A 59,246-nucleotide genomic window follows, 5' to 3' on the forward strand; every position below is an offset into this window, starting at 1 on the left:
GAACCTTGGCCATGGTGGTTGGGATTCCAGCTGTTTCACTTGCAAAATCCCCCAAATATATGGTACATATGGCTGCTGCTAGCATCACATTAGGCATGGCCTAATGTAGTGCACATGTAACACTTAAGAGGTTGTCAGTCTCCAGCTCCCATCATCCTCGACCATTGGCCAGGCTGCCTGGGGCTGACAAGACACACAAACAACTGAAGGGCACCATATTAGCCATACCCACCTGCTGCCTTTGCTCTGTGCTGAGATGGTTCATATCTGCACTCCAGATTGCTATTACTCATGTAAAAGCTGGACCTAGTGCTTAGGACATACATGTGAGATTGCATGAATTCATCCCTGTGCTTGCCTGTGACATTAAGTGCGTGAATGCAGATAAGGAGCTCACTTTTTGTTATGTAAACAACAAGCAACCTCGGGAAAGTCTGAGCAGCCTTGAGACTATGGTTGGTGGGGATGGAGAAGGGGAAGAGTTAACTTTCTCCCTTCTACAGTTCCGACAAGAATAGCCAATCCAAAGGTACAGTTTGCGTTCCAAGGAACAGTTCCTCCTTTGAGACCAATAGGAGCTTCCCTTGATATTCAGGAAAGAGCTTCTGAAATGTTATTTTTATCAGGACCATGGCAGGGAGAGGAAAAACTAATATTCTCCTTCCCAACCCATCCCCATGGTCCCAAGGTTGTTCAGGATTGCCTCAGGAAGATGGAGAGGAAGTTGGATTAGCTCTGCTGTTGTTACACATGGAACACAAGCCATTTGAAACTGGGTCATGTTGGGGGGCTGGTTTTAAAGTAGTAGTGATTCCACTGTGCAGATGGGCTATCCGAAGAGGTGGTAACTAAAGCTACCCTAGTTGGAATGACATGATGCAATGTTGTCCACTTGCTGAGTGTACCAACTTAATATTTTACATTATGTACATGGTTGTAGGCTGTGGGATAAGTTTCAGCTATGCAGGGCTAGCCCAAAACATTTTGGCACCTAAGCCAAACCACAAAATGGCACCCTCCCTCCCCCAAAGAAGAAAGGGTAAGTGAAGATCTACAACAGGAACAAGAGGGGAATGCAGATCTACATTAGGATCTGCTGTCCCTATGGATCTGGCCACCTGAGGTGGTCACCTCTCGTTACCTCCTGGGTGTCCCTGCAGCTATGTATAGGATAGCATTTGAATGGTTGGGAAGCCTTCTTGATGACCCTATGGTTCAGAGATAAAAACACACCCTTCTCAATACCAGTGCCAAGCTGTTTCCCTCACCAGGGTGTGGTGTGGTGGATGACACAAAGAGAGGACACAGATGAGGGAGGGAACCCATTCATTGAATGAGGAGCACCACATTGGAATGGACACAGGGATGGAGAGAGTAGACCAGGGTCATCACAAGCTTGGATAATATATGCATGTGTGCATCTTGGAATTACCCAACATGATGATTGGCAGTGGACCCATAAACTAAGTCCACTAGAAAGCAATGTCATTAAGGCAGGCATAGGCAAACTCTGCCCTCCAGATGTTTTGGGACTACAACTCCCATCATCCCTGACCACTGGTCCTGTTAGCTAGGGATGATGGGAGTTGTAGTCCCAAAACACCTGGAGGGCAGAGTTTGCCTATGCCTGCATTAAGGTGATGTTTTTGCAAGTAATCATTCAATCAGATAACAGAAGTGCATATGGGAACCAGCTGCCTGTAGATTTATCAAACAGTCTTAAAACTGAAAAATGCTACCCATAATGTAGCTCAACCATAGCATTCATTCTCTGCTGCATGGTTAAAGCTAGTCAGACTGGAGTCATTGCTTAGCTGAATTGATTTATTTAAAATAGAAGTTCACATGCACACACACAAAAGCAGAGGTTCACATTTTTAAAAAGCAACCCACCAGACGGTAAAAGGCATGCCCAAACCTGAAACACTTTCTTGTTGGGCTATTCTCTGCTAGCAGTCATGCAGTGCTAAAGCTCTGTCACTGAGATATAATTTGGCAGATACACAAGCAGCTGAAAAGCAACCCGACTCCCTTCCTCATTCACCAAAGACTGGTGTATTCAGTCTCATTTAGGCTGTCTGAATACCTTCACCTCTATCATTCACAGAAAGCACTTTGTCTTCTTTTGCAAACCGGTTTTGGTTATACATTCTTGGCTTGCATGAACACACAGCTTTGTGCAAACCAGTGCCTAGATCGGGCATTTAAAAAGGGCTGGCAATGCAATTCTGTGCATGTCTACTCAGAATCAAGCCCCACTGAATTCACTGAGGCTTTCCCCCAGTCCCTGCCAAGGTAAATGTGTACGGGACTGCAGCCCAAGAGAAATTCTTAGAAGATAGATGTCTCTGGCTATTAACCATGGCATCAAACTGCAGGTGCAGTATGTATTTAACTACTGCTGGACAAGCAATAAGGAAGGGCCATAAAATGTTTTGTAGCATCAACAAGACATTGCTGGAATGAAAATATCAGTCAATATCCCCACCTCCCTTCCAGGGAAAATACAGCAAGTTTTTTTTAAAAAAATCTAACATATGACCCATTTGAGATACATATATATGATCATTTACAGTATTAAGACCCTGTCTGGAAGCACCCAAAGTTTGTATAAAGAAGCCATTTCCCAGGACAAAACAAAAGGAGAGAAGCAAGAAAGGGTGCAAAAGTCTGGGTATTTGCAGGTTAAGAAATAGACCTTTAACACAATATTTTCAGCAGGAAGGTATGTACTTATTTTTTTATCATCAGAATACACAGCATTACCAAATGAAATAACCCTTCCCTTTCACTGTAGGCGTTGGAACTTGCTTTCGTAATCAGTTACCCTGAAATGACAACATCCTCTTAAAATCAGTGTTTTGGGTGATCAAGGGGTTTAACTGGAGCTGGAGGAAAGCCCTTGGGGGCTCCTGCCTTACCTCCGTTTGATCTTAGAATAAGGGACCACAAAAATAGCAACAGTCTTTATCCTGGTTATGCAGAAGTTGGTTGATACTCAGAATTCACTGTGAATTGAAAGTGACATAAGATTAGGGAGCCAATAAAGTTGGATGGACCTGTCCCCAAAGATTGTCCTGAAAAGTACAAGAATTGCTGAGTCAAGGTACAAATGCTGAATCAACAACTTCAGGCATGCAGAAACCCAAAGTCTAGATTTAACCTCTTGATGCGCAAGGAGAAGCCGCTGCTACATGTTTAACGTTGGAGCTCTTCACACTCTGGGTGCTAAATCCTTCGGGAGGAGGGGTATGGCTGTCTCCACATGGGAGACCCGCATCTCCACAGGAACCCATGCCTCTTTTGCAACCTGCTGGGCTGCAGGGATCTCTTCCATTTGTCATAATGTGCCCACCTCTTCCGGGTCCACAGTGGTGGTCAGGATTGCACACAACGGCACCCTGGCTCCTCTGCACAGCTGTGGAGGGAAAGGGAAGGAAGGGACCGCATGATGAGATACATAGAAAGGGTCCACCCAAAACAGAAAGAAATGAATTAAATTAGCAATGGCATTTCTGGAGGCATCTCTTGGAGGTACTTACAGATGTTCACAGCACATTCTCCATCGCCCATCCTAGAAGGAATTAAATAGATTGAAATATCTCATTAGCTGAATATTAGGCCTAAATCACCAACAATTTCATAGCTAGAAATAGGTTGTGCATGTATACGTGCATATATATATATCTCTGTGTGTGTCTGTCTATCTATCCATCTGTCTGTCTGTCTGTCTGTCTGACTGACTGACTGTCTGTCTAGGTAAAGGTAAAGGTAAAGGTAAAGGTAAAGGGACCCCTGACCATTAGGTCCAGTCGTGGCCGACTCTGGGGTTGCGGCGCTCATCTCGCTTTATTGGCTGAGGGAGCCGGCGTACAGCTTCTGGGTCATGTGGCCAGCATGACTAAGCCGCTTCTGGAAAACTAGAGCAGCGCACAGAAACGCTGTTTACCTTCCCGCCGGAGCGGTACCTATTTATCTACTTGCACTTTGACGTGCTTTTGAACTGCTAGGTTGGCAGGAGCAGGGACTGAGCAACAGGAGCTCACCCTATCGCGGGGATTCGAACCGCCGACCTTCTGATCGACAAGTCCTAAGCTCTGTGGTTTAACCCACAGTGCCACCCGCATCCCGTCTGTCTAGGTATGGCCCTTTAAAGAAGCAATCCAAACTACCCAGATAGGGGAACAACATACATAAAAAATGACTCGGCAAAGGCCAGCAATAAACAGCACCCACAGCAGTAAATTATCAGTGAGAAAAGGTAAAAGGTAAAGGATCACTGGACGGTTATCTCCAGTCAAAGGTGACTAAAGTGGTACCTCTGGATGCAAACAGGATCCGTTCCGGAGCCCTGTTTGCATGCTGAGTAGAGTGTAACTCTCGACTGTGTGTCTGCGCATGTGCAGGTCACAATTCGCTGCTTTCGTGCATGCGTGTGACGTCATTTTGAGCATCTGCGCATGCGCGAGCGGCGAAACCCGGAAGTAATGTGCTCTGTTACTTCTGGGTCGCCACAGAGCGCAACCCGAAAATACTTAACCTGAAGCTACTTCAACCTGAGGTATGACTGTATGGGGTTGTGGCGCTCATCTTGCTTTCAGGCCGAGGGAGTCTGCGTTTGTCCACAGACAGCTTTCCGGGTCATGTGGCCTGCGTGACTTAACCACTTCTGGTGCAACAGAACACAGTGATGTAAACCAGAGTGTGCGGAAATGCCGTTTACCTTCCCGCCGCAGCAGTACCTATTTATCTACTTGCACTGGTGTGCTTTTGAACTGCTAGGTTGGCAGGAGCAGGGACAGAGCAATGGGAGCTCAATGAGAAAGTCACCACCCAAGTGCAGGTAGGAAAAAGCCTGGGAAAAGTCAAACTAGCAGGTCCTTCATGTTGTGAATGCTACCTGTCACCACCTGGGGGCATGTTTATCAGAAAATATTCTAGCTTGTAAAATTGGTGAGTTTAAATCCTCCTGTATTAAATTTTCTCATTGTGCTGCTTATTATTTTTTAAGCATGTAAGAAAAATAAAATGAGAACCTGGCACAAGGTCACGTTACATTCATTCTCCCCTCCTTCATTCTGATCACTTGTGCATTGGAAAAAAATGCACACAGAACATATATACTTTGTTGTGTTTGCTTCTATACTTTTTACGAAGTGCTTTGCACATGAATAAATGTCAAGGAACCTCTGCATCTATGCTATGGAACTTCTGTACATTGCAAAGGATTCTGTGGATTCTGTGGCATATTCCAGGTGTACATTCTAGGTGTTTGTGTGTGTGTTGCTACCATCTTAGATAGACTGAAAGCATAGCCTACAGAACAGGTTCTCTGTTGCGGCTGCATATGGCAAAGGAGGATAAATGATGGAGAACTAGCTGTCTTCCAGTGAATTTTGAATCATTACTGATTTGCTTGTGGACCTTTATATGTGCAGTGCATGACTAAAACTCTCATTGCCTTCTGATAGCTGCCTGCAAGAATTGAAATCTCCCTTGCCCCACAACATACCGTATTTTTCGCTCTATAGGACGCACCCCCCCCCAAAAAAAACATGAAGGGGAAATGTGTGTGTGTCCTATGGAGCGAATGCAGGCTTTTGCTGAAGCCTGGAGAGCGAGAGGGGTCGGTGCGCACCGACCCCTCTTGCTCTCCAGGCTTCAGGAAGCTATCCGCAAGCCTTTGGAGCGCGGCGGGAGTTCCCGCCGGGCTCTGAAGGCTTGCGGATAGCAGCCTGCAGCCTGAAGCCCGGGGAGCGGGCCACTGTATTCTGCTCTGGTCAGACCTCACCTGGAGTACTGTGTCCAGTTCTGGGCACCACAGTTCAAGAAGGACACTGACAAACTGGAACGTGTCCAGAGGAGGGCAACCAAAATGGTCAAAGGCCTGGAAACGATGCCTTATGAGGAACGGCTAAGGGAGCTGGGCATGTTTAGCCTGGAGAAGAGGAGGTTAAGGGGTGATATGATAGCCATGTTCAAATATATAAAAGGATGTCACATAGAGGAGGGAGAAAGGTTGTTTTCTGCTGCTCCAGAGAAGCGGACACGGAGCAATGGATCCAAACTACAAGAAAGAAGATTCCACCTAAACATTAGGAAGAACTTCCTGACAGTAAGAGCTGTTTGACAGTGGAATTTGCTGCCAAGGAGTGTGGTGGAGTCTCCTTCTTTGGAGGTCTTTAAGCAGAGGCTTGACAACCATATGTCAGGAGTGCTCTGATGGTGTTTCCTGCTTGGCAGGGGGTTGGACTCAATGGCCCTTGTGGTCTCTTCCAACTCTATGATTCTATGATTCTATGATTCTATGATTCTATGATTCTATGATTCTATGAGCGCAGTGCCAACTCCCGCTGCGCTCCCTGGGCTTCAGGCAGCTATCCGCAAACCTGGAGGGGAAATAATTTTTCCACTTTATTTCCCCCCCTAAAAACTAGGTGTGCCCTATGGTCCGGTGCGTCCTATGGAGCAAAAAATACGGTAAGTATATGGCAGGGGTGGGGAACCTGTGACTCTCCAGATGTTGCCGTGCTACAGCTCCTGGTTTTTGAGCTGAAAACTGTATCACAGAATTTGGAGAAGTGTGAGATCTGAAGACTAATTACATCTCAAGCCAAGTATTAGTCTGGGAGATGTGAATTAAGTCAGTTCACTTAAAAATGTGGACCAAACAAAAATAACCTTCATCCCTATTTGTGATACAGTTACCAGCCCCTCCAAAAAACACACACATCAAGGTGCATTTTTAAAAGCATAGTTTGAAATAAAATATATTTAGAAATCTGCATTTTGAAATAAAGTGATATAGGAATGTATGTCTGCAAAGAAAACATGTTTACAAATATGTATTCGTCTGGAGATTTCCTGTGCGGATCTTTTTTATGCAGATTAATTCAGAAACAACACAATAAGGGTATTCACGTGTTACATTCAACAACTGTACAGTTTGCATATCTGTGCATGCCATAGGTTGATTTGTATTATACAATCAACAAATGTACACACTTAATATTGCAGTGAAACTTTGACATTTGCTTTTTGGGGGGGGAGCTTTTCTAAAATAGACTTTCAAATGGGTCCAGAAGAGTCTCACCTGAACTCCTCTCCTTCCAGCAGTTTCCTGTAGGTGGCAATCTCAATATCCAGGGCCAACTTGAGGTTCATCAGGGCCTGATATTCCCGTAGCTGGCAAGCCATGTCCTGCTTGGCTTTGTGCAAGGCCTCCTCCAGACCTGCCAGTTTGCATTTGGCATCCTTCACCGCCATCTCCCCACGTTCCTCGGCTCCAGCTACCTCCTCTTCCAGTTTGCAGCGCTGTCGGCACAGAACACACAGAGGGAAGGCGAGAGACAAAGAAAAGAGCACACGACAACAAGGTTCTGTAGCATGAACAGTCTGAGATGAATCTCCATTCTCCTTTGGTTTTCACATGACTATCAGATGGGTGGTGGCATGAGAAAAGTTCTTGAACAGCTTGTGAGTGGCTGTTCCCCAGGCTTGCACAACTCTACACTCAGGTCCAGTGGCACAGATTCAGGAGGCAAAGGAGGAGGGAAGAGGGGGAAGTTCCATTGCAGAGTGGAACTCTTTGCACTTAGGGGATGTGTTAGGTACCACCCAATGGACATCAAAGGGAACAAGATAGTTCTCATCTCGATGTTTTGGAGCACACATCCAACTCACTAAGGATTGCACATAATGAAACAAACCTTATCTCTTCTTCCAACACAGGCAGAATGGGTCTTGAATAACATAACCCCTTCTCAAGATGACATTGTGATAATCAGCCACAAGAACTGTTAATATTAGCCCCATCACCATTATGGCACTCCTCAACAATAGTGGTGGTCTTGTTGCAGCCAAGCTCCACTGGTCATTCTCACCTGGGATTTGACATTTGAGATTTCAGCCTGCAGTCGGTGAACCATCCGAGTCAGCTCACCAAGTTCATCCTTGACATTGCGTAGATTGTCACAGTGTTTGGCAGCCGTTGTCCTCAGCTCCTGGTACTGCAAGGAGAAGTGATGTGGCTGAGCAAAATACCAATACATCTGAAACCCATATGGATCAGTTGAACTTGCTTGCCAAACACATACTCTCTCACTGAGCTAGCTATAGATGGTACCTATCACAGGCAAGTGTTCCTCTACACCAGCGATTCTTGACCTATGGGCCCCCAGATGTTGTTGGACTACAACTCCCATCATCCCTGAGCTCTGGCCTTGCTAGCTAGGGGTGATGGGAGTTGTAGTGCAACAACATCTGGGGACCCACAGGTTGAGAAAGGCTGCTCTACACCCAGCTTCCTCCAACCTGAGGCCCTGTAGCTGTTGTTGCGACTACAGCTCCCATCGTCCCTGACCATTGACCACATGGCTAGGGCTGAAGGGAGTCGGAGTCCAACAATATCTGGAGGGCACCAGGCTGAGGAAGGCTGGCCTGCATTATGGAACCAACGAGGAGAAGCTGGCAGAGGGGAGCTGTTTTAGGTGGTCATCCCATGGCATGCATACCAGGTGATTCCAGCCTTATTATGTGTGTCACCCAGAAAACTATTGTCGCTAGGTGACCAATACACCAATGTGGTGTAGTGGTTAAAGTGTCAGACTAGGACCTGGGTGGCCAGGGTTCAAATCTCCACTCAACTACGAAGCTCATTGGGTGACCTTGGGCCAGTCACTGACTCGCTGCCTAACCTACCTCACAGTTATTGTGGGGAAGACCTTGGAGAAAAGGGAGGGATATAAATGCAACAAACAACCAGGAGGAGGAGGAGGTGGAGGAGGAGGAGGATGAGGAGGAGCTGGCCCATCTAGTCCAGCATCCTCTTGTCATCACAAAGCCACTTCCGACATAAGGAGGAGGTGGTGTTGCGGGCTCACACCCCCAACAATCGTGAGGGGCTGGCTGCAGCCCCACGCGACCAGGGGAATCCTCGGGCTGCGTCAGCACCAGAGCCAGCCAATCAGCTGGCTCTGGGGGCGTGGCCTGGGTCATTTAAGGCTGGTGCGGCCCCGGGATCTCCCCTTTTCATCCCAGCTGCAGATTCGGTTTCCCACACCCACCCTTTAGGTTTTCCTTCTGACATTGCTATGGACTTCTGTTGGTCGCCATTAAGGGGCCTGGTAGGAATTTTTTTTCCACTTGGCAAATTGGCCATTTGGTTTTTTTCGCCTACCTCGTAGCAAATCGTCACAACATCTCTTGGTTATGGCGGCTAGGCATTGGTAGGGGTATTATTATGTAGATGTGTTGGGGGGGGGAGGAGCACCATCACCTCCCTCAAATATTTAAGGGTAATCCGGTAAAGGATTCTGGGGGACGTTGCCTCGTCCAAAACCTATGGAGGCCAGGGCCTAAAGCGCGACCCCGAGCGGTGACCCCTGGGGGAGTTCCTAGTGATGTGCATCCCAGGGCTCCCCCTGTTGGTGTTAACCCTTTCCGGTTTTCCTGCTAACAGGCTGAAGCTGGATAGTCTGATAGGACCAATGCCTACAGCCCACCATCACATCTAAGGAAGACTGTTTGAAATCGCTTCTTGTGGATGCAAATCCCCAAATTTCACGTGGGGTGGCAATCTTTATAGTGCAGGCTTTGAAACTCAGGGCTACACTGACTGGGTAGTGTGTCCCAGACCTGGACCTGTTTTAATTCTTTGTATTACCTTTTTAACCTAATGTGCCGAGCCTATTTTGGGGCCATTATATGTTTTACATTTGCATTTTAGATTCCCGGCGCTGGCAACTAAATTTTTACATTATTGTTTTAGGGTAATTTAAATGTCATAATGCCAGTAATATCGTTTGAATCTTGTTAGGTTGCTTCTCTCTAGCATTTTTTTGTCTTATCCTGCTATGGCTGTATGCTAATGCAATAAAGGTTTGATGATGATGCCTAAAGCCAATACCACTCTTACCTGTAACCAATAAAGTTGTAGCCAATTTTTGCCCATTAACCTTAATCAATGGTGTCCTGTGTCTTTATTTATTCCAATTGGGGGGAGGCGGGAATCGCCACACAATGGCCAACCAGAAACCTTTGGGAAACCTACAAGCAGGATTCGACCACAAGAGTACTCTCCCTCTCCTGTGTGTTCCAGCAACTGGTATTAAGAAGCATTGCTGTCTCCAGCTATTTAGGTGGAACATAATCGTAATGGCTAGTTTGGGGTACACACACACACACACACACACACACACACACACACACAAACATATATAATGGAGATGTTCAAGAAGATAGATCAATGAACCTGGCACTGGCACCAAGCCTCAGCTTCAGCTCGACTCCGGGAGGCAATGTCTTCATACCGACGGTGGAACTCTTCAATGATGCAGCCCACATCCAGGCCTCGGCTGTTGTCCATTTTCACTGTGACACAAGTGTCTGAGATACATGACTGCAGCTCACATATTTCCTATGAATTACACAGAACACATTCAGCCTGTGGCCGTTGAATTTCCTTTTTTTAATGCCACAATCTTGAGTTGGATAGTAAACTATTTTACTTGGGATAAGTTTTTTTAAGTCTAAAAAAAGGATGCTTAGACCTAGACCTTTATGTTTACATAAAGTGGTATTCACACATACCAGTAATATTCAACAAGTATACAACCTGAGTGCCTGTGTACACAAATAATTGAGGTGCACATTCAGGTGTGACAATGACCCTGTGTACATATCAGTTGAGCTGTACAAGTCAAGAAGGGTACATTTATTTCCACTTATTTCAGGGGCTCTTAGGAGGACAGCCTTCATCTTAAATAAGAGGGGAGGGGAGCCTCTGACCTTCCAGACAGGACCATGGGAACCATTTTGTGATGACAACCAAGCAGCATGATCAAATATGAACATTCCTTGTTACCTCTTCAAATGTATTTCTGTAAAAGCAGATGTCTTGCATTAAAGTTTCCACCTTGGCTTCTTTCTGGGATTTGTCCATGAAGACACAATCCACTTCCTAGGAGAAGACAAAAAGGCACAGTGCTGAAGCAGAGTTCCATCACAGCTCCTACTATCTGGGTTGCCTAGACAGCTAATTAGCGAGGAGTATAGTTGTACATCAAGGGATGTGGGTGGCGCTGTGGGTTAAACCACAGAGCCTAGGACTTGCCGATCAGAAGGTCGGCGGTTCAAATCCCCGCAACGGGGTGAGCTCCCATTGCCCAGTCCCTGCTCCTGCCAACCTAGCAGTTCGAAAGCACGTCAAAGTGCAAGTAGATAAATAGGTACCGCTCTGGCGGGAAGGTAAACAGTGTTTCCGTGTGCTGCTCTGGTTCGCCAGAAGTGGCTTAGTCATGCTGGCCACATGACCCGGAAGCTATACGCCAGCTCCCTCAGTCAATAAAGCGAGATGAGTGCCGCAACCCCAGAGTCGGTCACGACTGGACCTAATTGTCAGGGGCCCCTTTACCTTTACCTTATAGTTGTACATCACTTGCATGTTAAAAGCTGATGTAACCGAGTGCTTTGTCAATAAAGAATTAAAAATCCAGTTGCTCATTGTTCTGGTTGTGTTCAGGACATTTATGAATAATTTGCACTTTCATAAAAGCTTTATCTAGCTGGTATACAACATGCAAAGCTATAATAAAATCAGCAAAAGCATCCATAAAGACATTGTTAAAAATCAATAAAACATAAATAAATACTGATCTGCTTGAAGTGCTTCAAGCCAGGTCTCTTGAGTCTTCACCTAGACCAGGGAAGGAGAACCTGACGCCTTTCAGATGTTGCTGGACTCCAGCTACCATCAGCCCCAGGCAGCATGAGCAATGGGGAAAGATGATAGAAATTGTAGTCCCTCGTCACATGGAAGGCCACAGATTAACCTCCTTTGGTCAAGTCACTACACTGCATTGGTTCTCCAGAACAAAATGATCATATTCTTGCGATACTTCTTCTCGACATCTGATCCATTCTGATACCATACCAACAAACAAACCACCAACAATTCTCTCAAGGTCTTTAGCAGAAATATGGCCCATCACTTGCCTTTTTAAGTGCAACATATTCGTTTTCAGCACAGGTCCTTCGACTGCATTCTTCCTCAAACCTGGGGAGGTTATAAAGACAGACTTTGTGCGTTACTGACTAATAATTAATATCACCATGTTGAACCACAAAGAAAGGAAGGCCTTTCTAAATAGAAGGTCATTATGTCCTCAAATGACTAGCCGTATAGTGACTTGTTAAGGCTTGGGGTCTCATTGAAATAGTCCACTTATGGGTAGGCTGGACCACTTCCCAATCAAAGCCGGCCCTAACATTAGGCAGAGTGGTGGCAATGGCAAGGAGTGGCAAGAAGTTGTTGGAAGACAGAGCAGTGAGTTTTGTGTGATCTGCCCTGCACTGTCTAAGCTAGCCAGCTGTCCCATCACCAATGTTGAAATAAGATTCAACTGCCTGTCTGGCTGGTTTGTGTACAGAGAATGGTGGTGGTGTCAGGAAGCCACCATCATTCCTTTGCATTGGGCAGCAAAATGTATTGGGCAGGCCCTGTTGTTCATATTCCAGGCACAGACTCCAAGGCTCACATGACTCAAGGTGCGCCCATCCTACAAAGGTCCCTGCATATACAAAATGTAGCCAGTTGGGGAAAAGTGGGAAATGAATGAAAGAATGAATGAATGAATGACAGGAGTTTGGGCCATTGGTCATCATGACCCACTACCAGGTTGTGGCCTGGTCTGATGTGGGTCACAACAGCAGCACAACCACCATACACATATCTATTGGCACTGGGTCACCCAGTGCATGGGGGATGCGGGTGGCGCTGTGGTCTAAACCACTGAGCTTCTTGGGCTTGCCGATCAGTAGGTCGGCGGTTCAAATCCACATAATGGGGTGAGCTCCCGTTGCTCTGTCCCTGCTCCTTTCAACCTAGTAGTTTGAAAGCACACCAAAAAGTGCAAGTAGATAAATAGGTACCGCTCCCGTGGGAAGGTAAACGGTGTTTCCATGCGCTGCTCTGGTTTTGGTGTTCCATTGCGCCAGAAGCGGCTTAGTCATGCTGGCCACATGACCTGGAAAAACTGTCTGAGGACAAACGCTGGCTCCCCCAGCCTGTAAAGCGAGATGAACACCGCAACCCCAGAGTTGTCTGCTACTGGACTTAACTGTCAGGGGTCCTTTACCTTTTTACCACCCAGTGCATGATTGGGTTAAAGGTGGGTGCCAGGTCTGAAAGAGTTGAAGAGTTCTCAATGTGAGCATTGAGAGCATTGAGCCAACGGCCACCTGCTGCCAAGCAGTGCAACTCACACCACACGGCTTCCCACAAAGAATCCTCGGAGCTGTAGTTCAACCATCACAGAGCTACAGTTCCCAGCACCCTTAACAAACTACCAGATTTACCACTTCATTGAGGAAAACATGGTGGGCCTATGCTATGGATAACCTGCAGAGAATAACCCTGTTATTCAGCCTTGCTGCTGTTGCGACCCACCTCAGACCAGGCCACTTAGAAGAAAAATGCTGAACCCAGCCCTGGAGTTCACCTCTTCTTGTTCCCTTCCATGCTTTCTCTCCAATTGTTCATTTCAACCTTCAGCTGATTCCTCTCCCATTCCAGGCACTCCAGCTCCTTCCTCAGCCTACTGATGTATTCGCTAAACAGGGGCTCCATGTGGCTTTTCTGGCGCTTCTTCTCCTTCAAGAAGTCCCACTTGGTCTTCAGCATCAGGTTGTGCTGCTCCAGGAACCGGACCTGAATGGAGAGCAAAAGCAGCTTAAGGGAGACCATTTTTTATTTTTATTTTTAAAAAGGGTGATGTATTGGTTGATCATGTTATTTATTCACATGCTATGTAAGAAACTAGACAGCTTCTCAAAAAGCAGAGACATCACCTTGCCAACAAAGGTCTGTATAGTCAAAGCTATGGTTTTCCCAGTAGTGATGTATGGAAGTGAGAGCTGGACCATAAAGAAGGCTGATCGCCGAAGAATGGATGCTTTTGAATTATGGTGCTGGAGGAGACTCTTGAGAGTCCCATGGACTGCAAGAAGATCAAACCTAGCCATTCTGAAGGAAATCAGCCCTGAGTGCTCACTGGAAGGACAGATCCTGAAGCTGAGGCTCCAATACTTTGGCCACCTCATGAGAAGAGAAGACTCCCTGGAAAAGACCCTGATGTTGGGAAAGATGGAGGGCACAAGGAGAAGGGGACGACAGAGGATGAGATGGTTGGACAGTGTTCTCGAAGCTACCAGCATGAGTTTGACCAAACTGCGGGAGGCAGTGGAAGACAGGAGTGCCTGGTGTGCTCTGGTCCATGGGGACACAAAGAGTTGGACATGACTAAACAACAATGTAAGAAACTAAACTGGAGAAAAATGCTTGGCTGGAACGTTCAACCATCCCAACCCCCATGCACTTTGAACTGGTCCCCATGTGCACTGTGATACAGACACAGGAAGGCCCTGCATGTACTTCAGTTGAGAAGGCAGATATATGTGCAGAGAAATGCTTCTGCTGATCTGCCTCCGTACAACACAGAATGTCTATAAGGGCATAGATTGGGGATGAGGATCCTCATGTCCTAGGTGGACCACATGTGACCTTCTGGAGTTCCCTATCTGGCCCTTGACACATCCAATTCTGAGCCACACCAGCCTTTCTTTGCACTTCCCTTGCATGTTTTTGCCTAGCTGGAATATGTTCTCGAACTCTGACAATGCTCCTTGCTTGCCTGGGCAGAGGATAGAGAGGGGCGTGTGAGAGATGAATAAACCAGGCTATGGCACAAAAGTAAAATTCCCATTCCTTGCTCTGCCCACTTTTGCTCTAACCTTCACTAACAGGTGGCCCCCAGAAGGTTGCCAAGAAAGGAATGTGGCCCTTGAGCTAAAAAATGTCATCACCCCTTGATTATGGTATCAGAGAGCATTTTTTTCCACTCTTTTTTGTAGCATGTGACATAGAGGGCCACCCCGACCATGCCTTTCTCCCATGTAGCTGATTTGGATGTATCCACAAGGAGGAAAACACATGCAATGGGATTTCACTGGGACTGAAACCCCCATATCAGTTTTGCAGAAAAGTTCTGCATGAGGACTATCCTATCTGCCATTGCAACTGATCCTTACATATGTTGTTTCTGTATCCATTACAACAACCCTGTAAGGAAGGCAGATGAATATATTTGCAGAGGGGAGCAGGGATTGACACTGAAAGAATACTATCTCTAAGTTGAGAGAGGAACAGGGGGCATTTACCGTATTTTTTGCTTTATAAGACTCACTTTTTCCCTCCTAAAAGTAAGGGGGAAATGTGTGTGTTTCTTATGGAGCGAATGCGGGCTGCGCAGCTATCCCAGAAACCAGAACAGCTTTCGCAGCAATCCCTCTTGCTGTTCTGGCGTCTGGGATTCAGAATATTTTTTTTTCTTGTTTTCCCCCTCCAAAAACTAGGTGCGTCTTATGGTCTGGTGCGTCTTATAGAGCGAAAAATACAGTGAATTCACAACGCCTATCCATTAGCTCCTGCCTGCAGCCAGCAAGTGCTATGCTAATGGAGTGATCCTGCAAAAAATTATTTTGTATTTTTTTTTCTTATGTCTGATTTCCCAAGCACATTCTGCTACATGTATAATATAAGTGTAAACATTAGTGCCTGGAATACTATTTTGTGCTCTGGAAGGAAGAAAAGAAGGAAAATTTATATAAACATTGGCAGGGTTAGTTTCCTCAGAACAGAATACGCTGGAGGCTTATTGTGCTTTTACAATAAGTAAAGTTGTATTGTTGCAAATGTATAGGGTACGTGACCAAGCATTATGGGAGAATACAGAGAGCACCCATCTCTCCTTTCAAAAAATGGGCAGTGTAGATTTAATATATAGAATAAGAGAACAAGAAGAATGTATGTTTAAAGAAGACTGGGAAATGTTTACTGAATATATGGGTGAAAATTGTGTTCATTTAAAAACGGTGGTAGAATTAAGATAAATTCAACAACGTAAGTAAGTTTTGATAGCTGAAAGAAAAGTGAATAAGATGGACTATAACTGGAAATTGTTTTAGTTTAATAATGATATTGGAAATCTGTTACTTTTAACTACAAGGAAACTCAAAAGGGAGGGACTAGAGGAAGTCAACCAAGATGTTTAAAAGGTTGGATTTGTAAAGAATTAAGTTTGCTGTTATTATTTATCAGTTTATTGTTCCTTTTTTCTTCTTTCGTTCATTGATGTATTTTTCTCTTTTTTCTGTTTTTATGTGTCATTCTGCTTTGTGGTTTTTTGTTATAATTGTGGAAAATCTAATAATTATTTTTTTTATAAAAAAAAGTTTTGATAGCTGTAACAATGGATTACTGAATGGTTTAATTCATGTGTTTGCAATAAGTTTTTCAAAAGCTTCTTACAAATTCACTGTTCAGGGAGGATACCGGACTAGATGTGACTTGCCCAAGACAACAAACTGAATGCAAAGCAGATATGGAGGCTTATTCCCAAGCCTCACTTGATCCCCACAACCATTTCTGCTTCAGAAGGCAAATGTGTCAGACTTGGGAACAAGTGAATTGGCCGAGACCACAAATTTCCAGCCTCTGCAAAACTAAACCATCAAAATATTCAAATCCCAAAACATTAAGTTCTGATAACCCAAGCCCCAAAACATTAATTTCCTTTCAATGTCTTCCCAAAATCAATTCACCCCCTCCCAAATTTTCTCAACAACAACAGCAACAAAAAAGTGCCCCCCAGAAGAGCTTCAGCAGGTTTTTTAATTGCTGCCGGAAGTGTTTTATTCCATTCTCTGGCATTTCCCAAACTGTTAATTTCCACATTATACTTGAGCATTCACATGATGTAAAAGCTACTTCTGGAGAGGTAATGGAATAGAACTCATGTTTAGGGGTCATTTCTATATTACATAATTCGGGGGGGGATCCCTATGCAGCCCCCTTAACCTGAAAAATTGTGAAAGTGGTGAAATTTGGGGCAGTATACCAGCATACATTTGGGACGCGGGTGGCGCTGTGGGTTAAACCACAGAGCCTAGGACTTGTCGATCAGAAGGTCGGTGGTTCGAATCCCCGTGACAGGGTGAGCTCCCATTGCTCGGTCCCTGCTCCTGCCAACCTAGCAGTTTGAAAACACGTCAAAGTGCAAGTAGATAAATAGGTACCGCTCCAGCAGGAAGGTAAATGGTGTTTCCGTGCACTGCTCTGGTTCACCAGAAGCGGCTTAGTCATGCTGGCCACATGACCCGGAAGCTGTACGCCGGCTCCCTCGGCCAATAAAGTGAGATGAGTGCTGCAACCCCAGAGTCGGCCACGACTGGACCTAATGCTCAGGGGTCCCTTTACCTTTGCCTTTACCAGCATACAGCTGTTTCCAGGCGAGGATCATGGGGAAACAAATTCACACATGTGCAGAAATTGTGGGAGAGTACTGTGTCACTGGTGTGAGTGACATTTAATGCAACATGCTGGTATATAAGTAAGGGGGTGGGGAGAGACCACAGATCCATAGTGCAACAGGCACTGAAGTGTGAAAGGAACATTAGCAAACTTGAGCGAAGAACTAGCATTATAATCAGGTAATGCAACACAATATGTCCCACTGAATGAACCCACTGTTGGCTCTTTTGAAACTGTTTTTATTGTATGCTGTGAACAGTCCTGCAACTAAAAAATAAATAAAAATCAAAGAGCAATATGCAAAATGATCTCAGCAAAATAAAGAGAAAGTTCCATTTTCTCCCTTCTCCCTCATGATTACTCTGCATCCTTCAGCATTCTCTATCTACACACAAATACAGAGCCAATGACCTGCGATTTTCACACTGTTAATGCTTGGGTCAAACAGAATTCCCCCTTTGTCTTCAACCACATACTATTATCTGACCACTGCTTGATTGGCTTGAAAGCCCATTCAGCTCAGCATCCTGTTTCCATAGTGGCTAACCAGACACCTCTTAGAAGCCCACAAACACACTATGAGTGCTACACCGCTCTCCCTACTTGTTCTTCTGGACAATTTCTAATCTGGATTTTTCTGTTGGCATTGGCATGCTCAAAAAGTTGTTTCAGGTGCGCACAGGTCATTCTTGATTCCACACCACATGGTTTCTAGAGCCACAAATCCAATAAGCTCTAAACAGACCAGAATCTAGTAGAAAAAGAAAAAAGAAAACTCCCAAACCTTCTGCAAATAAGCTTGAAGAACTTGGAAAGCTGCCTTATGCTAAATCAGACAACTGGTCAATCTAGCTTAGTACAGTGGTACCTCTGGTTACGTACTTAATTTGTTCTGGAGGTCCGTTCTTAACCTGAAACTGTTCTTAACCTGAAGCACCACTTTAGCAAATGGGGCCTCCTGCTGCCGCCACACCACCAGAGCACGATTTCTGTTCTCATCCTGAAGCAAAGTTCTTAACCTGAGGTAATATTTCTGGGTTAGTGGAGTCTGTAACCTGAAGTGTATGTAACCTGAAGCGTATGTAACCTGAAGCCCGAGGTGTAACCCGAGGTACCACTGTATTGTTCCAGGCATGGCCAAACTTGGCCCTCCAGATGTTGGGGGACTACAGTGGTACCTCGGGTTACAAATGGTTCGAGTTACAAGTGCTTCAGGTTACAGACTTCACTAACCCGAAAGTAGTACCTTGGGTCAAGAACTTCCCCTCAGGATGAGAACAGAAATCATTTGCTGGCAACATGGCGGCAGCGGGAGACCCCATTAGCTAAAGTGGTACCTCAGGTTAAGAACAGTTTCAGATTAAGAACGGACCTCCAGAACAAATTACGTTCTTGACCAGAGGTACCACTGTACAATTCCCATCATCCCTGACCGCTGGTCCTGTTAGCTAGGGATGATGGGAGTGAAGGACCTGTTCCATATCTGCTACTGGGTCCCCGGAGCACAGAGTCACACAAAGTGGCACACGACCTTGCAGGGTACAACAGGGCTTATTTGAAATGCATATGCATAGCAAAGGTGCAGCGCAATAAGCTCGCAGTCTGCACACCCAATTCTGAGGGTGGCAGCTTTTTATACATTTGCAGAATACAATACCACCTGATTTCTTGTAAACCACCAGATTTCTGGGAAATCGAAAGTTATAGTAAGTTTCTATTTCCTTACATGATTATGCTCGAGCATGAATCGCCCCCTCTTCCCTGCAATGACAGCAACGGGCATTCCTGAGTCTTCCTTATCTCTTTACAACCTTGGATGCCAAGAGGCCCCACCAGCCTTGTTGTTCCTGGCAGATCTAAAAAGGGAGGGTTTTTTTGGGATAGAATCTAAGAGGCTAGAAAAGCCTAAAACAGGTTTGATGAGCTCATATATATATGAGAGGAGAGAAGCAGGGTTTGATAATATATATAAAATAATATTCTTATGGCCCTTTAGGAGTTGTAGTCCCAAAACATCTGGAGGGCCAATTTGGCCATGGGTTTCAAACAGGGGATACTCCCAGTCCTATCTGGGGATGCCGGGGATTTGGGACCTTCTTCATGCAAAGCAGATGCTCAACCAGTAAGCCCTTCCCATTTTAACCAGTAAGCCCTTCCCATTTTATCCCCTTTTCTCCTTTCTGCATTTGATTCCTAGGGTAATCTGTTTCCACACACCCCAGAAACTGGCCATTGAAACAAGCTGAAAGGGTGCTTCTCTTGCAGAGGGTGGACCATTCAGCTGATTTGGATATCAGTACCAGCTGCTGCATGGACTGGGTACATTTCCCATATTCTTACACAGCCATCCCTCTTTGTTTTCAAAACCCCAGCTTTCAAAATGTGTTTGGAACATGACTGAGTTGCCAATGAGGCCAAGAGAGCAGCTGGTGCCACCAGAGTAGGACCTCAGGGCACAGGCCAAAGGGCCCACTCAGCAGAATGAACACTCACACTTTACATTGTGGGTGCCCTTTGCGGGGTCTCATGCGGTGCTACAGTTCCCAGGGAACTTACTGGCAAACAGGGACTGGCCTGCCTCTCAGTGTTATTTTTTGGAGGTTCATGCCCAGCCTCAGTAGTCAAGTTTCATTGCTGGGAGGTGGGGCCAGCCCCATATATATAAGGGGGTGGAGCTGACAGTATCCAGGCAGTCGGCTTAGGAGATTCACCCTCCCTGCCCTCCCTTAGTTTAATGTTTTCTTGTTTGCAAGTTAGCTTTTTCTTCCTGTTTAGCGGGCGCTGCTATGGTCTATGACTGGTTGCTGTTGAAGGACTGTGAAGAAATTTTTCTGCTTTGGCAGGTTTTGTCTTCCCAGTAGCAATTCATCACAACTTTGGCAGTTATGGCCTTGGGTGGAATCCTTTAGTCTTTTCTTCCCTATAATGGGGGGGGGCGTGAAGTGGGATTCACCCCCTGAGGCAGTGATTCCAGGGTCCCCTCTTAAAGGGGTTATATAATGGGTTTCACTGGCCATACACTGAAAGGTTGTCAGTGAACTACCCTGCATACGGGGATATGGGCTGGGCTGCCTGCTACACTTACATCTCGCAGAGCACCCCCATATTGCATTTACCCTGATGTTTACCATATTCCAGTTCCCCCAGCTGCAGGGCTGGGAGGGATACACGCCAAGGTAGTTCTTCCTACATTCAGAAGTTTAATAAAGTTGTGGCCTAATTTTAATTTCATATAACGTTGTCAGAGTCTTTATTCCTTCCTTATGATCCCTGGGGGCTGGGGCTGTCGCCGCCTGGTCACGCAATGAGCAGGAGCGCCGTCAAATGCCTCAGGGGTGGCTTACCAGATTTCAAAGTAAGTGAAGTATTCCATGTTGCCATCTAAAGGGGTTGCAGAGGACACAAGGCCATTAGGTTCAGAGTCTAAGATTACCTTGCATTACTACGTTGGGAGAGGAGCGAAGTCCGAAAATGTATAAGAGAATCTCACGCTGGCCACTTCTATGCAATAGCAGCTGTTGTCCATGTGCTCTCAAAGTGAGTAAGGATGGGCAAACCAGTCCCTTCATGGTTTATGACACTTTTCCATGTGTTCAACCAGAAGTCTCTCTTGCCCTCTTTCCACATGCTCCCCCTGCCCCACAACAGCCACATGAAAACCCACATTTAAATATGTATTTAAAAAATATTTTCTCTCCAAATATGCATCTCTAAACATTCTTTTCTTACAAAATACACATTTTTTAAAATGTAATCCAAAACTTTTTTTGCATAGAAAACTGGATCAGAACACTTGGGACGTGTTGAAGCCAGAAGACAACAAAGTTTCAATCTGCACATTGGTCCAAGAGATGCAGATTAGTTTAGTATCAACTGGGAAGGGAGGGGGGCAGAGAAAGGGCCTGTTCTCTCCTGAAGATGCCATTGCATTCACAGGAGACTCAGAAGCAGCTGGCATCTGTCTCTGGTGAGCAAAAGTCTCCCATCTCTGACATTTCCTTGCACAAGTTCATATTTTCCTATTTCAGTTTGCTTTCCAGTATTTTTTATGCAGTTGGAATTTAGGGGCTTTGGGGCAAATGGCATGTAAATGATTGAACAGCAGGCTTTAAAGACACATGGTCAAAGCATCGCATTGAATGCTGACCTCTTAACTCACCTTGTCAATGAAACAGGCAAATTTGCTGTTCAGGCACTGGAGCTCGTTCTTCTCCTGGCATTTCATTGCTTGGGCAGCAGAGTTGATTTCCAGGTTGAGAGGTTGCAACAGAGACTCATTGCAAGTCACAGGAGTGATGAAGGGCGTCCCAGTTCCGCTGGCAACGGGTCGCCTAAACCCATATGAGCCATAAGGACTGTGACTGAATCCAGTGCCAGAATAGCCGACTCCCCGATGGCCATATCCATATCTAGCGGAGTGGTAGCCACCGCTGGAATTTCTGGATCCTCTTGAGCTGATGCCACCCAGACTTCTGCTGCTAAAGTAACCAGCTGCCCTGAACCCAGAGCTGGATCGCCTTGAAGGGCTGGGAGAGCTGGTACGGTCTTTGCTACCGATCGGCGGAAGGACAGCTGAGCAGGAAGTAAAGCTGCTGGGTCCGTTTCCAGGGCTCGATGGAGAAGACATTGCTTCTGAAGTTAAATGCGTTCGAAAACGAGGAGAGTTAAAAATTGCAGGAAGGGCCCACACAAAACAACCTGATCCACTCTGAAAAGAGCTTGGCCTTTATATCTCTTTGGAGAACTGGGCTTGGCAGTCTCATAATGGGGAGATCAGAACGTTTCCAGCATTTATGAGCTTGGAATGCTGTGCTTAATTAAAAAAAGCAAAGTGTGGCTTATTGAGCCTATAAAATATACACAGCTACTAGTCATTGTCCAGAATGCACAATCTACAAAGCTGTATTTTTCACTCTCCCTGGTTCTTGTTTTTTAGATTGTTAATGGCAGGGGTTCCAACTTGAATAAAATATTGGGAGGGGGCAAGTAAGCCCCGCCTCACGTAATTGATCACAAGATGCTGCACATGCACTCCAAAATGCCCATCAACTTTGGGGGCAGCCCCCTTTCTTCTACACAAGTCGGAAAGCTAACATTGAAAGCTGTTGAAATGGAATGTGCAGTAAATATAAATGTGTGTGTGTACCCTACATTTTCCCCCTACAAAGCATGTGCTCAAAGCAGCTTACAAATGAAAAGCAAACATAAAACAATGATGAGCCAACCATTAAAAGACTATTATTATTACTACTAATAATAATAGGTCATACTCAGGATAGACCTGTTGAAATCAATAGACCAATATTTCAGTGGATCTATTCTGAGTATGACTAATTCAAAATAACAATAACACATGGTAATATTGTTAAAATATGCAATAGCTTGTACAATATTATTTCCTGATATACCTACAGAATGGGTGAAAAGTCTCCAGCATCTCAAAGAATGAAAATTACAACTTACACATTTCTTCAAATATTTTCCAGAATTCAAATACATTCAAATACAGCCAAACGCATCAATAAACACAGATAAAACTTGCATAGGTTTAGAAAGATTTCCATAAATACATAATTTCACGTATATTTATGCTCTTCCCTGAATTATGATCACAAGGGGAAAGTGGACTGGCTCAATGAGAATTAGCCAATGGGTGTGGCAGGCAGGGACACTATATTGCATGTCCAGCAGCATCTGATGACTAGACCTGCAAATCTACCAGATAACAAAAGGAGGTAATGCTGTGTGTGTTTTTTCCACCCTTTTCTTCTTTTTTAAACCTTTATTTTTGCAAAACGTTTTTAAGCATGCTTATGACTAAGTGTCTGCATGCATGTGCATCTCTTCCCTTAAAATCACCCCTGCCATCATTGCAACGTCCTGTTCTGTAGCAAATTGGGCCATAAATTTTAGTGGCCTTATCACCCCCTTCCCTCTTTCATCTCTCTCCACTATGGGCCTTTCCTGCCAACTGATAGGCAAATCTATCAGTTTCGGATTCTCTCAGTTTCTCACAAATTCAGTTCTCCATGTTTCCACATCATTTTGCAATTATCATTTTGACTCAAGAAAACCACCATTTTATAGTTCAGATCAGGAAAAATAAATACAGTAAATGGACAAAAGTACAAAGATTCACAAAATGTTTAGTTGCATCCCCCCCAGAAAAAAAGCACTGATTATAATTATTATTAAAAGTCTTCATGCAAATTCATCAGCATGCAAATTTCTCCTAATATACAAGTTGATATGCAATTTTGCCTAACACACACACATGGTTACAAAGCAAACACATTTTTGGTATGTTCTTTTTGCTAATATATGAATTTATGTGTACATTTTAGCAATGACTTCTTGGAGGAAGAACTGCATTACAAAATTCAGAGAAGCGTGAATTTTGAAGGACAGCTTTGCTTTGCTTTGCTTCACATATCATTTCAGAAAATGAAATAGGTGAGCATGAGCAACTTTGGTTCATTAATTCCAGTGGGACTTCTTTGAGTAGCAGTTAGTTCAATTCAACCAGCTGTGACCCAGACATTTTCCTCTCTTTACTGGTGGGCTTAGCTGATCCCCTCAGAAGACAGCAATAATTACCGTATTTTTCGCTCTATAAGACGCACCAGACCACAAGACGCACCTAGTTTTTGAAGGAGGAAAACAAGAAAAAAAATATTCTGAATCTCAGAAGCCAGAACAACAAGAGGGATCGCTGCGCAGTGAAAGCAGCAATCCCTCTTGCTGTTCTGGCTTCTGGGATAGCTGCGCAGCCTGCATTCACTCCATAAGACACACACACATTTCCACTTACTTTTTAGGAGGGAAAAGGTGAGTCTTATAGAGCAAAAAATACAGTATATTTTTAAAAAACAATCAGGGAGGAGCTTGACAAAGTCCCCCAAGTCTGAGTTCACTATAGACCCCTAGATACCCCAAACAAAACAATAATATAGCTGCCAGAGAAGAGAGAGAGACAGAGACAGAGAAACCCAAAGCTACTAATAATAATTAAGCAAGCCTTCGAAAGGGCGGCAGCAACAGATCCTATAATCATAGTTTTTATTGGTAGATGAAGCTGGGATGGCAACAAAAACCACAAGGTTAATTATAGCATCTGCTCGCTTCACTATCCCTCACAAGGGCTTAGATACTTGGCTTGAGCATCGTGATGGTCATCAGTCTGTAGTGTAGCCTGTTAAGCAAGCATCACGAAGCGTCCACCATACTCAGGAATGTGCTTCTGGTGTGGTGATGACATTTCTGCAAAAGCTTCCATGGTGGTTAATGAATGTTTAGTACTCAAGAGCTCTTCTCCCTGGATGTCTTCACTCAAAATGAGCTAGTTAGCCAGCCTGCAGATTTTGCAATTAGGTTGCATGGAAAGGTTCATAAACGCCTCCTTTTTAGAAGGATGGGCAACTGGAGTGGGGTTCTGCCTTGGCCCAGGCCTAATATTGTGTGACACAGATCCATGGCTGCTTTATAGGAGACTCTTCACGTGCTCACTCAGAAGGGGAGCTGCCAGTGTTTCGCCTGGTTATTAAGCCCATCACATGAGAAGCCTATTGCCCAAAATTCCCAGCTCATAAATGCCTAGAAATTGCTATTCCTCCACAACGAAGCCGCCAAACCCAGCTTCCCAAAATGGATATAAAGGACGACTTGCCCTACTTAAACCCACAAAGCCTTTGCCTCTCCTCTCCCCCTCTCCTCCCCCCTGGATTGCACCTTTTGCAATTCCTTTCATCTGCTTTTGCTCCAGCTCCTCCAGGCAGCAATGTCTTCCCACTGTGGTTCTGGATCTGATCCAAAAAATTACAGCTCTTATTCTGAGGTTCTGCCCACCAAAGGAAGCCAGGGCCTTATGAGCCAACCTCTTTGCCCTCCAATGGGTATTGGGATATATTATGGAGGAGCAGGTGGCTTTAGCAGCAAGAGTGTTGGCACTTATGGACACAACCTTTCCACCGGTAGCAGAAGTGGCCGTCGTGGTGTTGTTGCTGAGCATAGCTATCGTGGCACTGGATATAGCTGCAGCTTCATGGATACTGGAAGCGTCATGACCGGTACATCACGCGCCATCGCTCCTGTGATTTGCAACAAGTCCCTGCTGCAACCTCTGAATCTGGAGATTGATACCACAGCCCTAGCAGTGAAGTTTCAAGCAAAGAATGAGCTGCAGAGCCTCAATAGTAAATTGGCCTCTTTCATTGACAAGGTGAGCTGTGGGAGGGGTGGGGGGAAATAGGTATCAATCGGGATCTATCAGAGGAACACAATAGAATGGTTATGGTGAAAGGAAGTCAGATTAGAATGAGATTCTAATGCCAAGTTTTAGGCAAAAGGCCTAGCAGAACAATCTGGAAGAACTTGACATTCTTGACCTTATTCTTGCAAATGCTACTGATGTAAAGGCCTTTATGTTCTCTCAGAGCAATTAAAAGGGAATTGGACAAATGTCTTGCACAAACATTGAGCAAGGTTTCGTTATAGAAACGTTTGTCCCTGGACAGAAAAATTGTTGACCTTTTTTTTTTTTGCCAGAGTTGTTGACTGTTTCAGAGTGAAGTAGGCAACAGTGATATAGGCCAATATGGGCTGCCATACGTCCGGATTTTCCCAGATATTTCTGCAATATTTCAGCCCGGACTTGCAGCTTGCGGCTACAGTTTTCTGGAAATTCTGGATGTATGGCAACCCTATTTGGCCCAAGTATGTGGCAAATGTGGGGATGCGGGTGGCGCTGTGATCTAAACCCCAGAGCCTAGGACTTGCCGATCAGAAGGTCGGCGGTTCGAATCCCTGTGATGGGGTGAGCTCCCGTTGTTCAGTCCCAGCTCCTGTCAACCTAGCAGTTTGAAAGCACATCAAAGTGCAAGTAAATAAATAGGTACCACTCTGGCGGGAAGGTAAACGGCGTTTCCGTGCGCTGCTCTGGTTCTCCAGAAGTGGCTTAGTCATGCTGGCCACATAATAATAATAATAATAATAATAATAATAATAATAATAATAATTTATTATTTGTACCCCGCCCATCTGGCTGGGTTTCCCCAGCCACTCTGGGCGGCTTCCATAGAAAACCAAAAATACACTAAAATATCACAGATTAAAAACTTCCCTGAACAGGGCTGCCTTAAGATGTCTTCTGAATGTCAGGTAGTTATTTATCGCTTTGACATCCGATGGGAGGGCGTTCCACAGGGCAGGCGCCACTACCGAGAAGGCCCTCTGCCTGGTTCCCTGTAGCTTTGCTTCTCGCAATGAGGGAACCGCCAGAAGGCCCTCGGCGCTGGACCTCAGCATCCGGGCAGAACGATGGGGGTGGAGACGCTCCTTCAGGTATACTGGGCCGAGGCCGTTTAGGGCTTTAAAGGTCAACACCAGCACTTTGAATTGTGCTCGGAAACGTACTGGGAGCCAATGTAGGTCTTTCAAGACCGGTGTTATGTGGTCTCGGCGGCCGCCCCCAGTCACCAGTCTAGCTGCCGCATTCTGGATTAGTTGTAGTTTCTGAGTCACCTTCAAAGGTAGCCCCACATGACCTGGAAGCTGTATGCCAGCTCCCTCGGCCAATAAAGCGAGATGAGCCCGCAACCCCAGAGTCATTTGTGACTGGACCTAATGGTCAGGGGTTCCTTTACCTTTATATGTGGCAAATGTACTGTACTGACCCTAGAGACAGCTTATGTCTGGGCCTTGTGTTACATAATGACCGCTCCCCACATCAAACCACGCCTTTTGCGCGGTTGTGTGCAGCCCCCCCATCCCGTGTGGCTCCCAGCAGTACAGCCTGGATATGTGCGCCCCCCCTGGCTGGACACCTGCAGGTAGCCATCTACCTTTGCCAGATACCCAATCTCAGCTGGGGGGGGCATTGCCAGGAGACAGTTGGCCAGGTAAGGGGAGGGATCGACCAGCCCACACAACAGTGGGCGGAACTTACCTGGGAGTTCTCAGTTGGCTTCTTTTCTGGGGTTGCAACAGCAAAACTGCCATGGGCTCCTGCAGTTTCCAACAAGGACTTGCAATGCTCCTACACAGGCCTGATGCCCAGAATTGTCTAAGGGACAGGATAGCCTCAATGGACCTATTTGAGACTAGAGGAAAATTCTGTTTGGGTATAAGTTTTTCCCCCAAGTGTGCCTCAAACTCATTTCCCATATGGCAATTGCCTACATGACCATCGCCTCCATGTAGGAGGTCAGCATGTGAAGGACACTTGTTTACCACCATGATTCATAACAAATGCTTGCATGTCTATCCCACCTTTGACACATTCTCTCAGCTCTGTGAGAACTGCTTTGCCATGGGTTCACCTCAAAGCACTGCTATAATGTTTAATGACCCACAACCACATGGGGAAAGCCATTCACACAAGCCTCTCCCATGGAATCAACATCCTTCATCCCATCAGAGTGCTGAGTCAATGGGAAAAGCACATACGAACAGTCTTGTTTTCATGGTTGCAAGCCTTTACTCACAGGATGAACACATGTTAGAGCAGCTCCCCCATCATGGCTACCCTGTTTAACGAGTTTAACACAGTGTATGTGCTATGTGTAGACACACACTAAGATACTGTGGGAAGTCATGAGGAAATGTTATTTGTTTGCTTGTTCCATGTATGTCCCACCATTCATCAGTTCCACTGATCCCAGGGCATGCTACATCTTTGCACATTCTATAATGATGCAATGCATCATTTTATATAAATAAAACATCACTATCCACTTTACCACGGACGTAGCTGGCACTGTGGGTTAAACCACAGAGCCTAGGACTTGCCGATCAGAAGGTTGGCGGTTCGAATCCCCGTGATGGGGTGAGCTCCTGCCAACCTAGCAGTTTGAAAGCACGTCAAAGTGCAAGTAGATAAATAGGTACCGCTTTGGCGGGAAGGTAAACGGTGTTTCCATGCGCTGCTCTGGTTTGCCACATGACCTGGAAGCTGTAAGCTGGCTCCCTCAGCCAATAAAGCGAGATGAGCACCGCAACCCCAGAGTCGATTACAACTGGACCTAATGGTCAGGTCCTGTCCACTTTACTGCTTTGGCTCTTTAGAGCCTATCGACTTCCTTCCCTCCCACCTCACGGCTTTCAAAATTAACATTTATATCATTGTATTTTGTACATTTCCCAATTCTAATTACAGTACACTCATTACAAAATAGCTCAAATTAAAAAATAAAATTAGAAAGAGAGAAAATTTATCATTATAAGTCTTCAGACAACCCTGCTAGTGATGTTAATTTGTTAATTGCTTAATCTGGGTGAATCATTGTATTTTAATATTCTGTTGGAAGCCGCCCAGACTGGCTGGGGAAACCCAGCCAGATGGGCAGGGTATAATTAATTAATATTACTACTACTACTACTACTACTACAAATATCATATAAATTTACTCCAGTCCTTTTGGAATACTTGATCATGCTGGTTTCGGATTTTTCCTGCCAGCTTCGCCAGTTCTGCAAAGTCCATCATCTTCATCTGCCGCTCTTCTTTCATTGGTATTTCATGTTGTTTCCATTTTGGGGCTAAAAGAATTCTTGCCGCAGTTGTTACATACATAAACAGTCTTTTATCTTCCCTTGGTATCTCTTCACCCACTATACCCAGCAAAAAGGCTTCTGGTTTTTTAACGAAAGTATTTTTAAACATTTTCTTTAACTCATTATATACCATTTTCCCAGAAAGCCTTTACCTCTTTACAAGTCCACCCCATGTGGTACCTTTCCTTTCTTTATATTTCCAGCACTCATTAGTTCTTGTTACAAGTAATATTAATGATGCGGTAGTAGGATTGCTCTAGACTATCAATAGTGACTGGTGGAAAAATTTACTTGGCCCCCCACAAAAGGCTGTGGTTTTAGGCTTCACTGAGAAACAACAATGATGCTTGCCTCGTTTCAGGAAGGAGGGAATTCCACAACCAAGGTGCCACCACTGAGAAGGCTCCCTTTCATGCCACCATGCCATGGGCCTCTCCTGGTGGTGGAACCACTAGGCGGGACTCTTCTACAAATATTAATGAATAGGCAGGCTGATACTGAACAGTAGGTTGACACATGAGCAGTTGTCACATCTTTGACAGTGCACATGGTCAGCACGCTAATCCACACAAGTAATTGTTGTGTGTGAAGTGCTGCTTAAGTCATTTACAGATAGCTTGGCTGGCAGTGCAAAATTATGGAACGTTTACTCTGGTCCCCAGGTCAACCTTGTTTCTTACATCACCATTGTGGTGCACAGGCCTGTCGTCTCTGTGTTCCTACCCCATGGATTCTAGTAATGTCTGGATGGAGGTAGGGGTGTTGAAGAATTCTGAGTAAAACGGAAACAGAAGCAGAAATGGCCAGTGTTTGTTTATTTGTCCCATGTTCGGAAGAGCCACAAACATTTTCCTTTTGGGATTCAGGTCCGATTACTGGAGCAGCACAATCTGATGCTGAAAACTAAGTGGGATTTTGTGCAACAAAAGAAACGTTGCAAGAGCAACATGGAGCCCCTCTTTAATGAACATGTTGGTCAACTCAAGAAGGAGCTGGAGTGTCTTGAGCGTGAGAGAGAGAAGCTGCAGGCTGAGCGCAACACTTTGGAGCACACTGTGGAGGGCTATAAAGCGAGGTGAGCTCTAAAGATGTCTCTAAAGATTTCACATTCCATGTTATATAGAGCACCCATAAAGAAATAAGAAGATGTGTGTGTGTGTGTGTGTGTGTGTGTGTGTGTGTGTGTGTGTTGAGAGGCATGGAAAAAACATTGTGGGGGGAAATTCAGATTTACCGCATAATGTAAAAATCACAACATGCACATGGATTTATACCCACCTGAGGTCACAAGAAAGAATCATCTAGTACTTTCTTCATATTTCCGTAAGCCTCACAAGAATCCTCCGGCTTTCTCCCTCCCCAAAATGATCTCCTTCAGATGTTAGAACCCAACTCCCATCAACTCCAGACAACATGGCCAGTGGTCAGGGTTGATGACAATTGTTACCCCAAAATATCTGGAGGTTGCAGAAGACTGCCATGAAGTGTTGTGTGGTTATAGATAGATTATATCCTTTTAAAAGGGACGCGGGTGGCACTGTGGGTTAAACCACAGAGCCTAAGACTTGCCAATCAGAAGGTCAGCGGTTTGAATCCCTGCGATGGGGTGAGCTCCCGTTGCTTAGTCCCTGCTCCTGCCAACCTAGCAGTTCGAAAGCACGTCAAAGTGCAAGTAGATAAATAAGTACTGCTCCGTCGGGAAGGTAAACGGTGTTTCCGTGCGCTGTTCTGGTTCACCAGAAGCGGCTTAGTTATGCCGGCCACATGACCCAGAAGCTGTCTGCAGACAAACGCCGGCTCCCTCGGCCAATAAAGCGAGATGAGCGCCACAATCCCAGAGTCGGCCAAGACTGGGCCTAATGGTCAGGGGTCCCTTTACTTTTACCTTTATCCTTTTTAAAGCTTCTGTGTGGATTTTATAACTTTCCCTAAAAATGTCTTTCCAATATCTAATTCTTTATGAATTGCTATTTTCTTTGGTGTTTTGTTTTAGTGTTTTTCATTGTTTAAAAAATATTTTGCCTTATTGGATTAGGTACGAGGAGGAATGCAACAGGCGCACGTCTACAGAGAATGAGTTTGTGCTACTGAAAAAGGTTATGCACAGCAACATTTTTGTCAGAAGTTGCAATTTTTATCTTACTACCTATGTAATCACTTTATTTAAAAACTCTGAAGTGTATTTATATAATCTCTGTGTTTGCCCTGAATTATTGAGGGTGATCTGGGTCATGATTATTTCACTTTTCCGATTGCACCATTAATCAGGCTTCTCAAGGCACACCAGGGATTCCCTAAGTTTCCAAGTGGCCATTGCTATCAAAAACAAAACGCACAGCCATTCCCCTCAGGGAACAAAGCTAAGCTAACTAGGAAAATGCCCAGAGTTCATAACAGAAGGGGTGGATGTGTTGCTGGGGGGACGGGACTTGTTTGTCACAGACAGGTTGAGCTTATGAGAACAGAAAAATGTTTTCCGAGAGCACTCCAATTAAAAACTGCTTGCTTTTCACATAGCTCTATTTCAAGGGAGAGATCTCCATGCAAATATGTGGGTGAGGGCAGAAGCTAAACCACACCAATGATTCTTGGGTTCCTAGGGGACCAATTGCCACTTTTGCCTTTTGAGCTTCATGCCTCATCCCATTCCTTGTTCCAGGTGGTAAAATGTGGTACAAATCGCTGTGGTTTCCTTTCTTTTGCAGGATTTGGACTGTGTCTATTCACACAAGGCAGAACTGGAAGCCAAGGCAGAAAGTCATATGAAACAAATCAGCTTCTTGAAATGTGCATATAAACAGGTGATAAGGTTTTCTGCTATTGTGGTGAAGCATTCTCACTCAGTTCTCTTAAAGAAAGGTCTAAAACAGTAAAACACAAAGTTCTCTTGGCTCCCGGGATGTAACCAAGATCTTTGCTATTGGAAGCAAAAGGACATGATGGTAGCCCGTTCACCCATTCTAGAAGCTGATTGGACTAGCAGGCCACATTGGCAGGGATAGATTTAAAGCACTATTATATAAAGCACTATTTCCAGAACTTTAAAGGAAGGCCTAACATATTACAGAAGCTGTCTAGGCCTTTGTGTTGTTTACCTACCTACTAAATCTAATTTTTTTTTGTTGTTGTTAGATTAATACCAGTATGATTTGTTAAAACCCAGGTTTGGTCAAAAGCTTCTAAACATGAAGTTACTTCAGCACTTGTCTCAATTCCTGGTTACACATACATAACTGAGACTTCACATACTATGTCACTGCAGGAAATTTGTGAGCTCCAAAACTGCATTTCTGACACTTGTGTTCTGGTGCAAATGGACAATAGCCGAGGCCTAGATATGGACCAGGCGATAGAGGAGTTCCGGCGTCGATATGAAGCAATTGCTTCCAGAAGCCGAGCTGAGGCTGAGGCTTGGTTCCAGTGCAGGGTAAGGAATTGGGCAGATTTCGCTCCAGTGATCCTTTCTCCTACATCAGTGGTGGGGAACCTGGAGCCCTTCAGATGTTGCTAGATTCCAGCTCCCATCAGCCCCAGCCAGCATGGCCAACTGTCAGGGGCGATGGGAATGATAGCCCTGCAACATCAGGAGAGCCACAGGTTCCTCATCCCTGTCCTTGGGGAAACATGGCCGAATTGTTGCCTGCTCCACTTCTTAACCAGTTATTTTGTTTTTCATGGTAGTATGATGAGCTCAGGACAACAGCAGCGAAACGCTGTGACGATCTACATAACGTCAAGGAAGAACTTCAGGCTCTGACCCGTGTTGCTCATAGGCTGGAGTCAGAAATTGCAAGCGTCAAGGCTCAGGTAAGTTTAATGCAGGGATGGTGAATTTGTGGTCATCCAGGTGTTGAACTACAGCCCCCATCACCATCCCTGACCATTGGCCACGTTGAATGGTGCTGATGAGAGTTGGAGCCCAGGAAGAAGTGGAATGTGACACGCTCCCCTCCTCTGGTCCATTGGTTTGTCTATTCAATAGACAAGTTTAGGCAGCAAACCTGAATATCAAGTGCCACATAGAGGGGCATTTCTCAGGAAGCCCTCACAAATTTTGAAAACAACCTAAGGGCAGATACAGATGTTCCCCACAAAGATGTGTAAGCTGTTTCCCTGTGATCCCTTCCCGTTTCATCCCGATAACGTCTGGTTCCAGGAAACTTTGGGGTTGGATCCACTTATTTTTATGTGTTGCTTTCTTAAAAGCATTTCCTAAACCATTTAACATGTTGCAAAATCTCAAAGTGGTGTACACTATGTACAATATAGAACAACACCCATGGAAACAAAAATACAGCCAAAAACTGTATAAAAAGATAGAAAAGGAATTAATAAGCAAATGCTACCCTCTCTCACGGATGGCATTTCATTGACTTGCTTTGGGAACAAGAGCAGGGCAGGGAGTTGCGAACTCTTTTCCTCTGTTTTCCTGACGTAAATTTCACAGTACCAAAAAAGTGCCATGTGCCTTGCTAGAGAAGGCAGACATATATGTTACTTAAGGGATCATCTTACCTCATATGTTATGACTTGATCACTTCAGTCTGCAGAACTTGCACTTTTACGAGTGCCACACAATGTCTGTTTGCGTTTCTGAGGAGGCGTACTTTGCAATTCGCTGACTGTTGACAATAGTCAGGCACCATCACTGCATTCTTTTGGATACCGGCTGAAAACATTTCTGCTTCGTCAGACCTCTCCAAAAACATGATTTGCTTATAATGTTTTATCGGGCGTTTTTAAATAGATGTTTTGAACAGTTTTGAAATGTATTTTAAATGCGTTTTATTTTATTCGTAGTTGTATTTTTTTTAAAAAAAACCTGAAGATATGTCTGCTTTCCTGAGCTTCTTTGGGAAGAAGGGTGGATAATGAGGAGGAGGAGGAGGAGGAGGAGGAGGAGGAGGAGGAGGAGGAGGAGGAAGAGGAGGAAGAGGATGTTTCCCCAAAGTGTGTAACTTTAGATGTGGAAAATGACACTGGGAAAGGATTACCCCCTTTCCTCCCAGGGCAACTTTCCAATTCAGCTCATATTTATTTTATTAAATTAATACCCCTCTGTTCAAATATATCACCAGGGGAGCTTACAATAATAATAATAGTACATTGGAACAATAATAACAGTACATTGGAATCAGATACAAAGTGCAAATCTCTTTACTCTGTGTATCCACACAACTGCTTTTAAGTAGTAGTGAAGATGGCAGGAGATCTGATAAAATGCGATATACTAGCCCTGATCTGGAAGTTTCAGAAATAATAGCACACCGGAGCACTGCAGGATATCACAGCTTGCCAATGGCTCTCTTCATATGGAACAAATGTTGGCTTGGGTCAAACTTCCAAGCACACTGAGGAAGGTCCATAGAGAAATGTCCTGTGCATTCTGCATTGACAGCTTCGCAAATTGGAAGAGGAGGTGTCTGGAGCTGAGGAACGCGGGGAGATGGCGGTGAAGGATGCCAAATGCAAACTGGCAGATCTGGAGGAGGCCCTGCACAAGGCCAAGCAGGACATGGCTAGCCAGCTACGGGAATACCATGAACTGATGAACATTAAGGTGGCTTTGGATATTGAGATTGCCACATACAGGAAGCTTCTTGAAGGAGAGGAAAGTTGGTGAGTGTAAATTAAGCTTGTTAAAAACATTCGGTGGGAAGAATCCCAAGCAATATGTCTTTTCCTAGTATGATTCCAACAAGGGCACTGGCTCCTGGTAGGCAGATATATATTTTTAGGGGGCTGGGCCCCCTCAGTGCTCAGAGGGCCCCTGCATGATGTCAGGACATTGTATCTGTTCTCCTCTGGAGAAGGTGGAGCCTCTGCTTTCCAAACAATATGTTTGCTTTACCCCCTATGTTCAGAATAGAAATGAAGTTATTTGCACAAAATTCAATGTGTGGCAGATTTCCAAGTCTGAAATAATTGGGTTCAGGCATTTGAATTTTGAAATATCAAAATGAAAAGTTTCATTATGGAAATGAAAGTTAGGTGCTACAATATGAGGGCTGTTTGTTCTCTTACTAAAACAGACTCCCACTCCAGAATTCATCTAAGATTTCAGGCTTTGAAATTGGACATTGAAATATAAAATAGATCCATTCTGAATGCTGCATCTTGACAAAATCTAGAGATAATATTTGAAAGGGTTATAACATTTATAACAAGTATTTCCCTTCCAGTTTGACTTTTAGACCTTCAGGGTTTTTTATTATCTTTTTTTTCTGGTACACATTATCCTTTCATATACTCAGAAACAGAACGGATATTTTTTTAAGCACTTTTAATGCTTTAAAAGGAGCTGCAAAGGCTAATTCACATGTTGTCCACTCACTTATTGACTATAGTTATCAAGAAGTGGCTTGCATCTGTAAAACAGCCATCACAGGTAGGATATCTGCACAAGCTCATTGGGGGTGCCAACTTGAATAAAATACTGGGAGCCCCAGATGCACACACACCATTTGAATGCCAATGCCCATCAACTTTTGGGAGGCCTGCCCCCCTCAAATATTTTATTGGTGGGGCCAAAGTGACCTCGGCCCCTAGGAGTTGGCTCCCATGAGGCCCATTATCAGCACCCAGCCTGGTAGGGGAAATGCTGTGGTCCATGGGCCCTGGACCACAGCTGGGGCTGCTCACTGGCTGCAGCCTCACTCAGTGATTTGCATAACAGTACCAGGCTGAGCACAGCCTGTCTCCTTAGAAAAATTACGAGCAAAGGGCCCATCAGGGTGTCATTGGGGTGGTCTGGAGGGTCCCTTGCTCAGGTTCCCCCTCATAACTGGCACCAGCCTTGCTTCTGCATGATGGTTTTCAATAGAGACATTTCAGTCATTTGACTGTGAGTCATCAAGTGACAATGACCACTAACACATCAGTGAGCCCTAAGCACCTCAAGCCTGTTGACCATAGACAGAGATCTGAAATGGTTCTTCTTTTTTTCATTTCTCACTAGGTTGAATGAAGGGGAGTGTGCTGTGAACATCTGTAAGTAGCTTATAAACTGAGATAACTATATGACAAGTACTATGAGACCCTAGTCCACATCCTCTTGGTGGTTTAAAAAGGAAGGGTGCTACAGCACACACACACCCAAATCCAGGGCCATCTTACCCATAGCCGCTAGGGGTGCGGGGCATCTGGGCGCCGGGCTCTCAGGGGCACCAGGCTGAGAGTCCGGGGCCCGAGAGTTGAGTCTGGGGAAGAGCCAGCCTGTTGGTTGGAGTGCTGTGGTGGGCACTTCTTCTGCGGGTGGCTCTGTGCCACGAGTTTGGGGGTGGCCAAGCCAGCGAGACGCTGAGGCGACCGACCGGCTCCGCCCTCCTGCATGCCTGGGACTGGGCAACCTGTGGAGGGGCGCCAGGCAGATCTTTGCACCTGGGTGCCACAAATGCTTAAGACAGCCCTGCCCAAACCCACACATATTTCCAACCCAGTCCCTTCCTGGACCCTCAAAGTATCCTTCCTAGGGCTAAAACGTTTACTCAGTTGAATAATTAGACTGGTGGATTAAAAACCTTCAAACTGTTTAAAAACATGCCACTATTGGATCACTATTGCTTACTTCTTTAACAAGCTTTACTAGAAGCACTTGCAGAACTCCAGATTGCAGGCTCCATTTTAGAAGAGTGATTTCCCCTAAACTCTTACCAGTGACTCTTCTAAGAGGGTGCCTGTGGCTATGTGTGTGCCATCTAAACATTCCAGTATAATTTGTTTTCCTTTTGGAATATTGCTTTTACTCCAATTGAAAGTTACGCAGATTTCATTGATGTATTTATTGATCAAGTACACAGTCGAATCAAGTTCAGCATTTGAGTTTTAAAAGGAGATTTATGGATTGGGTGCACAGCACTAATCCCCATCCACCCACACCACAAAGAGGCAGTAAGTGTGAGACCAGTGTAAACCAGCCACCAGCTTTGCCACCTTAAAAACAAAAAGTGCCTTGTTGCATCAGTTCAAAGCTTTATCTTGTCCTCCGGGCATTCCTTCTCCAGTGCTGGGCCTCCAGCTGCCTATAAACTCATAGATCATAATGAGACCATGAGAATCTGCCTTATACTGAAATATATATATATATATATATATATATATATATATATATATATATATAAATAAATAAAAAAGTCCAGTAGCACCTTAGAGACCAACTAAGTTTGTTCTTGGTATAAGCTTTTGTGTGCATGCACACTTCTTCAGATACACTGAAACAGAAGTCACCAGACCCTTATATATTGTGGGAGGGTGGGATGGGGTTTTTCTCAGGAGGGTAGTAGGAGATGGGTGATTGCCTCAATGGTAAACCTGTTGGCGACAGTTAACAACTGCAATTAGTCCTACAGGAAAAAGCAAGGAATAGTATGCAGATGATTAGCATATGTAATGAGACAGGAATCCAATATCTCTATTAAGACCAGGTCTCTCCATAGTTTGCAGTTTAGTGATAAGCTGTAATTCAGCAACTTCTCTTTCAATCTGCTTCTGAAATTCTCAGCTCCTTTGAGATCCTGTATTGAATGTCCTGGGAGACTGAAGTGTTCTCCTATTGGCTTCTCTGTCTTGTCTTGTCTTATACTGAGTCACACCATTGGTCCACGTGGCTCCATGTGAACTAGTAGCAGCTCTCCACAGTTTCAGGCAAGATATGTCACCAACTGCAGATTTTGGGGACTGAATCTGGAATCTTCCGCATGCACAGGAGATGCTCTACCCCAAAGAGACTTCAGCAGGACCAGGTGGCTATAGGCATCGTTTGTCTCTAACATCTGTCATTGGTAGCATACTGCTTCTGCATATGGAAGTCCCATGCTTACCCATTAGTATGTCTTACAACTGGCCTTGATGGGTCTACCCTACATGAATTCATCTTCTTAGATACTTGGCTAGCTGAGATCACTGAAAGCCAGGAAGCTTCCATAAAGAAGTGTGTCCTTATTTTGGTAGGAAGCTAAGTCTAGATTCCCTAAGAAACGTAAATGTGCTGTTCTCTTTTCTTCCTCCTCAGCTGTTCAGAGAAGTGAGGGGGCGATAGTGAGTGATGGTGGCCCCCACCGTGGACCAGGAGACACACATGGAAGCAGCCATAGAAGTGAAGGTGTTTGCAACCGTGATAGGGCCAGCTCTGGCAGCAGCACAACCACAAGGAGCGTCCAGACAAGTGGTGGGGATGTTCGCAGTTCTTCTTGCCCAGTGACACATGCCCCTGCTCAGGGCTTCAGTGGTGGAAGTACTAAGACCACCACATTGCGCTTTGTGTCCGCTAGTTACTCATGTGGGCCACCACATTGAAAATAAGGAGTCTTGTGTAGATGAAACACAACTGTTTCTCAGCTCCTGATATCAGAAAAAGAATGTCTGCTTCTGTCATTGCTGAGCAAGAATCAGGGGCCACTTGTTGATGATTTGGGGAACAAGAAGTGAGATATATAAATTTGAAAGTGGAAAAACCCTGTTTTCTCATTGTAGTTTTTGTCTGATAAAAGGCCCTTTCTGATATCATCTCATTAGAGTAGGAGGCTGCCGCCATCTTTCTCCCTCTGCGGCTGCTCTGATAACACTGGAAGCCCAAAATTATTTGGGAGGAATCTACAAAACTTTCCCATAGCACCACTGCCTCAGCTTCGGACCAGAGAAGGTTTCATTTGTCATATTTATTCTTACATTTAGATCCCTCCACCTTTCCTCCAAGGCAGGGATCAGCAATTTTTTTCAGCAGAGGGCTGGTCCACTGACCCTCAGACCTTGTGGGGGGCCGGACTATATTTTTTGGGAGGGGAAATGATGCAAGAGCACCATGAGCCCTGGTGGCTGCTTACCTGTGTCTTGCGAGCGGCAGGGGCTGATGGCGGTGGAGGGACGATGAGCAGTGCGCAAAAGGGCTCTGGAGAAGGGCTGCTTTAAAATGGCGGCCACTCGAGCCCTGCTTCTGGCACCAACAAAGCCCAGCCCCCTTTCTCCTCTAGACAGGGCAGGGAGAAGCCAGGAAGAGGGAGGGAGGAGGCGCCTCCGCCACCACCACCACCACGTGAGGGAGAAGGAAGAAGAGTTTGGATTTGATATCCCGCTTTATCACTACCCGAATGAGTCTCAAAGCGGCTAACAATCTCCTTTCCCTTCCTCCCCCACAATAAACACTCTGTGAGGTGAGTGAGGCTGAGAGACTTCAAAGAAGTGTGACTGGCCTAAGGTCACCCAGCAGCTGCATGTGGAGGAGCGGAGACACGAACCCGGTTCACTGGATTACGAGTCTACCACTCTTAACCACTACACCACACTAGTGTGGAGGGAGAGGGAAAGAATGTGTGTGCTGGTGATTCACGCGGCAATTCTCGGACCATCTGCGGTCCAGATCCAGAAGGCTATTGGGCCTGATCCGGCCTGCAGACCTTAGTTTGCCTACCCACGCTCCAAGGTGATTTACATGGTTCTTCTTCTCCTTCTTTATCCTCACACAACAACCCTCTGAGCTAGATTCGGCTGAGAGACAGTGGGTGGCCCAGGACCACGCTGTGAGCTTTATGGTTCATCTCCCAGGTCCTAGTCCAACAGTCCAACCACTATGGTACCTTGGCTTCAGCACCTGGAGGCCTCTTGAGCTTCTCTTAATCTGGCAGGTGGTAAAGGGGGCTCACCTTATATCTGATGGCTTGTGGGACTGGAAATGGGTCGTGAGATCAGGTCCTTGGTAGGACTACCTGATTTCCTCCTGGAGGGATCAGCACATTGCCTCCTAACTTCCCCTTTGGCTGCTTCTCACCCCTTCAGGACCTCAGCTTCCAGTACTCCATCCCTACCTTGTCACTCTGCTGTCCTTCCAGTGTTGTAAGAAGTAGGCTGAGCTGTTACATTTTGCATGCAAGACAAATAGTCTACGACTGGCCTACAGCCCCTCCCACAAGTGTGACTAGTGGCAAATGCATGGGGGAGAGTGGGGAGGGGTGGCACACCTGGGCATGTGGGTTCTTGGACTTGGTTGTGGCACAGAATTGGATCCACCCACTTATCTGCCACCCAAAGTTACTTACCCCCCCAAGTAGACCAGAAGCAAAACTATACCAGGCATGAGAGCAGCGAGAGGCTGCACACTAGTATGACACTGTAGCCCCATAAAGACTGCCCTCCACTAAGCAGGTGTTTAGGATTTTTTTCTAGTACAGGAACTTGATGTCAGCAGCCTTATAAGTAAGTATTCATCAACTCTGAATTGTAAGAAAACAGCCAGTGACTAAAGAAAGGTGCACTCGGATCCTGAAAGGGTGTAGAAGATTGGCTGTGGTTACCTAAATTTGTGGGAGAAGAACTCTGCCTACCATGTGTTTTTATATTCAAAGCTTTGAAAAAGGTTGTTTGTGGATACTCAAAAGAGAATATGAAGAACCTGCAACAAAATGTTGCAGTATGGTGGGCTCCTGTTGAGAATGCCAGCCAGCCAGCCAAACTCTTTTTCCAGGATTCTCCCATTCAATTCTCCTCCACCCCTCCGAAACAGGCAGTCAGCACTGCATACCCACTATGCATGCTCAGTCCTTACCAAAATGATTTTAGTCTCAATCCCCAAACTTGCCTTTTTGTACTTCTGCAAACCTTGGGATTTCCCCAAACTTGCAGATTACTTCCCTCTTGTGCATAGGCGATGCTATTTTGGTTACATAAAGATTCACACTTGAAGAATGACTTCGCTATTAGTATATATTATAGGATCTGGCTGGGACTCACATCACAAAAAATAACAATTATTTATGGAGCCTTGCATTTTTTCATAAAGCTAAGATACCACCACACTGTAGGTCATGTGCTGCTGTATAGGTTTATTGGAAAATACAGAAATTAATCCAAGAGAAACGCAAACCACGGGGACAGCAGGAGGAATCAGCAATGTCCCCACCTCTACTTGTACACTGAATAAAGGAATGCAACTGCAAATCAGTGCAGCTAGCTGTGGTATGCTGAAAAACGACAGTTTTTGCATGTGTGTAGTTGCCCCATTGGTGTGCATGAAATGATCTGAAGGAGTTAGCCACCACTTAGCATTCATCTATCCAAGAGATCCCCACATAATCAAATCCCTGCTTATTGCAAAAAGCAATTGTTTACATACTCTGCTCTCGAGGAACCTCAGAGTTCCCCACAAGCTTATCAAAAGCTTTTTTCTTTGCTTTTTTTTTTGAGCTGATTGGTAATGGTGGAAAACAGCTTGCCCACCAGGACCAAGTCAGCAAAGAAGTTTTGGGTGGGTGTGTTCTGCATTTTACTGTCAGTTGGGATCTTGTGAGCGGTAGGGGGAAAAGATGTGCTTCCCTGCTGGAAGGCAAAAAAAAAAAAAAAAAGCTGAGTGCATAATACTAGCATGCACTGTGCATATTTGACACAGTCCACATATATTTTGAACTAGGTGACTGGGATGGAATAGTTTTAATTGGTCTCAGGTGCTCTCCCCCGCCCCCCCCAACACCCAAAGTTCAATTCTTCCCATTTCTTCACCAGTCTGCAACCCTTTAAAAAAAAACAAAAAAGACCACCTGAAAATTAAGGTGCATTTTCATCTGCGTTTCACCTAATATATAAACCCAAGGAATGAAGTTTTGTGTGCACTTTCCCATAACACATGCTTTGTTGCATGCTTTTGGGTGTCATTTGTGTCATATCAAGACTCAGAGAAGTACAAATTTTAAGGACATCTGTGTTTTGATTCACATATTGCTTCAAGAACTGTGAATTAGGTAGGTTTGCATTTTAATGTGAACGAATGTCTCACCCATCCCTACCAGGTGTGCATACCTGGCTAAAGAAAGGAGTATGCAGAGTAGCCCTAAATGCTCTTCTAGAAGGCTTAGGTGTCCCCGCTGAAGCACCGAGTTCCCCTTTCAGAATGCTCCTTTTTGTTTTTGTTTTAATATTTTGTTCTAAAAGAAGTGGAAGTGGACACAAATTTGACATTAGAGCTTTTTGCACTTCCCGCACTGTGTGCCCCAACTGATAGGCAAGGGGCACCCAGTTCACTGCCACCAGCCATGATGCTTCTTCCAACAATCCCTCCACCTCGGACTATGGTCCTGCTGCTCGAAGCATATCCTCCTCCGATACAAGGATCAGAATCATACACAGCTCCTCCCTGGGTCCGACACACTGCTGCAGCAATAACAAGGAAACACAACACAGGCTTCATTAGCTCAAAACTCAAGAGAGATCCACAGGAGATCCATAACAAAAGTGAAAATATAGAAAGCAAAGTACGACTTACAAATATTCACGGGGCAGACCCCTTCACCACACAACCTGTTCAGAGAGAATGGGAAAGTCTCATATTTCCATTGTATCATGGATGTTGAATTCTGAACTGAAGTGATCCCCCCTTGTCTTGGTTCATGTGGCTCACCACATGTTGCAGTTGAAATCAGTTTCCAAATGGTGGCCCTCAAGGGTTGGGTCATGCTGAGATAAGATCAGAGGTAGCCAACATGGGGTTCTCCAGTTGTTGCTGGATTACAGTTTCCCATCATCCCTGACCATTGGCCAGGCTTGCTGGGGCTGGTGGATGTTGGAGCCCAGCAACATCCAGAGGGTACCATGTTGGCTAGTCTGGCATAAAAAGGTAAAGGGATCCCTGACCATTAGGTCCAGTCGTTACCGACTCTGGGGTTGTGGCGCTCATCTTGCTTTATTGGCCGATGTGGCCAGCATGACTAAGCCGCTGTTTACCTTCCCGCCGGAGTGGTACCTATTTATCTACTTGCACTTTGATGTGCTTTTGAACTGCTAGGTTGGCAGGAGCAGGGACCGAGCAACGGGAGCTCACTCCGTCGCAGGGATTCGAACCGCCCACCTTCTGATCAGCAAGTCCTAGGCTCTGTGGTTTAACCCACAGCGCCACCTGCATCCCTGGCATAGACCTCAGGAAATCTATGGGACTTATTTGTAATGACTAGCCAAAGTCCCAGTGACTTCAGCAGGCCTATTCTACATGTGACTATCTCTGGATCCAACCTGGTGTGTGCACCTTGGACTGAAACAATCAACTCACCTGCTCTCCTCTCCTTCCAACAGCTTCCTGTAGGTGGCAATCTCAATATCCAGGGCTAGCTTGACATTCATGAGCTCCTGGTATTCCCTCAGCTGTCGGGCCATGTCTGCTTTGGCCTTCATCAGGGCATCTTCTAGCTCTGTTAGCTTGCACTTAGCATCTTTGAGAGCCATCTCTCCACGATCTTCTGCTTCTGCAATGGCAGCCTCCAGTTTGCTGCGCTGCAGAGGCAAAACCCAGAGACATATTCCCAACACATTCTCATCCATTGGGCTGAACAATTTAAGCTACCATGGATAAATTGGACATTAGGGCTAAAGTTCTAAAGGAGATTTTTCCAGCCCGAGGACGACATTCCCTTCTGGGAAACAGTGGTGGATGGAGACAGAGGCAAAAAAGGGTTGTGCAAGGAGTGTAAATTTTATCTCTGTACAGTAGAGTAGTTTCTGTGCACATTCACACACCCCTCTGTATCCTCCATCCAGGCAACCAAAAGTTCAAGGACACATTCAAGTCAGGCCAAGAAAACTTAAGCAGGATGCAAAGCGTAGTCAGGGAGCAGATGTGGCCTGGGAAAAGTCCTGAGGGCCAGATGGAGAAGGCTGGAGGGCTACTTTTGCCTGAGCTTTTACCCAGGCCTGAGGTTCCCCATCCCTGCTCTAGAGGGACTGTACTGAGACTGACTGATATTAGAACCTAAAACTCTTCACATTGAATGAGTTCTGGAGACCCCAGAGAGGCAGCTATTGTATCATCTTTGCAAGAATTACACAATTCAAGTCAAGGCTCTCTGTTGCGCCAGGCACTTCATTTATACACTTTATAGCAGGAAACATGAAGATCCCCCCAAATCTTGCCTAGAACAAAACTAGAAATTAATTCCGAAGATTCTGCTCAGGTGAAATATCTGTGGGAGGTTTCGGGGTAGTTAACAGAAAGTTGATAAGGCTTTCACTAGGTTTTTTTAAATTAACTATATTTCTTCTTTCTGTCAATATAGTCCCAAATGTGTGATCTGAAAGGAAGCGAAGCTGCAACCTTGCTGAAGTTAGGCAGCTCTGGATCTGTCCGGTGCCTGCTTATTAGCTAATAGACGCTATGGATCCTACTCCTTCGAGTCCTCTCACCTTCACCCTTTGCTTTCATCAATATAAACAAACAATAGAGTTTCTTCAGCATTAAGAGCTGGCTAAAAAAATTCCCAGAAGATTATTTATTGAGAAACGAATATCTCATCCCATGCCAACAATATTCCGCAAAGCACACCCCTCAATTTTCCTGCCCACAAATAGCATGTAGAATTGGAAGGTGAGGTTGCCCAGCCTTCATATTTTTCCTCAGCTCGCTGTGCTTATCAGGAGTTTCTTCCAGGAACAAACTGGTATAATTGGGGCAGACACCCACACAAAAGTTGCCCATAGTTACCTGTCCTTTGGCACTGTCAATTTCAGCCTTCAGTCTCTGTATCATGCGGTTCAACTCCATGATCTCGTTCTTTGTGTCACGTAGGTTGTCACAGTGCTTGCCAGCTGTTGCCCTCATCTCTTCATACTTAGAAAGAAAACATGACATGTGAAATACCTTCTGGGACAGTCAGACTTCATAATTATCCAAGCAACTCTTCCCTCTTAATAATCCGTAGTTTACTAAAGTTCACTGAAGTTTCAGTAATTTTCATGTTAGACAACAATTAACCATAGATTGCATCTCATTTTTAAACCCACCAATCTTCCTATACACCTTTTTTTAAAACAAAAAACACCAAGCTTTATTAAAACATCATCTTTTTTTAAAAAAAGTTTGTATTTAAACATCAACAATGCAATCAGCATCTATCTGATGGTACCTGTGAACGGCATTATCTTAGCCATCAAGACAGAAAATGTTTCAACAATGCTCCAGGAGCTGCTAGTATTTTCGGTTGTGAACTTTCTCTGCTAACATATACAATATCAACTATCCTTTCCTCCCAGAGAAATCTAAATCTCACCTTGCACTGGTACCATGACTCTGCCTCAAAGCGGCTCCTGTTTGCGATGTCTTCATACTGGGCTTTGACCTCAGCAATAATGTCATCCAAATCTAGGGCTCGGCTGTTATCCATTTGCACAATAACAGAGGTATCTGAGATGCAGGCATGGAGTTCCTGGAGTTCCTGTAAGAAGCTAGGTATGAGATTCCTCTCTACACCTGTATACAGGACCGGCCTCGGTCCTGTATACCTGAAGGAGCGTCTCCACCCCCATCGTTCAGCCCGGACACTGAGATCCAACGCCGAGGGCCTTCTGGCGGTTCCTTCATTGCGAGAAGTAAGGTTACAGGGAACCAGACAGAGGGCCTTCTCGGTAGTGCCGCCTGCCCTGTGGAACGCCAGGGGTGACTAACTCCCAAGTCAACGGCTTGATGCACCCACCCCCAATATCCCACCAGTTTTGCTGGGTGCAGCAAAAAGGGGAGGGGTGTTAAAGCAGACACAGTGCTGGGCTGGGTGGAGCCCAGAGCCTTGATTCAGATCAAACATTTGATGAGCAGAGAGGGCAGTGTCAGCCCTGCCTCCTCAGCTGTTCTGTATGAATCAGCTGAGGAAGGAAAGCTGAGTGCTTCTGTGTTTGTGTATGTTTGTCTCTGCCTGTGTGTATCGTGTGTGTGTGTGTGTGTGTGTGTGTGTGTGTGTGTGTATGCAAGAAAATACATGTGAGTGTGTGATGAGTACACCCCCTTTTGGCCTCACCAACTGCTGGCATATGCCCATCTTGCCTCAAGTTTGCCCATGGGTGAATTCTTGGGCCCCAAAATGGTTAGCCACTCTTTACTTCCTGAAAGGCTCCAGGAATTATTAAAGAGATTCTTTGCCATTGGGGAATGCACCCAGACTGATGTGGAATACACAGCAAGGCACAGGGCTGCATAAGAAAGGGGGTTGGTGGCGGGAGAAGAATACTAAAAAAACCTTCAGCACACCCGAATTAAAATGTAATGAAGTGATCAGAGACCAGATAAAGCTTCACACCAGAGATCCCTTGCAGTAGGGGAACTTAGGTCTGGTGATGCCTCCATCCTCTCTGCTTGAGGAGGTAACCCTATCGCTCTTCCAACTCACATTATTTGCCCACAGAATGTCCTGCAGCTCTGGAGCCACCCCTCCACTATCACTCCACATCCAGGGGCACAAGGAAATTTCCCAGCTCCAATGGAGGAGGCAGTGCCTGTCAGTTTTCCCTCAGGAGACGGAGTGTGAGGAACTCTCCAGACAGCAAGACCACTTCAAGCTTGCACTTTGCTCCAGATTTATGCCAGGGAGACATTCCAAGCGCTCTGGGTGTCAATTTGCCTGCATCAAGTTTGAACTTGTAATCAGGTACTGCAATGGACAGTCTATGGTCCTGACTGGCCTATCTTGGACTTCTTCCATGCTTGCCTGGGAGACTCCAGTAAACTTCTGTCTCAAACAAGACAGACTGGATCTGGCCTGTGGATTGCCAATTTTCTTCATAGATGTGTGTGTGTGTGTGTGTGTGTGTGTGTGTGAGAGAGAGAGAGAGAGAGAGAGAGAGAGAGAGAGAGAGAGAGATCAGCTCCAGCTGCATAAGGTTGAATACTATGCATTGACTTAACATACCCGAAGTTTGGTTGTGCTTCTGAAAAATCAAATGGGCTCATCGGACATATGTCAAAATGCCTCTGTATACTGGCTAACCTTAGACTTTTCCCCTCTTTTATTACCATACATTCTCATTGTTTCTGTTGCTGTTTAAAGGAATATAGACTTTCCCCATTTCATCAATAAAAAGTGGGCTACAATGTGTATTGCAGATTAGGAAATGTCATTACCGCCTCGTACAAGCATCTCAGAAAGTTGATCTCCTCAATTAAGCTTTCCACTTTCGCTCCCAGGTCAGCCTTGTTCATGTATATGCAGTCAACATCCTAGGGACCAGTTAAACATATGGTAAGACAGGGTATTTCTAAACTACAATTTCCCAGAACACAACAGTGGGCCATTGGTAGAGTACTTTGATAATGGCACATACCCAGTATTTCATGCAGCAGAGCAGGAAGCCTGTTTGAAGAAGATACAAGTGGGACTTCTGACAGTGTGGAGTGCTTGCTGTTTAGGATTTCAGCCACCCCATTCCATTTCCCCCCTTCAATACCCAATCAACACCCCATGGCAACTGAGCATGCTCAGTTCTCACTAGAGAAAATACCCTTGTTGAATCAGACCATTTTATGCAATTCAGTCTCCTCTTGTGACGTGGAGGGGACTGTCCTTTCACCAGTGCTGAAGTCAGATACACCTGCCAATCTGATTGGCTCCTTGAGGAAGAACCATCTCACTCTTCATTCTCAGGAAAGAAGAAGCTTTGGCTCAGCCCTTGAGTATCATCTTCTGTCTGGAGAGGGCTAGAATTGTACTATCCTTCCATGTCTCAACATGGCTTTGGTACCTCATTGGTTCCTTATGGCCTAGCTTTGAATCATCACAGGTGAAGCCTGTTTTGTTTTGTTTTTTAACCTGGGCAGCAGCTAGATTCTTGACTGTGTACCTCTTTAGATACTTCCCCATTACCTGCACTTACCATCTTATTCTCCGATCTATTTGCCTGTCTGTAGACTCAACATGCAATTCTGCTTCCCCCTCTGTTGTACCTCAGGACTGGTCCTACCATTAGACAGACCAAGGAAGTCACCTCACAAAGCATCCCAACATGGCTGCGCCCACTGCTTTTTTCTTAAAAAAATTGTTTAGGGGTACTTTCATTTTCCTACCCATATTGAAATACTGCCCCTCAATGAGTCCAAACTAAGATTCACAAAGTGTTTAGGGGTATACGTACTCCTGCGTCCCCGCAGGGGGAAAAATCACTGGCTGTGCCTGACATATTTTTCTCAATAGCCTGCAAACCAATCTTTACAACACTGAAACTTGGAAAGAAGACCTCCAGTCACATCTCTGCCTTTAGATAAACAACTAGTAAATGGACACTTTTTATATCCAACACCAGAAAGAAGAGATGTCACTGGAGAATGGCCATAGCACAGTGCTAGAGCATCTTCAGAAGGTCCCAAGTCCAATCCATGGCATGATCTCCAGGTGGAGCTGGAAATGTCCTCTGCCTGAAACCCAAGGGCAGCTGTTGCCAGTCAGTGTAGATGACATGGGCCAATGGTTTGACTTGGTACAAGACAGCTTCCTCTGCCCCATGCTCATTTATTTCAATCAAGCTGTGCATCACGTACCTTTTTAAGTGTTACAAATTCATTCTCAGCACGGGTTCGTCCATTGCACTCCTCTTCATACCTGGTGAGAAAGTGGATCAGTTCTGGACAAGGCAACGTGCATGGGGCACTCAACCTGATCTGACTGCACAAGATTTGTGCAGAGCTTATACGATTCCCACTGCATATTGACATTCCTTCTGAGTTGTTTGCACTGTGGGTATATGACGTCACTCAACATCGTCTTTATCCCACCTTTCCCAGCGCATTTCCCCATCAGTTTCCTTACTACATATTATGTGTGAAGCAGATATGTTGGCCAGGAGACCAAATCCACCTTATTCATGCAACTTGAATTTGCTGGCACACGATTGATTCATACTGCAAAATAGCAACAGTCCACAACTGGCCCTATTCTTACACTGTAAAATGTCTGTGACATTTGAACAGCACAGCAAATTGGTTTTTCTTATAGTTCAAAGAAATACAGGCATTGTTTGGAGATATTGGGGGTTTGGCTCCAGACCACTGCAACATAGTGTATATTGCAATAAAGTCACACATTATTATTTTTGTTTCCCAGTGCATATAAAAGTTATATTTACACTATACTGTAGTCTATTAAGTGGGTGGACTGCCTGTAGCTGCACTAGTGTCCTTGTAAGGTGCAGCAGGAGTCGCTGTGTGACGGGTACAGGTTCCTGCAGCCTCATCTCCAACCCAGCAGCAACAGCAGCAGCTCTTCAAGTCCTTCAACTTGTAAAAGAACACAATTTCTGCAAAGTTCAATAAATCAAGATGTACCAGTGCTATGTTCTTTGGCAGAGCTATCATCTAATTTCTTGTATGAGACTGGGAATGTAGCTTTAGTTAAGGGTCAAGTTCTTTAACCTAGCATGGGAATATGGATCCTTTTTAGACAAGGGGGGAAGAACCTGTGGCCCTCCAGAAGTAGTTGGACCACAGCTCCCATCATCCCTGACCATCGTCCATGCTGGAGTGCAACAGCTCATGGAGGACCACTGGTTCTCAAGTCAAGCTATCCCTGTAGTAAAGATAGGAAGAGGATAAGCCATTAAAGCGGGGAATGGGCCTCCTGAACTTCTCATCAGCACACAGGAGCCAGGAAGAGGGATCTATCACACTTATGTATTTAGTTTTCTTATTATCTTGCTTTCCTTCCATCATGAGAGCCCAAGGCAGCAGTGATGTGGTTTCCAGGTGGTCACCCAGACAGGTCTTAATTAGACATAGACCTGCTCAGCTTCAGCAAGGTGGTAATCTCATGAACCTTCAGACCACACCCTGGAACTAAAATATGCAGACCCAACAGATATCTATGCTGCACTGCATAAGCTGTGCATTGTTCATCAAATGCAGAACATCACAATTCTTTGCAGAATGAAGTCCTGGAGGGAAGGGTGAAGTCTTTGCAGGATAGCTTAGTGCGCTTAGCCTCAGTGCATGTTGATCAATCACCTTTGCATGCAGAAACAGTGGCAAGTGGGGCTTATCTGAGGCCTTGAAAATGGCTGCTTCTGAGGGAATACTTCACAGAAGCAACATCTTAAAACTTTGCATAAGCAAAATCTGTGTTGACTCAGACTGGCATTAAAGAGATTTAATTTATTTCAATCTGCTATGTGTCACTAAACTTTTGAAGAGCTGCATATATTAAGGACCTGTTTGTATGGTGTTCATGTGTAGTAGAATACCCCACAAAAAAAGCTTTGTCCTCTTCAAATGAAGCTTATGCAACTTCAGAAAACATGCTGTGTCCCAGATAAATATAAGCCACTTACTTTCTCCTGTAATCCTCCAGTACATCTCTTGAGTTGGTCAGGTCAGTCTCCAGTTTACTTCGGTCGCAACCGAGACCCTCCAGCTGCCTCCTCAGGTTATTGATAAAGGAATCAAACAAGGGCTCTATGTTGCTCCTGACTCGCTTCTGCTCTTGCAATAAGCTCCATTTTGTCTCCAGCACCTTGTTTTGTTGCTCCAAGAAGCGGACCTAGCTCCCCCCGCCCACAAAACAACTGTTGTTATGATGAAAGTAGACATACCCTATGTATTTATCTGCATGTGTCCTATTTCAACAGCCCTTCTCCTTCCTGCCACCATAGTTATATCTTCCTCCAGCATGGAGACAGGATAATGGAGCATATGGAACACTCAGGCCCTACCTACTCAAACTTGGCTTTGTAGCCACATCTCAAATAACTTACTGTAGTTTGATGTGTTGAGGTGCTGCTAGAGTAGTTTAAGAATAAATCCCTCGTGCCAGGGAACTCTGGGAAATGTGAAGGGGAATAGGATTCTCCTAACAACTCTCAGCACTTGTAACGAACATTTTTAGAGGAAGCCATGACTGTTAAAGTGGTAAAAGGTAAAGGGACCGCTGACCATCAGGTCCAGTCGTGACCGACTCTGGGGTTGTGGCGCTCATCTCGCTTTATTGGCCGAGGGAGCCGGCGTACAGCTTCAGGGTCATGTGGCCAGCATGACTAAGCCGCTTCTGGCGAACCAGAGCAGCGCACGGAAATGCCGTTTACCTTCCTGCCGGAGTGGTACCTATTTATCTACTTGCACTTTGAGGTGCTTTCGAACTGCTAGGTTGGCAGGAGCAGGGACCGAGCAACGGGAGCTCACCCTGTTGCGGGGATTCGAACCGCCGACCTTATGATCAGCAAGTCCTAGGCTCTGTGGTTTAACCCACAGTGCCACCTGCATCCCGTTAAAGTGGTATAATAGTGCCCTAAATATGTGGAATGGATGTGGCCACAATCTGTTTTCTAAGTTAAGCATACCTAACTCCTTCAGCTTTTCCTCATAGGATTTGGTCTCCAGGCCCCATCCAAATGTTTCTTGCCCTCCCTTGGACGTGTTCCAGTTTGTCAATGTCCTTAAACTGTGGTGCCCAGAACTATGCTGCATCATAGCTGAGTGGGAATTTGGACTTTGAGATCCTAGCCTGACATTTTATCACCACCTTTACTATGTTTATAGTCTACTGCTTAGGCATACTGAATTGCTGCAAGCTATATATAGATGATATAGATATAGATATAGATATAGATATAGATATAGATGATATAGATATAGATATAGATATAGATATCTACTTCCCCTCATTCCTGATCTCCACGCCCAACCCAATAGTTGCATGAGAACATTTCCCCTCTCACAATACTCCCTACCCACCAATCATTTGGAAAAGCTCTGTGTCTCCCCATGGGACAAAGTTGTACAGAATACTGGAATGTGTCCTCCAAATGTATCAATTTGGGTGGTAGATTTCCAGCTTTCTTCCATGCTGTAGGATCTAATATTTTGGCCAGTGTGTACAGAAATCCAGTATTCTGAAATTGGGAGTTGAATTTGTTTGGCATTAAGTAGTAGAACCCATTCTACTACTTTGCGTGCTGAAGACTCAAAGTTCAAGTTCCTCACATCTCTACTCTTGTGAAAATGCCATAGCTTTATGCTAAGGTTGCATTACACCCTTTAGAGGGTGGCTCAAGGAACCCCCTAGAACCATGGTCACTGGGAATACAGGTGTTAATTGATTTAACCTTTAGCAACCACTTGCACCCTAAGGCAATTGGGCTACAACTGCTGCCACATGCTAACCCACTGCCCTATAAGCACCAACGTGGAATTGGTCTCAGAGAAGACCAAGAGGGCCATACCACAAAACTACAGAAAGTAGAGGAAGAGAGACTGTAGCGCAACAGAAAGTAACAGAGGATGATAGCTCTGTAGTAGAGCAAGTGTTTTGTATGTGGCAGGTCCCAGTCTCAATTCCTGATGTATCAATTTAAAGGACCGTCCTCAGGTAAGCAAAGTGGGTAAAGAATTCTATCTGAGACCCTGGCAACACAGCAGGAACCTGTGGCCCTCCCTCCAGGTGTTGTTGGACTACAGCTCCCATCATCCTTGACAATTGGTCTTGCTGGCTGGGGCTGAAGTCCAGCAGCCTCTGTTGAGTTCCACATCCCTGATTTAGATGGATAAGGCCACTTAATGTTCTTCCTCCCAAGGGTGCTTTGAGAGTTGTTGTGTTTTGTTTTGTGGTTGTTGTTTTTTTAAAAGCCAGGCAGCGCCTGTGGGTCTCAAACTGCTGGAAGCAATTGGGGGATCCAAGCAATGCATTGGTCAGTTGTACCGCTGGGCTAAGCTGGCTCGCTTTGAGAGTTTTAAAATAACCATCAGTCCAAAAGTAACATCCAATGTGTTTTAAGTCAGCAAGGCTCCTTACTGGGGAATTATGAATTACCCATATATTCCCATGTCAAGATGTTTCTGCTGTAAAACATGGTTTCATTCTCTTCTCCCCATTGGGACATGACTTGATGGTATTGGAGGATGGATGGCAGTTGGAGGATGGATGGCGGCTAACAGATTGAGGTTGAATCCTGACAAGACAGAAGTACTGTTTTGGGGGGACAGGAGGCGGGCAGGAGTGGAGGACTCCCTGGTCCTGAATGGGGTAACTGTGCCCCTGAAGGACCAGGTGCGCAGTCTGGGAGTCATTTTGGACTCACAGCTGTCCATGGAGGCACAGGTCAATTCTGTGTCCAGGGCAGCTGTTTACCAGCTCCATCTGGTACACAGGCTGAGACCCTATCTGCCTGCAGACTGTCTCACCAGAGAGGTGCATGCTCTGGTTATCTCTCGCTTGGACTACTGCAATGCGCTCTAGGTGGGGCTACCTTTGAAGGTGACCCAGAAACTACAACTAATCCAGAATGCGGCAGCTAGACTGGTGACTGGGAGCGGCCGCCGAGACCTAAATGGCCTCTGTCCAGTATACCTGAAGGAGCGTCTCCACCTACATCGTTCTGCCCGGACACTGAGGATCTTCTGGCAGTTCCCTCACTGCGAGAAGTGAAGTTACAGGGAACCAGGCAGAGGGTCTTCTTGGTAGTGTCGCCCGCCCTGTGGAACACCCTCCCACCAGATGTCAAAGGAAAAAACAACTACCAGATTTTTAGGAGACATCTGAAGGCAGCCCTGTTTAGGGAAGCTTTTAATATATGAAGGACTATTGTATTTTAATATTTTGTTGGAAGCCGCCCAGAGTGGCTGGGGAAACCCAGCCAGATAGGCGGGGGTATAAATAATATATTATTATTATTATTATTAAAATAAGTTTTCCTCAGAGTAGACCTGCTGAAATCAATACGTTAGGTCCATTAATTTCATTGTGTATACTCTGAGTAAAACTTAGTTGGATACTACCAACCGCATGCTTTCTTGCTGAAGATTTTGGTTAACGAATAACTTTAACTCCATCCACTGAAATATCTATATGAGTTGTTTAGAGTGGAGACCGCCATCGGATGACTCACCTTGTCAATGAATGAAGCGAATTTGTTGTTGAGGGTCTTCAGCTGCTCTTTCTCCTGTTGTTTCACCATTTGGACGTTGGGGTCAATGTCCAGGTGGAGAGGCTGGAGGAGGTGAGGGTTGACCGTGACAGGCGCAATGCCTGGTGAGCAAGTCCCACTGACTCCACCAACCCTGTAGCCAAAGCTGGAAGTACCATAGCCATGTCCAAAACCAGCGGCCCCCAGACCATATCCATATCTCACTGGGCGGTAGCTGCCAGCAGCTATTCTGGGCCTGCAGGACGCAACACCAGAAAGACTTCTGCTACCAAATCCTAGCCCTCGGGGGCCCACACTGCTGCCCCCTTTGTATGAGACGGTGCTAACAGCACTGTAGCGTTTCACATTCCTTGGTACCACAGCTGAGGATGAGCTGTAATTCCTGACTGCACCACCCCCTCTAGTACTAGCACAAAATGACTGGCAAGACATAGCAGCTGACAGACAGCGGAATGAAGGATGATGCCCTGTGTCTCTGTGTGCTGGAGCAGGCAAGGAAGTTATCCACAGGCGGTACCCTCACTCTGAAACCAGAACTGGAACTTTCTCCTCTTTTTATCTGCATGATGGGCAGCTCTCATCAGCCCCAAATCTCCATTTACATCCCGTTTATTAGCTTGGGGTGTTGGTTAACCAGTATGCTTGCCCGTTTTGCTGAGCAGAGATCTGAGCTATACTTAAAAGCATGTCTCCCGTAACTTCTAATTTAATGGCAGGGAAATCCAGTTCCATAAAAACTAGACTTGAAGGCCTCCACTTTTTATAGTGATGATGAAAAGAGAAAAGGACTCTTTTGATGTCCTCAGCATATTCAGAGTTAGGAAAGAGGCGCTTGATTCATTTTACAGGTGAGAAAAAGCAAATGTTGATACATAAGCCTATGAGAATGCTTAGCTGGTGATGAACAGATGTGGTCAAAATCTGAATTCAGATTATGCCAATGTAACTCTGGAGCTCCTTGTTGGTTTACCTTGGGTCCAGGTTTTTCCAGGGGGAACTCACAGGAACTCAGTTCCAGCACCTCTCAGGTGAGTACTGGCACCTCTCCGTTGCCATTCTAAGAGAACAAGAGAGGTATTCATGGAGAGTTCTGGCACCTCTTTTTCTAGAAAAAAATGGCACTGTTTGGACCCATTGAGCAAAGGAAGCATGGCTGGAACTATATGTCTGGGTTGGCAGTCCCACATGAACACTGACTCCATTGCACATCCTCGTCCCATGTAATTTTTGATAGAGCCAAACACTTGCTATGCCATCAAGCTGAAATTCTGATCATCCCTGCAAACAGCAGCCAAGGAAGTGGAAAGGGCACTGAAAACTCACATTGCGATGGCATCATATTCTGATGGCATCATATTCCGTTCATTTATTTATTGGAAATGTCTGTAAATTGCCTTTGGACCAAATGTCTCCAAGGTAGCTAACTTTTCGGCTTCTCTTTTTTCTGTTTATTTTGCCACATTTCTGCACCGTAATTCATCAGTATTTTAGTGTTTATTTCTCCATCCTGAATCCCTGCTTTGCTATTAGTTACCAGCCATCACAAGATGAAAATGCAAGAGACAGAGTAATATGCCTCCCTCAATGTTCTTGACTGAGAAGTCTTAACAATCCGAAACTAGACTGGCAAGGTAGGGCCTTTAAATGCTCCAGCTGGCAACAAAACTGTGTTCACCAGCATCCATTTGCTCACAGCCAACCCCAACTCTGTGATGAGCATACTCATATGGTGCACATGCTGTCAAATGCCTATTTCTTATATTCACCCTTCACACTTTTAGGTGGACACTTTAACAAGAATCCTACATGTACAAAAGAGAACGTATGAAGAGGCGCCGAGTTTTGTGGTCTGTAGAAAAGACAAATTCTGAAACACAAGCATTTAAATTTATGATGAATGGTGCCAGAAAAGAGGTGCAAACTGATATGGAAATGTGGGGACCTGTACTTAAGATTGGGAAAATGAGAAACAGAGAGAAATTGACATTGGCATTTCGCTCATCCTTACTGTCTGAGTGGCATGTGTAATGACATGGTGCAGATCTTGCAACCGAGCCTTCCCACTTTATCAGAGGCAGATTTAGGGGAGCGCTACCAGTTTGGGACACGGGTGGTGCTGTGGGTTAAACCACTGAGCCTCTTGGGCTTGCTGATCGGAAGGTCGGCGGTTCAAATCCCCACGATGGGGTGAGCTCCTGTTTCCCAGTCCCAGCTCCTGCCAACCTAGCAGTTCAAAAGCACATCAAAGTGCAAGTAGATAAATAGTGGGAAGGTAAATGGCATTTCCGTGCACTGTTCTGGTTCGCCAGAAGCAGCTTAGTCATGCTGGCCACATGACCCAGAAGCTGTATGCCAGCTCCCTCGGCCAATAAAGCGAGATGAGCGCTGCAACCCCAGAGTCGTTTGCTACTGCACCTAATGGTCAGGGGTCCCTTTACCTTTACTAGTTTGGTTGCACTGGGCACAGAACCTCAGGGGCACTGCAACTATGGATTGTGAGAGGTGGGGGGGTACACCGAATTTTGGCATTATACAAGGCTCTGCTGAAATTTGAGAGCCCAAGGTCCGCCACTGACTTTATGTCTTCTGCAGCTAACAGTAGAATCAGAATTTGAGCTGCATTGTTTTAAAGGATTTCTTTGCAGCCGGTTTTCTCAGAGCATATCAAAGCACCTTCAACTGGAGGCATGGCAGGGAGCATTAAATGCACATTTGCATTCCATGTGCAAGTTTTGAAAATTTCATCAGGTGTAGGTGTGTGCATGTGTGATGATAATTAGTGTGATCAGAACAGGCACGGTGGGAAAATTAATTTTTTTCGCTGCTATGGACCTTAGGAAAATCCCTCTTCAGTGCTGACGAAGGAAGGGCATTCTACTCATTCTCAAAAACATTTTTGAATAAACAAAGTTCACTACTCCAGTTAGCGTGGGGGCCATAGCTCTGCAGTAGAGGATCTGCTCTACATGCAGAAGATTCCAGGTTCAATTCTCAGCATCTTCCAGTAGGGCTGGGAAAGACTCCTGTCCGAAGCTCTGCACAGCTGCTGCCAGCCAATGAGCTAGGTCGGATATCTTCAGCCTTTTCAGACTCAGAACCAACATGCATTTTGGGACCCATATTTTTGTCTTTTACCAGAGGCAGATTTAGGGGAGAGCATCTGGTTTGGTCTCCCTGGGTATGGAGCTGCAACTATGATTTAGAATGGAGTGTGAGAGGCAGAGGGGCGCAAAATTTTATCATTGCATATGCTGCTGTTGAAATTTGAGATCCCAAGGCCCATTACTGACCATATATTTACATGGTCTTGGTGCTCCTGTTGCAATTCATCTTGGCTCAGGCTGTGCCCCACTAGTGGGTTCTACCCCATCACTGAAAACCAGTGAGTTAGATGGACCAGTGGTCTTAGTATGAGGCAGCTTCCTTTGGATGGTATTCAACTAAGTTTTACTCAAGTTGGTTGAATACTATCTTATGTTCATAACGGTTCAGAGTTTAGCCTTCATGTTTCTTTTTCAAAGAAGCTGCAGAGCAGAACTTTGGTGAGCTCATAGACCAGTTAAGGTCTCTTGTGCAAATGAAATTCCACCTAAAGGCAAGTTGTATGAAAGGAGCCCCACACAGTCAGAATCAATGCACACAGCTTAGATTGACAGCATTTTTATTATGGAGATGGCATGATATTGGAAAGACTTCAACATAAACACAAAAGTAAGACAAGTGCTGTAGTGGTTTGATTACAATTATAGTTCAGAAATATATCACCTTTCCTTACAAGGAGCCATCAGTCATGAAGCCAATAAACTGATACGATCTCCATGTTTTCCTTTCTTAGGGTTCTTGGAGTTAGATCAGACAGCCTTTCAAACAGAGGATGCCTTGAGGTACAGGAATATCCTCAAACAGGGACTGTCTTCTGTAAAAGTAAGATACATGGCCACTCTAGATACATGGCTTTAGAGCCCTGGCTCCTCCTTTCAAACCCATTTCCCCAACACTTGAGAACTGCTCACCCTGCTTTGATACAACAATGCTGCCTCAGCCCTGCTTCTTTTGGCAATGTCTTCATACTAAGCCTTGTCCTCGACAATGATGCTGTTCAGGTCCAGGTTTCAGTTCTTGTCTATTTGGAGAACGACAGAGGTGTCAGCAATGTAGGCCTTCAACTGGGCTATTTCCTACGTGGGGGAAAAGTTGAAGAAAGAGTGCTCACCAAGGTGAAAGACACCCACATCTCTACCACATTCAAGCACTGGTCCACACTGAGCAAGGAAACTTTGCAGCCTGAAGCTTATTTCAGAGATGGGGAACCTTTGGCTCTTCAGATGTTGCTGGACTCCAGCTGCCATCATCCTAGCCAGCATGGCCAAGGGTCAGAGATTATGGGAGTGGTAGTCTAGCAATGTCTGGAGGGTTCCCCCATCTCTACTGTACTAGATGGAAAAGTGAAACCCTAGAACAGCCTTTCTCAACCTGTGGATCCCCGGATGTTGTTGAACTAGAACTCCCATCACCCCTAGCTAGCAAGGCCAGAGCTCAGGAATGATGGGAGTTGTAGTCCGACACTGGAGACCCACTGGTTGAGAACAGCAGCCCTAGAACAATCTGCAACCCTGCTTGAAAAAAAAAGTCCTATTCTTGCTAATATTGAGGATGCAGTCACCTCAAGAGATTTCTTTGGTGCTTGGTTGGTTCGATGTCAGGCCTAACTTTGTATTTTGTCTATCCATTCATCTTTCAGTCCTGATTGTATTTTATTATGGCATCTGAGCAACATATTAAGTAAGAAACAAGATTTCAGTAGTGAGCAAGAGGTATACTTCTAGGGCAGCTTCTCTAGCAGAACAGCAAAGATGCTGTTGTAAAAATTGCTGAAATGGCAAAACTGATTTAGCAGTGCCGGGTTAAGCCCTGTAGAGACCACATGGCAGTTGAAATTGCAGGCCACCCCCGTTGTGCTCATGCTCTACTGGGATAGCATTGAACCAAGAAAGCTTGATTTCAATTTTCTATCAAGGTTTTTTTGGACTGTTGTCTCAGGGCCCCTAAAAGGCTTGGGGCACATATGCCTATGCCTACACAGCCTATTTGGTAGTCCAGCACTGTGATACAAAATAATAAAAGCCAGCAAAATACTGGGTATTTTGAAAGCCTATGGTTTCCTTCTATTCACTACTTTTAAAAACTACATTCATAGAAAGAAGGTTGGTGGAATTGTCTGGCTTTTGCTTGATGGCTTATTGCTTTTCTTTAAACCATATTTGATAAGTGTGTCTTTTTATTATAATATTTGCAACATTGTTATATTGAGATGTATATTATTATTACTTTTGTTCTTTTTAAAATTTGAATGTTTTCTAAAAAGGAAGCAAAATCAGAATTCAGACCTGATCCACATGTTAGCACAAGAGTGTGTGAACTGATTCCTTGTGGTCTAGTTTCAAGGCCTTCCAGTAATACAGTGGTACCTCTGGTTACGTACTTAATTCGTTCCGGAGGTCCATTCTTAACCTGAAACTGTTCTTAACCTGAAGCACCACTTTAGCTAATGGGGCCTCCCACTGCCGCCATGCCGCCGGAGCGCGATTTCTGTTCTCATCCTGAAGCAAAGTTCTTAACCCGAGGTACTATTTCTGGGTTAGCAGAGTCTATAACCTGAAGTGTATGTAACCTGAAGTGTATGTAACCCGAG

General features: G+C 45.2%; 3 protein-coding genes across 3 annotated transcripts; 1 reads left to right on the forward strand and 2 right to left on the reverse strand.

Annotated features, from left to right (window-relative positions):
- Positions 1–1,819: 1,819 nt before the first annotated feature.
- Positions 1,820–21,995, reverse strand: LOC310755884 (keratin, type II cuticular Hb5-like; the record flags this gene model as incomplete). The annotated part of the gene is made up of 9 exons (XM_083599289.1): positions 1,820–3,418; positions 3,543–3,574; positions 7,094–7,314; positions 7,884–8,009; positions 10,253–10,417; positions 10,865–10,960; positions 11,995–12,055; positions 13,500–13,708; positions 21,528–21,995. The coding sequence occupies 9 exons, from the start codon at positions 21,993–21,995 to the stop codon at positions 3,159–3,161; spliced, it is 1,638 nt and encodes a 545-aa protein (XP_083455415.1). The 3' UTR covers positions 1,820–3,158.
- A 9,128-nt stretch (positions 21,996–31,123) lies between these two features.
- Positions 31,124–38,370, forward strand: LOC310755943 (keratin, type II cytoskeletal cochleal-like). Its single transcript, XM_083599489.1, has 7 exons — positions 31,124–31,137; positions 31,624–31,719; positions 32,181–32,345; positions 32,600–32,725; positions 34,317–34,537; positions 35,877–35,908; positions 37,929–38,370. The coding sequence occupies exons 2-7, from the start codon at positions 31,681–31,683 to the stop codon at positions 38,210–38,212; spliced, it is 867 nt and encodes a 288-aa protein (XP_083455615.1). The 5' UTR covers positions 31,124–31,137; positions 31,624–31,680; the 3' UTR covers positions 38,213–38,370.
- A 3,226-nt stretch (positions 38,371–41,596) lies between these two features.
- Positions 41,597–53,986, reverse strand: LOC310755883 (keratin, type II cytoskeletal cochleal-like; the record flags this gene model as incomplete). The annotated part of the gene is made up of 9 exons (XM_083599288.1): positions 41,597–42,052; positions 42,165–42,199; positions 42,945–43,165; positions 44,370–44,495; positions 44,935–45,099; positions 46,776–46,871; positions 48,186–48,246; positions 49,967–50,175; positions 53,516–53,986. 9 exons carry the CDS (start codon positions 53,984–53,986, stop codon positions 41,814–41,816), a joined length of 1,623 nt encoding a protein of 540 aa, XP_083455414.1. The 3' UTR covers positions 41,597–41,813.
- Positions 53,987–59,246: the final 5,260 nt, after the last annotated feature.

This window comes from Podarcis filfolensis (genome assembly GCF_964270895.1).
Source record: "Podarcis filfolensis genome assembly, chromosome: 2".
Taxonomy (NCBI): Eukaryota; Metazoa; Chordata; class Lepidosauria; order Squamata; family Lacertidae; genus Podarcis; species Podarcis filfolensis.

Bases quoted from the DNA above. Each gene is read 5' to 3' on its own strand.
- LOC310755943 (XM_083599489.1), top strand. From the start codon at position 31,681: ATGAAACAAATCAGCTTCTTGAAATGTGCATATAAACAG. The intron at 34,538-35,876 runs GTGAGTGTAAAT...ATTTCTCACTAG, and splicing joins CTTGAAGGAGAGGAAAGTTG to GTTGAATGAAGGGGAGTGTG. The intron at 35,909-37,928 runs GTAAGTAGCTTA...CTTCCTCCTCAG, and splicing joins GGAGTGTGCTGTGAACATCT to CTGTTCAGAGAAGTGAGGGG.